At 46.8% G+C, this 70651-nt stretch overlaps 8 protein-coding genes across 8 annotated transcripts; 3 read left to right on the top strand and 5 right to left on the bottom strand.

Annotated features, from left to right (window-relative positions):
• Window positions 1-25966: 25966 nt before the first annotated feature.
• On the bottom strand, window positions 25967-27852 carry VC83_00272 (uncharacterized protein). Its single transcript, XM_024463967.1, has 2 exons — window positions 27550-27852; window positions 25967-27420 (listed from the first exon to the last, which is right to left on the bottom strand). Exons 1-2 carry the CDS (start codon window positions 27723-27725, stop codon window positions 26013-26015), a joined length of 1584 nt encoding a protein of 527 aa, XP_024328546.1. The 5' UTR covers window positions 27726-27852; the 3' UTR covers window positions 25967-26012.
• Window positions 27853-32448: 4596 nt separating this feature from the next.
• On the bottom strand, window positions 32449-35376 carry VC83_00271 (uncharacterized protein). The gene is made up of 2 exons (XM_024463966.1): window positions 35120-35376; window positions 32449-35060 (listed from the first exon to the last, which is right to left on the bottom strand). Exon 2 carries the CDS (start codon window positions 34852-34854, stop codon window positions 33100-33102), a length of 1755 nt encoding a protein of 584 aa, XP_024328549.1. The 5' UTR covers window positions 34855-35060; window positions 35120-35376; the 3' UTR covers window positions 32449-33099.
• A 16405-nt stretch (window positions 35377-51781) lies between these two features.
• Window positions 51782-52604, bottom strand: VC83_00270 (uncharacterized protein; the record flags this gene model as incomplete). Its single annotated transcript, XM_024463965.1, has 3 exons — window positions 51782-51907; window positions 52017-52208; window positions 52257-52604. The coding sequence occupies 3 exons, from the start codon at window positions 52602-52604 to the stop codon at window positions 51782-51784; spliced, it is 666 nt and encodes a 221-aa protein (XP_024328548.1).
• A 3140-nt stretch (window positions 52605-55744) lies between these two features.
• VC83_00269 (uncharacterized protein) lies at window positions 55745-57463 on the top strand (the record flags this gene model as incomplete). Its single annotated transcript, XM_024463964.1, has 4 exons — window positions 55745-55800; window positions 55850-56217; window positions 56268-56461; window positions 56518-57463. The coding sequence occupies 4 exons, from the start codon at window positions 55745-55747 to the stop codon at window positions 57265-57267; spliced, it is 1368 nt and encodes a 455-aa protein (XP_024328225.1). The 3' UTR covers window positions 57268-57463.
• A 125-nt stretch (window positions 57464-57588) lies between these two features.
• VC83_00268 (uncharacterized protein) lies at window positions 57589-60369 on the top strand. The gene is made up of 6 exons (XM_024463963.1): window positions 57589-57843; window positions 58040-58166; window positions 58234-58361; window positions 58421-58701; window positions 58764-59722; window positions 59788-60369. The coding sequence occupies exons 1-6, from the start codon at window positions 57821-57823 to the stop codon at window positions 60328-60330; spliced, it is 2061 nt and encodes a 686-aa protein (XP_024328226.1). The 5' UTR covers window positions 57589-57820; the 3' UTR covers window positions 60331-60369.
• An 809-nt stretch (window positions 60370-61178) lies between these two features.
• Window positions 61179-64082, top strand: VC83_00267 (uncharacterized protein). The gene is made up of 3 exons (XM_024463962.1): window positions 61179-62456; window positions 62552-62964; window positions 63020-64082. Exons 1-3 carry the CDS (start codon window positions 61763-61765, stop codon window positions 63905-63907), a joined length of 1995 nt encoding a protein of 664 aa, XP_024328219.1. The 5' UTR covers window positions 61179-61762; the 3' UTR covers window positions 63908-64082.
• Window positions 64083-64108: 26 nt separating this feature from the next.
• VC83_00266 (uncharacterized protein) lies at window positions 64109-64544 on the bottom strand (the record flags this gene model as incomplete). Its single annotated transcript, XM_024463961.1, has 2 exons — window positions 64109-64393; window positions 64455-64544. The coding sequence occupies 2 exons, from the start codon at window positions 64542-64544 to the stop codon at window positions 64109-64111; spliced, it is 375 nt and encodes a 124-aa protein (XP_024328220.1).
• A 74-nt stretch (window positions 64545-64618) lies between these two features.
• VC83_00265 (uncharacterized protein) lies at window positions 64619-65194 on the bottom strand (the record flags this gene model as incomplete). Its single annotated transcript, XM_024463960.1, has 1 exon — window positions 64619-65194. The coding sequence occupies one exon, from the start codon at window positions 65192-65194 to the stop codon at window positions 64619-64621; it is 576 nt and encodes a 191-aa protein (XP_024328217.1).
• Between the last annotated feature and the right edge of the window lie 5457 nt (window positions 65195-70651).

Genomic DNA, 70651 nt, shown 5'->3' with positions numbered 1-70651 from the left:
ACCTAGGAGCCAACTCGAGGTTTCAACATCTGTAAAGTCCTAGAATCGACTTTAGGATATGGTTCTAGGGTTTCTAAAGAAGGGTATTCGAATTTCAGTATCAAGGTTTACGCTTAGAGAGCAAAAGAAAGGGAGAGATTCAATCTTATGTTACGATGGTCACAGAGGCCATGGTGCTAGTCTAGGTAAAGTAAGCTAGATTGAATCTAAAGAGAGAAGAAGAAGAAAGGAAGGAAGGTGAGGATATCCCTCATTATTTCCAGTTGTTCACTTGGGATCCCTTGTAACCTTGGTAGCTACCATAGCTCCCTGTTCCTATAGTTGCTAGCAGCTGTGAACTGCGAGCATAACAAACTCTATGCAATGTACTTAAGACACAATCTTAATAAACATACCTTAAAGACCAGATTATACGACATGAGAATAGTTCACTAACTGTGCTTTTATAAAGCATTAATTATGTTACGAAAGGTGTAGCAAATGCAATACACAAATTGACATCATTACAAGCAGAAAATGCTACACTTTGTAAAGCAAATGACTTGCTTAGTTGACATCATCATGTGAAGAAATGTCGATTATGTAATGGTGGGTGCACCAGATGTGAGAATCTAGCCACCCAAGGAAGGGATGATTTTACTAAGACAACACACTTTCTTAGGAAACAGAGCCAAAGGGTTGTAGCTTAGACTATTCCACAACGCAGCAATCAGGTGTATGATGTAGTTGTCCTTATCCAAACCAACTAAATCTTATAAATCCAGTCTAATTGCCATTGTGTACCTGTGATCCTAACCACCCCATTGTTGAAATTAATTGAATATTGGCTTCTTCTTGAATCTCTGACTCCTACGCAATTTTTTCAGGATTAGGAATTTGATTAAGTAAATTAGGAGGCACCTCCTGCTTTGCTTTTAACAACTAGGTAACCTGCTGCTTTCTTAAAAGCTCGGCTTTGCAGGCCTCAACACCACGAATATGAAGCTCCTTTTTGACCTTATTCAAGGGTATTCATGCTCTGAATTTGACTTCTGCTCTTGAGTTTCCTTCCCCTTTTTAGCCTTTCAGCTATTTTTTTCCAAGCATCTTTAGCTGTTAATGGACCGCACGTTGCTTGAACAACATTATGGCTTTTGACATTTGCCTTTTGCTAGTTTGCAATCTTTGTAGATAGTAAACCATACTGTAGAACAGCCAACTCTCCTGAAGTAAGGATGTTTTCAGTACTACACGCCTAAGAATCTCATTCTGGTGCCAATGGACTTGACAAACATTATGGTATCTTTGCCTGCCAATGCTGTAATTTGAGCTCTGAATGTATAAATTTCTCTGAATGTATAAATTTTGTCAGAGTCTATGGAATTTGCAGTAGGTCTAAGAGCCTTTTCAGACAGTGTATATACCTTTATTTTTTTCAAGGATTTTTTAGGGTTTATTAGCCACATTCCATCTTCATGAAATGCTCCTATAATTGTGCCTTTCTTGAATGTTTCCTAGCGGATTTCGCCTAAGTCTTGGAAAAATGAAGCAATATTGTAATTAATATCAAGATTTCGCATTGCATATTAAATTGCCTTCTTGTGCTAGTGTTTGTAAGTCTGAAAAACACCAACATCAACTGGCTGCATAATATGTGTAAGATGTGACAGGAGGGATATGAATATTCATCACTATTGCTGGTATGACAAACTCTGGTATTGTATGACTGATATGGCTATCTATAAGAAGGACTTTTAATGGTTTATTAGGCCTAGCACTAGAATGTTTAATGAAATGCTCTAAATAAAGCATTGCTAGTTCACCATTTGTATATCCAGAATCAGAGAGGAATATAAGCTCATCGCCGCTTAACTTTTCATGATACTAGGACTCCATATGTTGTCGTCCTTGTACAATAATCACTAGTGGAATCACTTGTCAAACTGCATAGATTGACTCAATTACAGTAATAGACCTGCGATTTTCGGGCATTAGAACATACATCTTAGTAGGATCAGTTCAATTGTATTTCAATGACGATAACTAGTTGTGCACACCTCTGTAATATATATAGGAAGTATTACCTTATATTACCTCCCCTAGTGCTACTCTAACACGAAAGCCAGTTTCGTGAAAGTTATAGATGTTTTGCGGCTAGATATCATGTTGGATATACCATGCCAAATATACTGAAAACCAGTCCTCTAACGCTGAAATATCATGAGTTATAACTCAAATTTAAGCAATCGATTTTAGTTTAACGACTTGAAAAAGGTTAGAATGGCTTTTTATAAAGCCCTAAAACCAGCGTCATGAAGGCGCTGGTTTTGGTGGTATTTCTACTGCCTATAAGTGGCTAATTGCTACAAAAACCATTGCTCTTGATGCCCCGTAACCCGCATGATATGAATCTTCGACATATTTGTATATAGCCTTAAATTTGTATCTCTAAGAGTATCTTATTTTGTTCTCTGCATTTAGAAATAGGAGGCTATATTGGGGCTTTAGCAGCTTTCAACTTCGCTTGTCAAGTATAGGAATTAAGCGTCTTTGTATTAACGTTATAAATTCAAGCAGCAGTGATTGGCTTTTTAGAAGGGTTCTAGCAGAGGAATTTGAGGGCTTGGTCCATTGTACAGAGTAAAATTATCGCGGGTGCATAACGTGCATGTATAACGAAAGTGCCAAACAAGCGAAAGTGCCAAAATCATGCGGTGACCAACCCCCCCAACTAAATGTTAAATTCCTCCACAACAAAACATGCGCCATAAAAATGATGAAAGCAAATTAGTGCTAGCTATCCAAGCTATGCAAAGCGACCCAAATTTGCGCCTTCGAGTTGCAGCTAGGATCTATTCCGTAGACCACCGCAAGCTACGTCACCGTTTACAAGGCGCACCTTCACGACGCGATATCCAAGCCAACTTACGGAAATTAAGTAACCTAGAGGAATCAGTTCTTGTTCAGTATATACTTCACTTAGCTGCTAAAGGGTTCCCTCCTCAGTTGTCTATTGTTGAAGATATGGCAAGTCGACTACTTGCAACACGCGACGCGCCACGCGTCGGGTCACGTTGGGCTTCAAACTTTGTTTAGCGCCATGTAGAGCTCCGGACACGCTTCCAGCGAAAATACGACTACCAGAGGGCTAAGTGCGAAGATCCAGAAGTCATTCGTGGCTGGTTTGAGCTTGTATGGAACACAATTCTAAAGTATGGCATCAACAATGCAGATATCTACAACTTTGATGAGACTGGGTTTATGATGGGCGTCATCTCAAGCGCAACGGTAGTAACAAGCTCAGATGGGCGGGCAAAGGCAAAAAAGGTGCAGCCTGGCAATCGGGAATGGGTTACAGTAATCCAAGGCGTTAGTTCTCAAGGTTGGGCAGTGCCGCCATTTGTCATTGTGGCAGGTAAAAACCACCTTGCATCTTGGTATGAGAATAGTGGATTTCCAGCAGATTGGGTAATCGCTGTTACTGCAAATGGCTGGACTACAAACGAGAGAGGTATGGATTGGATTCAGCATTTTGAGAAGCACACAAAGGCCCGGAGTGTTGGTGGTTATCGCTTGTTAGTCCTTGATGGTCATGAGAGCCACCACTCAGACAAGTTTGAGGAGTACTGCAAAGAACACAACATTATTACGCTTTGTATGCCTGCTCACTCTTCCCATATACTACAACCACTTGATGTTGGCTGTTTTGGCCCATTAAAGAGAGCTTACGGTCGGCAAATTGAAGATATGATACGGGCTCATATTATTCACATTACTAAGGATGACTTTTTTCCTGCCTTCCACGCTGCATTTAACATTGCAATGACAGAAAGCAATATTCAGGGAGGGTTCCGAGGTACTGGGCTTCTTCCATTTAGCCCTGAGAGTGTAATATCTACACTTGACCTTAGGTTTAAGACGCCAACACCTCCAACCTCTCGCCCAAACACCGCTCAACCATGGGTTTCTCAGACACCAAATAACCCAACTGAAGCTGTATCACAGTCTACTTTCATTAAAAACTGAATTGCGCATCATCAAAATAGCTCTCCAACCTCAATCTATGCAGCTGTTGACCAGTTTACAAAGGGTGCATCGCAAATAATGCATCAATTAGCATTGTTAAAAGCAGAGAACCAAAACCTGCGACAGGCAAATGAAGTGCTAAGCAAGCGCCGGAGAGCTAAAAAAACACGACTACAGCAAGGAGGATCACTTAGTCAACAGGTAGCACAGGTGCTACAGGACGAGAGGGACGTTGTGCAGCAAGTAGAGCAAGAAATAAGGGCAAGTAGTGGACGGAAGCCAAGGGAAGAAACCCATGCACGTCGCTGTGGCAAGTGTGGTGAGACTGGACACAATGCGCGCACTTGTCAGATTGTAATAGACAGGTCTGAGGAAGAGGACTCTGAGTAGTTTTAATTAATTTATATTGTTGTGGTGGATTTATCGCAATTCTTATGGGGTAGTCGCGATATTTTGGCACTTTCGCTTGTTTGGCACTTTCGTTATACATGCACGTTAGTTGAGAGTAGGAAACATATATATTTTAGATGTAAATCTCTGACTTGGCTATGACAGGATGCAATTTCGCTCTCTGGATGCACTTCACTTTCACCAACCACCTATAGGGTAGTTGGTCGAAACACTAACGATTATGTTAACACCCCTAAGCACCTGCCTAAGTACTACACAACCTTAGGTTTCTCAAACACCAAATAACCTAACTAAAGCAACATCATAGTTAACTTTCATTAAACACCAAATTGCACATCATTAAAATAGCTCTCTAAGCTTACTCTATATAGCTATAGACTAGTTTAAAAAGGGCACATTACAAATAAGGCAACATTTAGCTTTGTTAAGGGAGAGAACTAAGACCTCTAATAGGCAAATGAAGTATTAAGCAAGCGCTAGAGTTTTGGCCCCCACTTTAGACCTAAGTCTTAATATATTAATAATTATAAGCCTCATTGCTTTAAAATTCAAAAAAGACACTTTAAATGCCTATAAAAGGCTAAATAAAAATTTTTATAGTTTACTACTAAATAGTTGTTGAGATATTTAGTTACGAAATTTATGATTTTGGGTGTAAAATGGGGTGGGCAACTTGTTTATGGTAGGCAACTTGTACGTGAAATACATTAACGTGGTTGTACACTGAGTCGTGAATGTCACCGAGTCGTGAACTTTTCCCTACTTAGCTACCTACGAACTTCAACACGCGTTTCCTCCACAACTACCAATGGAAATCCAAACCCAAGAAGCGCGAATCATTCTAGCTATTGAGGCTCTTCAAACATGTAAATTGCTTAATCGCAGGTCTGCATCAATACTATATAAAGTGCCTTATTCTACGCTTACTGATAGAATGGCCGGCCGACCTTCTCGACGCGAAACCAAAGCCAATAGTCTTAAATTGACTGAGCTAGAAGAGGAAGTGATTATTTGAAATATATTGGATATGGATGCAAGAGGATTTGCGCCTCGGCCTGCTAGTGTGGAGGATATGGCAAATTATATCCTTGAATCGCGTGGGGGAAAGCACGTTGGGACGCAGTGGGCATATCAATTTATACAACGCCGCCCCGAGTTAAAGACGCGTTTTAATCGCGTTTATGACTTTCAAAGAGCCTTGTGCGAAGATCCTGAGCTTATTGGAGCGTGGTTTCAACTTGTGCAGAACATGAGAGCAAAGTACGGCATCCAAGACTGCGATTTCTACAACTTTGACGAGACGGGCTTCATGATGGGCGTTATTAGCTCAGCTTTAGTTGTTACGCGCGCCGATCGACGTGGCAGAGGCAAGGCAGTTCAGCCTGGCAATCGGGAATGGGCTACAGCAATTGTTTGTGTGAATGCTGAAGGCGGGAGTATCCCTCCGTTTTTAGTAGTTCAAGGGAAATGTCACCTTTCAAGTTGGTATACTGAAGGCGGCCTTCCTCACAATTGGGTAATTAAACCAACAAGCAATGGATGGACCAACAACAAGACAGGTCTAGAATGGCTTCATCACTTCGATAAACATACTTGCAGTCGTGCAAAAGGACCATATCGGATGTTGGTTTTAGACGGGCATGAAAGTCACGAATCAGCTGCGTTTCAGGAATATTGCAAAGCAAACAACATCATAACTCTCTGTCTACCTCCTCACTCGTCTCACCTAACTCAGCCACTTGATGTTGGGTGCTTTAGTGTTCTTAAACGCATGTATGGGTGTCAAATTGAGACCTTTATTAAGGCTCATATAAACCATATTACAAAGGTTGAGTTTTTTATAGCTTTCCACGCAGCTTATAACCAGTCAATAACAACTCAAAACGCCAAAGCTGGATTTCGCGGAGCTGGTTTAGTGCCCTTTGATCCGCAAGTAATCATTTCAAAGCTAGACGTCAAGTTGCGGACTCCTACACCTACAGGACCCCCCTCTATAGACGCTGATCCTTGGGTTTCTCAAACGCCTCGCAACCCAATAGATGCTCTCTCACAGACTACTCTAGTTAAAAATCGCATTGCACGGCACCAAGGAAGCTCGCCAACCCCCATTTTTGCTACTGTTACTGCATTAGCTAAAGGGACAGAGATTTTGGCACATGAAATGACTTTATTGTCAGCTGAAGTCCGCACCCTTCGAGCAGCAAACGAAGCTCTTAGCAAACGCCGGAGGGCTAAAAAGTCTCGTGTCCGTCAAGGGTGTGCACTTTCTGTAGGGGATGCACATGATGATTTGTCCCAAAGGGCAGTTACGGAGCAAATAAATCGCGAGAAGCGCTCTGGAGGGGTTGGTAGGAATGAGGGGCAACCAGGTGTACGACATTGTGGCACTTGCGGGGGGGGCTGGCCATAATGCATGAACTTGTCAGGAGGTCATAGAAGTACTTAGCTCATCAGATTCTGAATAGTTTTAGTTTTAATACATGTTGTGGTTGTTTAATTATACCTTACAGTGGTGGGTATAAAAAAGTTTCACGACTCGGTGACATTCACGACTCGGTGTACAACCACGTTATACGCTTTGTAAATAATCATGATTATAATCAATTTCCAACCCTGGTACTAGTTAACAATACTTGTCTAATGTAAATAAGTATTCAACATTATAAAATATCTCAACAATTAATTAATTAAGCTATTCTAACTCTTCTGCATTTAAATCATCAGATGTATCTATAATATTGAGACAAGTTCGTACCCTGTGACTAGTTTGTCACTAGTTTGTCCATAACATCTAAAATAACATTTTTGTGCTTTGTACAACCCCTAATTTCTCGCAAATTAGCTTGTAATTGTATATTAACCTCTTGTTAAGCCTCTAAGTCTTAGACAGCTTTGATAGTAAGTACTCCTCCTTCTTGTAATTGATGTTTCCTTATATGATAACATCAACTAAGTAAGCCATTTGCTTTGCAAAGTGTAGCGTTTTCTCTTTATAATAACATCAATTTGTGTATTGCATTTGCTACACCTTTCACAACCTAATCAATGCTTTGTAAAAGCAAAGTTAGTAAACTATTCTAATGTTGTATTATCTAGTCTTTAAGGTATGTTAATTAAGATTCTGTCTTAAGTACATTATGTGGAGTTTTAGGTTCCTAAATCATAGGTAGAGTTGGCGTAGGCTTAGCATACAAAGTTGAACATTAAGCTTTAAGGTTACATAGTCTAGACCATATAAACAAGCCTTATATTATGAACTCCTACTTGAATGTTTGATTTAATCATTGTTAATGAGCTTGTGTAGGCGATTTGCTTGTGAACTACATTATACAAAACTCTATATAAAAGTCAGGAAAGAAATCTTCTTTTAAGATGTGTGTAATATGTGCATATATTAATTTCTTAATCATAGTTCTATATAAATGCTTTAATGGTCAAAAACAACTAACGTTAAGTAGCTGAAGGTTATGAGACAAATGTGCTAGCATATAAAGAATAATAATATTCTAGTCCTTATAATACATCATAAATTCAATTAAGTGATGACTTTCATGCCTACTAAGAATTAAAAGTTGATATCCACCCTTCGTACTTCTTCTATGTTAATTGAAATGCTTAATCTCATCAAGCCCTTGCTCATTTGTTGTCTAGCCATTTGACATAAAGCAATTGTAATGCTAACTTCTAAACAATAGAAGACACAGAAATTTCTTGTGTAAGGTTGACTTGACAGAGGAGGCAGGGGATTAAACACAAAGGCTTTTTAAGTAACACATTACAGTATTGTAAAGAATACTATATTAAGTTGAGCACAAAGCTCCTATCTAAGGAAATACTATCTACTTATATAGTAGCATTGTACCTATAGAAAGTTTAGATAGTTAGATAGTTCCAACTATCCTAACTATCCAACTATCCACTAGATAAGTCACGCTACTACAGCATAGCCTCACGACTATACGTCTCATGACTATACGTCACATTACTATACGTCACATTACTATAGCCTAGCCCTGCTAGCCCCATAACCATGATGTCACGTTACTATAGCTGTAACAAGTGCATATCTATACAATCTAATGCCTTAAATCACTATAATCCATTCAGCATTACCTTGCTATGTTATACAAGGTCTACTCTTTTGTTTAGCATTTGTTATAACAATCTTAGATGATATTTAGCCTATGAAAAGTCCTGTCTTGTTAAAGTTGTATATGTCCTCCTTATAAATCCCATATTTGTTAATCATGTTTCGTACGACTCAAAACCACGCATTACACGTGTTAGGATCTTTGCATTAACTTGCTAATAGTTGATCTTTTGATTAAAATGCATAACGTGGTTGTACACTGAGTCGATCATGACAGCGAGCCGATCACTTTTTTTACATACAAAAAACGTCTGTGCATAACTGTGCACTTTCTTTCTTTATAAATAACGTACATGTATAGCGAAAGCGCCAAACAAGCGAAAGCGCCAAAATGATGCGGTGACCAAACCCCCCAACTAAATGTTAAATTCCTCAACAACAAAACATGCCCCATAAAAACGATGAAAGCCAATTAGTGCTAGCTATCCAGGCTATGCAAAGCGACCCAAAGTTACGCCTTCGAGTTGCTGCTAGGATCTATTCTGTGGACCACCGCAAGCTAGGTCGTCGTCTAGAAGGTGTACCTTCACGACGCGATATCCAAGCCAACTCACGGAAATTAACTAACCTAGAGGAGTCCGTCCTTGTTCAGTATATACTCGACCTAGCTGCCAAAGGGTTTCCTCCTCGGCTGTCTGTTGTTGAAGATATGGCAAGTCGACTACTTGCAACACGCGACGCGTCACGCGTTGGGTCGCGTTGGGCTTCAAACTTTGTTAAGCGGCGTGTAGAGCTCCAGACACGCTTTCAGCGCAAATACGACTACCAGAGGGCTAAGTGCGAAGATCCAGAAGTTATTAATGGCTGGTTTGAGCTTGTGCGTAACACAATTGCAAAATATGGTATCGATGAAGCAGATATCTACAACTTTGATGAGACTGGGTTTATGATGGGCGTTATCTCAACTGCTATGGTTGTAACAAGCTCAGACGGGCGGGCAAAAGCAAAGAAGGTACAGCCTGGTAATCGGGAATGGGTTACAGTAATCCAAGGCGTTAGTTCTCAAGGTTGGGCAGTACCACCATTTATCATTGTTGCAGGCAAAAACCACCTTACATCTTGGTATGAGAATAGTGGATTTTCAAGCGATTGGGTGATTTCTGTTACTGAAAATGGCTGGACTACAAACGAGAGAGGTATGGATTGGATTCAGCATTTTGAGAAGCACACAAAGCCCCGGAGTGTTGGTGGTTATCGCTTGTTAGTCCTTGATGGTCATGAGAGCCACCACTCAGACAAGTTTGAGGAGTACTGCAAAGAACACAACATTATTACGCTTTGTATGCCTGCTCACTCTTCCCATATACTCCAACCACTTGATGTTGGCTGTTTTGGCCCATTAAAGAGAGCTTACGGTCGGCAAATTGAAGATATGATGCAGGCTCATATTTCTCATATTACAAAGGATGACTTCTTTCCTGCCTTCCACGCTGCATTTAACACTACAATGACGGAAAGTAACATTCGAGGCGGGTTCCGAGGGGCAGGGCTTCTTCCATTTGACCCTGAGAGAGTGATATCTACACTTGATCTTAAGTTAAGGACACCAACGCCTCCAAGCTCCCGCCCAGGTACTGCTCAACCTTGGGTTTCTCAGACACCAAACAACCCAATTGAAGCTATGTCACAGTCTACATTTATTAAAACTCGGATTTCACGCCATCAAAATAGCTCTCCAACCTCAATCTATGCAGCTGTTGACCAGTTTACAAAGGGTGCATCGCAAATAATGCATCAATTAGCACTGCTAAAGGGAGAGAACCGAAACCTACGACAGGCAAATGAAGTACTAAGCAAGCGCCGGAGAGCTAGGAAAACACGACTACAGCAAGGAGGATCACTTAGTCAACAAGGGGCGCAAGAGCTACAGGATGAGAGGGATGTTGTGCAGCAGGTAGAGCAGGAAATAAGGGAAAGCCGTGGTCGGAAGCCAAGGGAAGAAACCCGTGCCCGTCGCTGTGGCAAGTGTGGTGAGACTGGGCACAATGCGCGCACGTGTCAGATTGTAATAGACACCTCCGAGGAAGAGGACTCCGAGTAGTTTCAATTGATTTCTAATGTTGTGGTAGATTTATCGCAATGTTTGTCGTGAGGGTAGATAATTTTGGCGCTTTCGCTTGTTTGGCGCTTTCGCTATACATGTACGTTATAAAATCATAAAATTAAAAATATAATGTATTTCACATGCGAGTCGCCATCCCGGGCGAGTCGCCACCACCAAAACACGAAAACGCGTCAACTTAACTATAGTCAACAATGCCACGACCAACACAAGCCCAATCCTCCAATCAAGAGGGCAGGATACTATTAGCTATTCAAGCAATTAAACAAGGCAATTGTCAAACTGTTCAAGCAGCTGCAGTATCGTACGATGTGCCCCGTACAACCTTACGTGACCGGATTCGTGGTATAACTTCTCGACGTGACTCTACTCCTAACTCACGTAAGTTGACTCCGTACGAAGAGTCAGCTCTTGTTCAATATATTCTCGACCTAGATTCGCGTGGATTTCCACCCCGACCGCAAGCTGTGCAAGAAATGGCCGACCTTCTACTCTCTGAACGAGGCGAGAGCCCTGTTGGGAAGAACTGGACTACTACCTTTATTAAGAGTCGTACGGAAATTAAATCAAAGTTCAGTCGGAAGTACGATTATAAACGAGCAAAATGTAAAGATCCTAAGATAATTCAAGAGTGGTTTTCTCTTGTACGGAACGTGGTTGCAAAATACGGCATCTTAGAGCAGGATATCTACAACTTTGATGAAGCAGGGTTTGCCATGGGAGTTATTGCTACTGCAAAGGTAGTTACAAGCTCGGAATCAAAGAGTCGTCCAAAGACTATACAGCCAGGGAATAGAGAGTGGGTGTCAATTATCCAAGGTGTCAATTCGTACAGATGGGCACTCCCGCCGTTCATCATTTTCAAGGCACAGAATCACCTCTCTGCTTGGTACGAGGACTCAGGATTGCCAGACGATTGGGTGATTACGCTAAGTGAGAATGGGTGGACTTCAAATTCAATTGGGTACGAGTGGATTCAACACTTCGATCTACATACAAACAGTCGTTCGATCGGAACCTATCGCCTTCTTATTCTTGACGGACACGAGAGCCACCTCTCAGTTCAATTTCAACACTACTGTACAGAATGGAAGATAATCACCCTCTGTATGCCACCACACTCCTCACACATCCTTCAACCACTTGACGTTAGCTGCTTTGCTCCACTAAAGCTTTCGTATGGACGTCAGATTGAAACCTTCGTACGGAACAGGCTAAACCATATCACAAAGCTTGAGTTTCTCTCTGCATTCAAAGAAGCATTTAAAGCTACATTTACAGAGCAGAACATCAAGAGCGGATTCCGAGCTACAGGGCTAGTTCCGTACGAGCCACAGAGTGTCCTCTCTCACTTGAATCTACACTTGAGGACTCCAACTCCTCCTATAGTTGAGAGTAACAATTGGACTTCAAAGACTCTTCAAACTATGAGGGAGCTTGATTTTCAAACAGAGCATATTAAGAACTGTGTTGTACAACATCAGAATAGCTCTCCTACCTCAATTAATGATGCTATTAGCTGCCTTGTTAAGGGGGCGCAAGTTATGATGCATTCTGCTGTTCTACTCAAGGCAGAAGTTAAGGCTCTACAAGCAGCAAATGAACAGAAAAAGAGGAGGGAAAGGAAGCGCAAGAGGCATATAATGCAAGGCGGTAGTCTCTCTGTATGAGAGGGAGATGATATCCTTCAGAGTGCTGAGGTTGAAGCTCAAGTCCGTACGGAGGTAGCAAGTGAGAGTAGTCGGCAGGTGGGCTCTAAGAGCCGACAGAAGCGTTGTGGCTTATGTGGTATTATGGGCCATAATTCCCGTACGTGCGAGAGGCGCCAGGAATCAATTACAATTGAATAAGGGTTATTATGTAGGGTGGCGGTGTAGTAGTCGTAGTAATAGTCAATTTTTAGTGTTTTAGTGGCGACTCGCCCGGGATGGCGACTTGCATGTGAAATACGTTAGATTTATTGTTAACGTAACGTATGGGGTAGTCGGACATATGGGGTAGTCAGACAAAAATGCCCGACTACCAACTCAGAACCTTCATACCTTCCACCATGAACATTCCACAACCATACAGTTGTGCTCAGATTGAAGACAACATCCAAAAGGCTGTCATTGCGCTCCAATTGAAGGAATTCAAATCAATTAGACTTGCTGCAGACCACTTCGAAGTTCCTAAGTCAACTCTTGCTGATAGGATGTCTATGAAGAAAACGCGTGCTGTAGCTCACGAAATTGAACAAGCTCTCTCAAATGCAGAAGAAAATACACTAGCACGATGGATTACACGTCTCACTGCCACGGGTTTTCCTGCAACTCCTATGTTGATCAAGGAAATGGCTGAAGAAATTCGCGTACGACACATCCAAATCGCGTCTTCTCAAACCACTCTTCGGACCAATCCTACCCCCATAGGCCATGAATGGATCTATAGATTCTTAAAACGACATCCAAACTTTAAAGGGGTCTACTCAAGACAACTAGAGTCTGCACGACATAAAGAAACCACTCCTATAAAGATTTCAGCTTGGTTTGACGCGTTTAAAGCACGAATTGAAGAGCGAAAGTACAAGCCATGCAACATCTATAATATGGATGAGACAGGTTTTGCAGTTGGAGAGACTCAATCCACGCGAATAATTGTTGATTCTACCTTGAAATCCAATTGGAAGGTCACAGCTGGGAAGCAGGAGTGCATAACTGTACTTGAATGCATTGATGCAGACGGTGGTGCTTTACCACCTATGATTATATTCAAGGCTAAGAATACCAATTCAAGTTGGATTCCAAAGGACACCCCTACAAACTGGCACTTCTCAACAAGTAATAGTGGCTGGACTTCAAACAGTCATGGATTTGAGTGGTTGCGGAAGGTATTTGAGCCTGAGTCACGCAAAAAGTCTGGAAATCACCCGCGAATGTTGATTATGGATGGCCATTCTAGTCACATTACTGGTGATATGATTGCACTGTGCATTGAGAATGACATCGACCTTCTTATTCTACCGCCTCATTGCTCTCATCTACTCCAACCACTTGATGTTGGGGTGTATGGACCTCTTAAGCGATTTCATGCTCAGGAAGTAGATCGGTATACTCGAGCAGGAATAAAGCGAATCCAGCGCTCCCACTGGGTTGAAATCTTCCGGTGTATTCGAGAGAAGGGTCTCTATACCTCTTAAGAGGTCCATACACCCCAACATCAAGTGGTTGGAGTAGATGAGAGCAATGAGGCGGTAGAATAAGAAGGTCGATGTCATTCTCAATGCACAGTGCAATCATATCACCAGTAATGTGACTAGAATGGCCATCCATAATCAACATTCGCGGGTGATTTCCAGACTTTTTGCGTGACTCAGGCTCAAATACCTTCCAAAACCACTCAAATCCATGACTGTTTGAAGTCCAGCCACTATTACTTGTTGAGAAGTGCCAGTTCGTAAGTCCAGCCACTATTACTTCAAACAGTCATGGATTTGAGTGGTTGCGGAAGGTATTTGAGCCTGAGTCACGCAAAAAGTCTGGAAATCACAAACATTAGAAGTGGGTGGAGGGCAGCAGGTTTAATACCCTTTCTCCCAGAAAGAGTTCTGGCTAACCTTCCACTTCCACCAACTGAACCACCTCGCACTCCTCAAAACTCAACCAATATCACTACTCTGGATCTCTCAATACTCCGAAGTTCTCCTCCAGATGGAACTGAACTAAGGCATGCAAATTTAGTATTTAATTCAAGTATGGCAACTTGTGACTCTCCTGCTTCACCAACTCGACGCTATGCCAAGAGAATGACTAGGCTGGTTGAAAGTCAGAATGCTGAACTCCGCATCCTTCGGGAGGTAAAAGAGTACAAAGAGATACTTGAGACACGAAAGAAAAGAACTACGGGCAAGAGAATTAAGTTGCAAGGCGAATTTGTATTCAGTACCGAGGAAGTGTTGAAAATTGTCCGGGAGGCAGAGTTGAAGTCAACCGAGAAAAGACCACGTGGAAGGCCACACAAACGGCCAATTGAAGAAGTAGACGAGGAAGTTGAAGGAAGAGGTAGAGAACGATTCAAGCGACCCAGAATTGGAATTGGAGGAGTGTGTGGCACGTAGGACTCGGTCAACTAGAGTAGAATAAACTTTTTGTCCGACTACCCCATATGTCCGACTACCCCACACGTTGCGTTATATAAATAAATAGGATTTTAATTTTTGAGGGCTTATTAAGCTTATTGGCTAATTCGCTTAAAATTACCCCTGTATTTAAGTTTTTTAACTTGTTTTTTTAATAACTAAGTAATCGTGGGGGGATGTCATACTGACATTCGTTGCACTCAGTTTGCTATCAAACTCAAGAGCAAACTTAGAAATCTCCTCCTCAAACCTACAAGTCACCATACATATCTTGGCTTATCACACCAACAACAGAAGCAATACTACTCAACGATTGCTGCAAACTCTTCTACTACATCTGTTTATGCTACATACATCACGGCATATCATTTGGACACTCATTGAACAAGTTATTAAGAAAATCTCCTCCTTAAGGGGGTGGGCCAATACTACCACATGGCATATCTCTACCAACTAGAGGCCTAGGAACATGAACGATAGCTCTAGAAGCTTCTACAACCCTCTATGATTCATTATACGTCATCGCTCCTTAGTTACCCACAAGATTGGTTAAGTTATGACATAATTTGTCTATAGGTACTCTGACCTTGGACCTCCTTTTCACTTCCTATAGGCTAGGAACCCAAGAGATGGTTCTATGGGATTCTCTTACGTTCACTACATGATTAGCAAGCTAGTTGTGGGTCGCACTTGATTTCTAATACATTTACCAAGCCTGGTTAGTCATGGAAAGTCATGGAAAATGAGAGAACTACACTCCTTTGGCATAAATAGGATTGCCCTTTCCTTAAGAAAGGGCAAGCAGGCAATACAGTAAATCGACTAGCACATACTTCTACGTCTTTTCCAAGCTTCCAAGCATTGATCTTGTTATTCTCTGTTTTTGAATCAGTGAGGTGCTAACCTCTGACTTACCCCTGAGTTCTCAGACTCAACATTTGTTGCAACTTGTCTAAACCACTTCACCACATCATACACCTGATTGCTGCGTTGTGGAATAGTCTAAGCTACAACCCTTTGGCTCTGTTTCCTAAGACAGTGTGTTGTCTTAGTAAATTCATCCCTTCCTTGGGTGGCTAGATTCTCATATCTGGTGCACCCACCATTACACCTTGCCTGCTTCAAGCTTCAACTATTTCTATAGCAGCACTTCGATACTACAATGGAGGATGACCAAGCTCCTACAACTACTGCTGAACAGCAGATGCAACAACTGTTTGCCTTTATACAAACTATAGCAAACAAACTTGAGAATTTGGAAAACACCTTTCAAGCCAACACTTCAGCAACACAATCTTCAACTCAGACACATCATACAGAGCTTCCCACAGCTCCTCTGGCTATTTCGAGTACCCCAGGTGCACTTCCTAAAGTGCAAACACCAGATTTATACCATGGAGACAGGAGGAAGTTGAAGGGATTTCTTATGCAACTGGACATCTACTTCACCCTCAGGCCTCATCAGTTCACCTCAGACATTCAGAAGATCTATTTCGCTGCCAGCTACCTCCGTGGATCTGCATTCAACTTCTTTGAGCCATATCTTAGAAGACTTAGTGGCAACAACCAAAATACCACTACACCTTTGATTACCTCTTATGACCAGTTTCAAGAGGAACTTACCAGGACCTTTGGAGACATCAACGAAACTGCTACAGCAGAAAGAGAGCTACAGAAGCTATGTCAAAAGACCTCTGCTGCTCAGTATACAACAGAATTTAGGAGAATCACTTCTCACTTGACTTGGAATGAAGAAGCCTTAGTCTTCACTTACTACCAAGGGCTCAAGAGCTCTATTAAGGATGAACTCAGCAAAGAAGAACGCCCTACAACACTTCAAACGCTTATAGAGAAAGCTGTCAGACTTGATGATAGGCTTTTTGAAAGAAGAAAGGAGAAGAACCAAGACTGGCATCCAACAAGAAATTTCAACAATTACACCTCTACACCAACTGCTAAGGACTCAGCACCTGAACCTATGGACTTAGACGCCTCTATAAAGAGATCTACAGCAAATCCAGCACCTCAGCCTACAGGATACCCTCAAAAACTGAAAAGGGGTAAACTTACCCCTCAAGAAAGAAAACACAGAATGGACAACAACCTTTGTTTATACTGTGGCAAAGGGGGACACAGAATTCAGGAGTGCTATTCAGCACGGGGGAGTGCTGATTCAAAACATATAGCAGCCTCAGACACAGTCACAACTGCTATTCCTGAAAAACTTGAAAAATCCCTAGCAGGCACAACTTCAACTGAGACTATAACTTCTCCCCTAGACAACAAAGATGTGTCGATGGTGCTTTCTCAGAGTCTCACACACCTGTTAATCCCTATTCAACTCCATTTCAAACAACAGGTGTTGTCTACAAGGGCTATGATAGACTCAGGGGCAACAGGCAACTTTATATCTCAAGACCTCATCTTGACACACCAGTTACCTACAATTCCCAAACGCACTCCAGAGTTGCTCCGAGTCATTGATGGAACTCCTATCAGTTCAGGTTCCATTACCTGCAACACCCCAGTACTCAAACTTGAGATTCCCCTAGGAAAATCAACATTTTCAGACACCATCTCTTTAGATGTTATACCAATGAAGTACCCAGTTATCCTAGGTCTTCCATGGCTTCAAAGGCATGATCCAACTATCAATTGGAAGCATTTATCGCTTGGGTTTAGCTCAAATCCTGAGCTCAATACTGAAAAAACCCTTCAAGCCTCAGTTACCCCTATTCAGGTCCAAGACTCAAACTTGTCCCAGATCAAGGATTTTGACCAAACTATGGACGATATATCATCTCTGATATGGGTTAAACCTTTCCAACCTGTCCTGGAGATAGCAGCTACTTCAGATTTGGAGAAATCATCTCAGGAGGTCATTTTGCCTTTAGCATACCAAGACTACCAACATCTTTTTGACAAGGCAAAGGCATCAATTCTGCCAAAGCACCAGCCTTATGACCATGAGATACCACTCGCAGAAGGCTCAATGCCTCCCTACGGCCCTATCTACTCTCTATCTGAATTAGAGCTGAAAACTCTCAGAGAATACCTAGATGAGAACCTTAGTTCTGGCTTTATCAGACCTTCTTCCTCACCAGCAGGAGCTCCCATTCTCTTTGTCAAGAAGAAAGATGGCTCCTTGCGTCTCTGTGTTGATTATAGGGGCCTTAATGCAGTCACTGTTAAAAACAGATATGCTTTACCCCTTATCCCTGAGCTCATAGATAGGCTCTCTTCAGCAAGGATCTTTACCAAGTTAGATCTCAGGGGAGCTTATAACCTGATACGCATCAAGGAAGGTGATGAGTGGAAGACAGCATTCAGAACACGCTATGGTCATTTTGAATACCAGGTAATGCCTTTTGGGCTTGCCAATGCACCTGCTTCTTTCCAAGCTCTCATGAATGATATTCTAAGACCTTACTTGGATATCTTTGTTGTTGTCTACTTAGACGACATTCTTATATACTCTTTAGACACTCAAGAGCATGTTCTACATGTTAGACAAGTCTTAGAGAAGCTATCTCAAGCACAACTCTTTTGCAAACTTGAGAAATGTCTTTTCCATATGTCTCAAGTTGATTTCTTGGGACATAGAATTTCAACAGAAGGCATTCAGATGGATCCTGAAAAGACAAAAGCAGTACAAACGTGGCCTATTCCTTCCAGCATTAAAGAGGTTCAGTCTTTCCTTGGGTTTGCCAACTATTACAGGAGGTTTATACCAAGATATACATCCTTGGCTTTACCCCTTACTCAATTACTTCACAAGGACACTTTGTATCACTGGGATAAGACACAGCAAGATGCTTTCGATGCTCTTAAAGGAGAATTTAAAGAAGGGAAAATGTTACTACACTTTAACCCCTTGAAACCTGCCACTCTTGAGACAGATGCCTCAGATTTTGCCATTTCTGGAATCTTATACCAAGCTCCAAAAGACAAACAAGAAGAGCTACAGCCTGTGGCATTTTACTCAAGAAAGCTATCAGCAGCTGAACAAAACTATCCCATTACAGACAAGGAACTGCTTGCCATAGTATGTTCTCTAAAGCATTGGAGATGCTACCTTGAAGGGGCAAACTATCCTATCACTATTTACAGTGACCATTCAAATCTCTTGACCTTTACAACCACTAAACAGCTCAATCGACGACAAGCAAGGTGGTCTGAACAACTAGGAGGTTTTGACTTTGTTATAAAACATGTCTCAGGGGCCAAGAATCAAAGAGCAGATCTCCTCTCAAGAAGACATGACTACCAAGATTCTGCTAAAACTAGCAATACAAAGGCTCTGCTAGACTCAGCAAAGCTTATAGCAGCATCTTTAAGCAACCCTAGTACTACAGAGGACTTAGGGGTAAACTTATCCCCTCAAGACCAAGTTGCCCCCATTACCTCTTCTCAGGAACCAGAGACCTTTAAAGACTATACACCCTCAGCAACACTTCTTAAAGCATTCAAAGATGCTTACAACCATGATCCCTTTGCGAAAAGAACTTTGGAATACCTCCAGAAGAAAGGTTCCTCTCTTGAGAAAGTTGGACTACAGAATTTCTCAAAAAATCAGCATGGACTTCTCTTATTCAAGAACTATATCTATGTCCCAAGGGATAAACGATTACAGCTACACCTCCTACAGCAGTTCCATGATGCTCCAGCTGCAGGGCACTTTGGCTTTGCAAAAACTTATGAACTTCTAACAAGAAAGTTCTACTGGCCTAGTCTAAGGACTACTCTTCAAGACTATATATCTTCTTGCACTACTTGCAACTTGAACAAGCCTACACGGCAAAAGCCCTATGGCCTCTTGCAGCCTCTGCCTATACCAGAACGCCCATGGGACTCCATATCCATTGACTTTATAGTCAAGTTGCCTCCTTCTATCCCAAAAGGGGGTGCTACCCCTTATGACTCTATCCTTGTGGTGGTAGAAAGGCTCACAAAAATGGCACACTTTGAGCCTTGCAATGAGACTATCACAGCTTCTGAACTTGCGTGGCTATTCCTCAAGGTGGTCTTTAAATATCATGGAATTCCTGGACACTGGATCTCAGATAGGGGAGCAGTTTTCACTTCAAACTTTTTTAAGGAGTTCTCTAAACTCTTAAACATGGAACAACGCTTCTCTACAGCTTATCACCCTCAAACAGATGGCCAGACAGAGAGAGTCAACTCTGTACTTGAACAATATCTAAGAATTTATACAAACTATGCTCAAGACAACTGGGCAGATCTTCTCCATCTTGCAGAATTTGCTTACAACAACACAGTCTCTAACACCACAAAAGAGACACCTTTCTATGCAAACTATGGTTATCACCCTAGGTTTGAAGTGGCAGAACTGAATTGTCCTGAAAATTTCAAAAACCCTTCTGCTACTGAAAGAATCATCTACCTTAAGGGCCTCCAGGACTATCTCAAGGTTCAAATACAGCGTGCACAAGACGAGCAGGCTCAGGCCTTTAACAGGGGGGTGGTTGCACCACAATTCAAAGTTGGTGATCAAGTCTTTTTGTCTAGAAGACATATCACAACTACTAGACCTTCAGACAAACTTGATACTAAAAGACTTGGACCTTTTAAGATCACAAGGACTATTGGCAAGAATGCTTTCGAGCTTGCATTACCACCTACTTGGACTATCCATAATGTCTTCCATGCATCTCTCTTGTCTAAGGCACAAGAAAGTTCCTTAAGACCACTTCAGTCTCCTCCACCTCCTGTTCTGATCTTGGATCAACCAGAATATGAAGTAGAGTCTATCCTTGACAAAAAGACACTTAGAGGTCAGGACTACTTCCTCGTTAAGTGGAAAGGCTATCCTACAAGTGACAACACTTGGGAGCCTAAGAGAAATCTAAAAAATGCATCTAAGCTCATTCTAGAATTTCTTTCTAAGAAAGCCAACTGGCTAAAGGGCAAGCAGACAGCCAACAAACGTCCTTAAAAGGGGGATCATGTCATACTGACATTCGTTGCACTCAGTTTGCTATCAAACTCAAGAGCAAACTTAGAAATCTCCTCCTCAAACCTACAAGTCACCATACATATCTTGGCTTATCACACCAACAACAGAAGCAATACTACTCAACGATTGCTGCAAACTCTTCTACTACATCTGTTTATGCTACATACATCACGGCATATCATTTGGACACTCATTGAACAAGTTATTAAGAAAATCTCCTCCTTAAGGGGGTGGGCCAATACTACCACATGGCATATCTCTACCAACTAGAGGCCTAGGAACATGAACGATAGCTCTAGAAGCTTCTACAACCCTCTATGATTCATTATACGTCATCGCTCCTTAGTTACCCACAAGATTGGTTAAGTTATGACATAATTTGTCTATAGGTACTCTGACCTTGGACCTCCTTTTCACTTCCTATAGGCTAGGAACCCAAGAGATGGTTCTATGGGATTCTCTTACGTTCACTACATGATTAGCAAGCTAGTTGTGGGTCGCACTTGATTTCTAATACATTTACCAAGCCTGGTTAGTCATGGAAAGTCATGGAAAATGAGAGAACTACACTCCTTTGGCATAAATAGGATTGCCCTTTCCTTAAGAAAGGGCAAGCAGGCAATACAGTAAATCGACTAGCACATACTTCTACGTCTTTTCCAAGCTTCCAAGCATTGATCTTGTTATTCTCTGTTTTTGAATCAGTGAGGTGCTAACCTCTGACTTACCCCTGAGTTCTCAGACTCAACATTTGTTGCAACTTGTCTAAACCACTTCACCACATCATACACCTGATTGCTGCGTTGTGGAATAGTCTAAGCTACAACCCTTTGGCTCTGTTTCCTAAGACAGTGTGTTGTCTTAGTAAATTCATCCCTTCCTTGGGTGGCTAGATTCTCATATCTGGTGCACCCACCATTACAGGGGAAGCGAGTGCGTCCACTCGTTTACGAGAGGAAGCAAGTGCGTCCTCTATCAAATGCCTGTGAATGGCTGGCAGCAAACCCCTCTGAACCTATAGGTGCTGCCAGTCAGATTTTTAAGGTCCCAAAGTCGACTATACAGTCAAGAATCACCTGAGCAGTCCCACAGAAGCTGCCCCATGGAGGTCACAATAGGGTGCTTTCTATAGACCAAACGGAGGCCCTAAAGACCTGGATTCTAGAGCAGTATTACCTAGGATTAGGGGCTAATAGGCATATGGTTTATGGGGCAGTATGCCACCTACGGAGCCCACTGCCTCCACCGTCACAGAGCTGGCTCACTAAATATATACGGAATGAGCTTATGGATTTCCACTTTATCACTACAAAGCCTATTGCGCAACAGCGTACGCAAGCTCAAGAGGAACCTGCTATTGTTAAGTGGTTTGAAAAGTACACGGAATTTGTACTACAGCATGGTATAAATCCAGAGTCAATCTGGAATATGGATGAAACTTGATTTAGGGTTGGAATTCCAGGGGGTGAGAGAGTTATGGTCCCCCGAGCTGTAAAGCAGCTCTATACTCCGAGCCCTGAGAATCGTATATCTATTACGATCATAGAGGCAGTATCTGCAGCTGGACAGAAGATTGCACCTGTACTTGTTGTACCGGGTAAAATCCATATGGCAGCATGGTACCCTGAAAACCTCAGTGGAAATGAGCTGATATTGCTCTCGGAGACTGGCTATTCTAATAGCCAGCTTGCTCTACGGTGGTTACAGCACTTCATAGAGCTTACTGCTCCACACAACCCAGGAAATCCCAAGGTTCTACTACTCGATTCTCATGTGAGCCACATGAGCCCTGAGTTCGTCATTATGGCAGCCGAATATCACATCATCTTATGGGCGTTTCCCAGCCACCTTACACACATTTTACAGCCATTAGACGTGGGAATATTCCAGCCTTATAAGCACTGGCATAGGCAGGCTGTGCTCTGTGCTATACGGGAAGTTGACATCACCTATAACCTACCCCGATTTATGAGAGATCTCCCACAAATGCGGGAGCAGACTTTTAAGGAATCTACCATACAATCAGCATTCCGGAAAGCTGGAATCTGGCCTATAAGCTGTAATACAGCCCTTGAGAAGCTGCGTACGTACTCGCAGCCTACGCAGCCTACAGAGCCTACAACGCCTACCCTACCACAGCCTATTACCCCTATTCCCTCCACTTTCCAGGGCGTAGAACAGGGCCTACAGCAGTGGAAGGAGCGGGTTCCGGAGGCCTTTAGTAGCCCCTCAAGGCAGAGCTACAGCAACTGGCTTACTGGGGCAGCCCGGGTTCTGGCTGCCGGCCAGCTCCAGGAACTCGACCTACGGGCTGTTCGGCAGCAGGTCAAGGACTCGAAGAAGAAGCGGGGGGGCCGGGACCGACTCCAGTGTGGAGGTGAGCTCCGGGCTTCTGAAGCCCACGAGCTTCAGGCCCAGAAAGCTGAGCTTCAGACCCAGAAGCTCGCTGCCACAGAAGCTCGGAAACTGAGCCAGGCCCAAACCCGAGCCCAGAAGCAGCTCCGCCGGGCAGGAATCGAAGCCCGGAAACGGGAGCGCCTCCGGAAGAAGAGCATAGCCCAGCTCACTAAATCGGGCCTCCCAATTCCTCCGGAGTTGGAAGACCCTATTACTGACCCAGAAGCCGAATCTGGGAGCCAGTATGAGAGCGCAACTGAGGGTGGGAGTGGTCGTGGGAGTGAGAGTGAGCGTGAGAATGAAGAAGTGATAATTTCGTAGAATTGAATTTTTAAGTACTTTTACATATAAATTACTATGGTTGGGTACTTACGGTCGCAATTTGAGAGGACGCACTTGCTTCCTCTCATAAGCGAGTGGACGTACTCGCTTCCCCCCACGGTTAATTGTATGTAAAAAAAGTGATCGGCTCGCTGTCATGTACAACCACGTTATAGAGTTGTAGTTGTTGTCATATAAAGTTTAAAGTCTAGTTCTTTCTAATACGTCTACCCTTACGTTTAGCAAGGAAAATATGTTATATAACAACTTCTTCTAATATTGTCAATTTTCAAGACTTAACTAAGGTTGTATTGTGTAGGTATTGGTAGCGTGTCGATCTCTTAATGTCGTAGGAGGAAGATCGTAGATTCGCGCAACGCGAGTTGCATTTAATTTTGGGTTTGATTGATGAAGCACTTGAAGGCAAGAATAATTCTTCGTTCTCCGTACGAAGTTGTCATGTTTAAAAAAAAAGTTATTTAAGTTTAAAGTGAAAAGTACGATCCTAAGTACTCGGTGTTCCACCCACTCGCTTCGCTCGTAGGTGGCGACAGCAAGTTGTGCGTGCGACAGCAAGATGTGCGACACATAAAACGAAGAAAAAGACGCCTTATATATCAACTATATAACTATATAATTAAAACATAAAATCAATAGAACTATTATCACTATCGCTACTGCCACTATTGCTACTATCACTTTGATCCTTACTATACCGTAAAATGATCACTTTTGATTTCAACCCTTCCTTCTTCCGCTCTGCTACCCGCTTCCTCTCAACCTTACGCTCTTCAATTTCGATTTTACGTGCTTGCGCTTGTAGCTGCTTTACTACTTGGTCCGATTCCCTTGCTGCTCTTGCGTCTGCTTTTGCTTGCAACTTTGCTTTCTTCTCTTCCCGCATTTTCCGTGCATCTGATGCATATAACTGCCCTCCTTTCTGTAGTGATTTCCGTGCCCTTGCCTTTGCTGCCTTCTGCTCTACTGCACGTAGAGTCATAATATCTAGCTCGGTCTTATAGAGCTCTGCCCGGTGTAGAACAACTGTAGTTCCACGTGCAAATGATTGAAACCCTTCTCTTGAAGGCGATGAGAAAGCTTCCTCTGCTCTCTTCTGCCAATGTTCAACCGCTTGCACACTTTGCATAGTTGTTTTCGGTGTTGAGATAATATTATATGAAGCAAATGGCTCATAATCAGGTGTTTGATTCCGAGTCTCTTGTATCTTGTCAATTACAAGTGGAGGATTATATGGATATAGTCCTGTATTTCTCCAACCAGATTGAATTGTACGGACAGTTAGAGATTGCCGTCGGATTTGCGGGAGGTCTGAAAGGAACGTACGTAGCTTATACTCATAGTCGTAGCTACGTACTGCTTGATCAAGTGCCTTTTGATGAAAGTGTTTGCACTGCTTAAAAACCGCTACATCAAGAGGTTGTAATAGATGTGTTGTATGAGCAGGAAGGCAGCAAATAACAATGTTATGCTCTTCTGCTAATGTAAGAAAGCGCTCTGTTTTATGAGAGTCATGGCCGTCAAGTAATAAGAGGCGAGTATCATCTGGTGCCATATGCTCTGCAGATAGTTGGATAAAATGCATAAGGTATTGGATTGCAATGTCGTCGTTTGAATACCCGCTCTCATTTACAATAATGAGAGCATTTGGCTCAAGGTCATCATTGTACCATGAATCCATATGAAGTTTGCCAGGGATAATGATAGCTTCTGCAAGTGCAGCACCACTTGCATTTACTGCCTCAATTACAGTAACAGAGAGCCGATTCTCAGGATTATCAACAGTCCACTGCTTTACACCGATTGGTACAATAACAGCCGTAGACTTATAACACCCAATCATATAGCCTGTCTCATCAACATTCCATAAATTATATGGCTTAATGTTATGTTTTGTAATAAGGGCGTTATATGTGAGAAAGAATTCCTCAAACACCTCTTTCTTTTGTGCTTGCTTCCGATGTGTATTTAACGTCTTCGTGTGAATTGTATGAAATTCGGGGTGTGCTTTTAGAAAGCGTTGTAGCCACCGTTGTGATGGTATCGTACGATTAGGTCGTAAGTCTGCAACTGCCCGTAGTATCATAGATCGGTTGGCAGGGACCCCGCGCTCAAGTTGGTCGTATATGAATTGACAGACCGCGGTCTCTTGCGATTGAGATAAGACTCGATTGCTACCTCCGTGGGGTAATTGAGGAGACGTAGTACTCGTAATACGACATCGGAGTGTCTCACGGTTGACATTGAATTTATTTGCAACCCAAGCAATTGTATATGTACTTGGTTGTTTTAAGAAGAACTGTTGGGCCTCATTAAGGCGAGCAATCATAGTAGGATCGTTATTTTGAGGCATTGTAGATACTACGTTATGAAGAATACTATTATTTTTTCTATATATCAAAATAGCGGTGTACGCACATCTTGCTGTCGCACGCACAACTTGCTGTCGCCACCTACGAGCGAAGCGAGTGGGTGGAACACCGAGTAATCATTGGCGGTGAGCTTTTGTAGGCGACTCGCCTGTGAACTACGTTATATGTATATCTAACCCACTCTATAAACCATCAAATAACCACTCCTCCAACTCTCCCCTCTCCCGTGCCACCTTCTTTAACCCTTCAACCCCCACCTCCCCAGCCTCCGTCACATACACATCCACAAACCGACTCGGCACCCACTCAAAATACGGATTCCGCACCTTAACACCCTCCAGCTCCCCAACCTCCTTCGCCCTCGCCGGCCACGCCGCTGTCACCTCTGATGCCTCATTCTCCTCTCCCCCATCCGTCTCCGCTAACCCCTCCCCACCCCCATCATCCCCCATAATCTTCTCCTCACAACACACAACCACAACCTTACATCCATTCCCCACCGTCGGCGCCAACCCAGCCGCAGCAAGCGACCCAGTCTTATTACTCACATCCCCCTCCCCCGTCACCCTATCCGCCCCAAGCACCACAAAATCCGCCTCCCCCACCGCCCGCCCCACCCCCGCATCCGTCAAGATCTGCACCTCCACCTTCACCACCAAATCCAGCACCGCCCTCGCGATCTCAACACCCTCAAACCTCGGTCTCGACTCCAACACCAAAGCCCTGACCTTCATTTTCGTCGCAGCCGCCGCGCGCGCCAGATCTGCCACGCAGGCCGCCACACTCGCCGACGCTGACAGAATAACCAGCGTCACCGGCCTCTCCTCCGTAAACGCAGCCTGGTACCCCGGACTATGCTGCACGCACGCCGTAAAGTTCGACGCGAGCTTCACCACTGCATCCTCCCTCGCTTCCATCACGTCCTCAATCGCCTTCGTAGCCACCTCCCTAAACACCTCTATCGACAGCGCCTCGAGCGCCATTTCGAAGTCGTCGCTCTTTCCCACTCCGCCGATAGATAGCGCGATCCGCTCGAGCGCTTCGAAGATTGAGGCTTCGATCGCGGGCGCCATGGCGGGACGCGCGGACTTGGCGAGTGTCCAGGCGAGCAGTCGGGTTGCGCGCCATTGCACAGCTGTGGTTGGGGCGGTGGAGAGAGGAGGGAGGAGGGCGCGGCGGAGGGTAAGGAGCGCGAGGGTGGCGAGGGCAGTGGCGCCGGAGGTGTGGTCCATGCGGAGGGTGCGGAGGGCGTCTTCGACTTCGGCGCCGGGGAGGACGCGGAGGGTCGTATCTGCGAGAGCGGGGACGGTGTCGTACTCGGAGAGCTGGGAGGGCGTCACGAAGGTGTACTCGGTGTGTTCGAAGTCTATGGTTATGGGGGTGGAGGGGGAGGCGAGGAGGAAGGCGAAGGGGTGGATGGTCCAGTCTGTGTTGATGGTTTCGTCGCGGAGGGTGAAGGGGCGGCCGCGGCGGAGGAGGCTGATGGAGGGGGGGGTGAGTTGGGTTTCTTCGGCGATTTCGCGGTAGGCGGCCGCGAGGGGGCTGGCGTCTGTGGGCTCGATCGTGCCAGAGCAGACAGCCCATTTGCCGCTGGTGTGCGTTAGAGATGGCTGTGCATTGGATATTTTTGGGGCGGCGGGGGTGGCAGGGTAGACGTGTAGTTTTATCTGTATAATAGAAAATAGCGCTCAATGAACTGCAACTAAAGAGGCATCCTACCGATAAGAAGAAACTTCCTGACTCCTCTTAAACAGCACGAACCGATGCTGTCCCCCCTCCTCCTCTGGCGGCGCGCACAAGAAGCTCGAGACAATATCCCGCTGCCTCATTTTCGGGGTGGTCTTCTTCACCTCAGCCATAGCGCACGAGGAATGCAGCGTTCTTCTAGCGTTCATGTACGGGTTGGGATTGCGATTGAGGCTGTATGTGAAGGCGCGGCGGAGGGTGAGAGATATCTTCGCGGACAAGGCATTAGAGCTTTAGCACGTGAATGTAATATTATGGCGACGGAGTGACTTGGTGGTGATATCATTGATGTCAATGGTAACGATGACCTCACTATTGTGATTCTGGCCCTGGGATTCAGGCAGAATCAGGCACCATCCTGAAACCCGTAAATGTATTGTTCGCGCTCGGAAATCACACTAACGTAAGTCGTGGCGTAGCAGGACGGATGGCGTAGCAGGACGGTTTTCCTTCGAGGTTCTTTTGCATACAAATTTGTATGTAGGGGTACCGACTTGGGTGAATTTCTCGGAATTTAAATAGCATAATAACTCGCACAGTTACGAAGATGGCGCTTAGTTCTCTTAGATATAAGATCTCTATATAGTTAGATATATTTTTTATAAGTATCACTGTATTTTAATGATATTGAGAGAAGTTATATGCTTCCAAATACGTTGACATTTTCTCATATAAATCTCTACGTAAATTTATATGGACGAATATCAAAATATTTATTTCTCCATATTTTTACAACAACGCGCTTTATTTTAACAAGTATCATTAAATGTATAATTCAACTATGTAATTAATTTATATATCTCAGAGCTAAGTCAATAATTCGAAATTGCGCTGACTATTGAAGTTTTTAAAATGTTGGAAAATTTAAGTTCGTAGGTACCCTCACACACAAATTTATATTATATGTAAGTGTACCTCGGAAAGAAAACCGTCCTGCTTCGCCATCCGTCCTGCTACGCCACGACTTACGTTATACAGTAGAGTCCCGCTAAGCCGATGCTCGGTAAGGCGATGTTCGCGATAATGCGATTTTTTTTCTTGCCCCGATTCAAAACACATACAACGACCGGTATCATCAATATTGCTCCATTACCACCTAAATATCGCCTTATCCAATGGTCTATTAGACAATTTGGCTGAAATGCCTCAAAATAAGCCCATTACTATTGAGCAGCGTCGCGCACTCAGAGAGTGGCATTCTCAACAATACCCTCGACCATCACAAAAGGCCTGTCAACGGTGGTTTAAGGACAAATACAACCATTCTCTCAGTCAATCAACAGTCTCAGAGTCACTTAGCAAGCATTTTGACAGTGTCGACAACTCCTCAGCTATCTCAACAGCTGCTCGACTCCGCACTGGAACATGGCCTGACCTTGAGGAGATCCTTTTCGCTTGGCAAAAGCAGATGCTTTGAAGGAAAGGGCAAGGCAGGTTTGGCAGCAACTTCCGCAGTATTCAACGCAGCCTATACCTGATTTCTCAGTTGGTTGGCTCTCTCATTCAAGAAGCGACACAACATCCGACAGTATACAAATCACGGCGAGGCAGGATCTTGTCATACTGACATTTGTTGCACTCAGTTTGCTATCAAACTCAAGAGCAAACTTAGAAATCTCCTCCTCAAACCTACAAGTCACCATACATATCTTGGCTTATCAAAGCAATACTACTCAACGATTGCTGCAAACTCTTCTACTACATCTGTTTATGCTACACACATCATGGCATATCATTTGGACACTCTTATTAAAGAAAATCTCCTCCTTAAAGGGGTGGGCCAATACTACCACATGGCATATCTCTACCAACTAGAGGCCTAGGAACATGAACAATAGCTCTAGAAGCTTTTACAACCCTCTATGATTCATTACACATCATCGCTCCTTAGTTACCCACAAGATTGGTTAAGTTATGACATAATTTGTCTATAGGTACTCTGACCTTGGACCTCCTTTTCACTTCCTATAGGCTAGGAACCCAAGAGATGGTTCTATGGGATTCTCTTATGTTCACTACATGATTAGCAAGCTAGTTGTGGGTCGCACTTGATTTCTAATACAGTTACCAAGCCTGGTTAGTCATGGAAAGTCTTGGAAAATGAGAGAACTACACTCCTTTAGCATAAATAGGATTGCCCTTTCCTTAAGAATGGGCAAGCAGACAATACAGAAAATCGACTATCACATACTTCTATGTCTTTTCCAAGCTTCCAAGCATTGATCTTGGTATTCTTTGTTTCTGAAAAGTCAGTGAGATGCTAACCTCTGACTTACCCCTGAGTTCTCAGACTCAACATTTGTTACAACTTGTCTGAACCACTTACTACAGACATGACAGAGGAGATTTGGATTTAGGGTTATTTTAAAGTGAGAATAGCATCAATTTTATTTCATAATTTAATAACTTAATTAGTTATAACTTTGTTGTTTAGATAGTGGTTATATTAGATTCTACATACTAATGATATCTGGCTGGCTAGATGCAATTTCACTTTCTAGATGCACTTTGCTTTCGCCAACCACCTGTAAGGTGGTTGTTGCGAACACTAATGATTAGTTCATAGGCGAGTCGCCTACACAAGCTCACTGTTGATTATTCCTTAGCATCATACAAATCATAAAATATCTCAACAATTAATTAATAAAATATTCTAACTCTTTGGCATTTGAATCATCACATGTATCTACAATATTTAGATAAGTTTGCCCATTGTGACTAGTTTATTTATAACATCTACAATAATGTTTTTGCAGCTTAGTTGCTTTTACAACCTCTATTTCTTGCAAATCAGCTTGTAATTGTATATTAGCCTCTTTTTAAGCCTCTAAGTCTTAGACATTGTAGCAATAACTCCCATTGCAAACCTGCTTCATCAAAGTTGTAGATATCCTGCTCTAAGATTCTGTATTTGGCAACTATGTTTTATACAAGGGAGAACCACCCTTTAATTATCTTTGGATCTTTACATTTTGCTCGTTTATAATCGTACTTCTAATGGAACTTTGCTTTGATTTCCGTATGACGCTTTATAAAGTTGGTAGTCTAGTTCTTCCTAATAAGGCTCTTACCTTGTCAACCACCAACAGGACAATTGGGTTCGATATTACTCATCACACAGTTCGCATATAACAGCGCGATGACTGAAGCAACAAAAGTCTCACCATTCTTTCGGAGAGTATAAGGTCGGCCATTTCTTGTACAGCTTGCGGCTAGGGCGGAAATCCACATAAATCTATGTCTAGGATATACAGTAGAGTCCCGTTAGTACGATGGAATCTAGCCATCAATTTAATATCGCCTTAATGAATATATCGCACGACTGAATGCTTATATAATCCAACTATCTAGATTGCTTTGAACTCTGCCATTAACATCCAATGCCTCCAAATCTGCATCATATCGCTCAATAGCTCTTAATTGTGCTGTTGAGATATCACCTTGACTTTCTGTAAACTCAATTAGAATTTGAACAGCCTGTCGAGCAGCCTGTATTGAAGGTACAGGCTGCTCTAAGGCTTCTTCTTCTTCTTCATTTTGAGCATCATCACATTGACTTAAATGACTTGATATAATATCTTGTAATACCTCCTCCTCTGTTAGTGTCTCACCATCATTATTCTGGGCTTGTGTTTCCTCATCTGGATTTAAGAAATTGTGTAATGCCATCGCATCTTGTATATTTCCAGCTCTTGTAACATTATCATATAATTCAGATAGATTTGGAGGATTAATTGGTGTTGAAAGAGCAAGTGGTGTAGTTCAAAGTGTGCTTTTTCGAAAGCAATTATATATTGTTGTGCTTTGTAAGTAGACATTCCAGCTTCGCAAAGTCCATCGAATAGCAAGATGAAGGTTCATTGATTGAACTGGAGCAATGTTGGAATCAAAACATTGTAACATAAATGAGAGCCATTGTCGACGATAATGAGCTTTGAATGACTGTATGATTCCTTGATCAAGAGGTTGAAATTGACTTGTTGAATTAGGAGGAAGCCAGCAGATTCGAATATTTGGAGGCGGAGGATTGAGTTCAAGACCACAATAATGGCCAGAGAAGTTATCCATAGAGAGAAGGACAGTTCGAGATGTTCCAATATGTCGATAGAAGGCTTGTAACCACTCCTTCATTAAAGTTGTGTTCTCCACTGCCACTCTCCACCCATTGTTGAGACATTGATACTCTGAAGTGCACGAGGTTGCTTTGCTTTGCCAATTATCCAAACAGGAAAGCGATCAGTACCAGTTGCATTAATACAGAAAACAAGAGTTATTCGATCTTTATTCTTCTTGATTCCTGGCTGTGATTGGGTTGCAAGACCTTTAGATGGAACCATTCGCCAAAACAATGCTGTTTCATCCATATTGTATATATCCTCCTCTTGATATTCTCCAGCGAGAGTTTGTAAAGCCTTCATATCCTCTTCTGTAGACTTGCTAACAGATCCTGCCTCGCCGTGATTTGTATGCTGTCGGATGTTGTGTCGCTTCTTGAATCGAGACAGCCAACCAACTGAGAAATCAGGTATAGGCAGCGTTGAATACTGTGGAAGTTGCTGCCAAATCTGCCTTGCCCTTTCCTTCAAAGCCTCTCCACTTGTGTTTCCACCTCGGCCTTCAATCTGCTTTTGCCAAGCGAAAAGGATCTCCTCAAGGTCAGGCCATGTTCCAGTGCGGAGTCGAGCAGCTGTTGAGATAGCTGAGGAGTTGTCGACACTGTCAAAATGCTTGCTGAGTGACTCTGAGACTGTTGATTGACTGAGGGAATGGTTGTATTTGTCCTTAAACCACCGCTGACAGGCCTTTTGTGAGGGTCGAGGGTATTGTCGAGAATGCCACTCTCTGAGTGCACGACGCTGCTCAATAGTGATGGGCTTATTTCGAGGCATAGCCAAATGGTCCACTAGAATATCGGATAAGGCGATATTTAGGTGGTAACAGAGCAATATCATGGATATTGGTTGTTGTACGTGTTTTGAATCTGGACGAGAAAAAATATCGCACTATCGCGAACATTGCCTTACTGAGCATCGGCTTAGCGGGACTCTACTGTATTGAACGAGAGCCGACTCTTTTCGTACGGAGTTAATTTTTGTGAGTTAGGGGTAGAGTCACGTCGAGGAGCCTTTCCATTCAACCGCTATAGAGAGCTGTATACAGGACATCATACGACATTGTGCCTGCTCGAATACTTTGAATATGCCCTTCCTTAATTGATTGGATAGCTAGAAGTATTCTACCCTCCTGATTAGAGGGTTTAGCTTGTGTTGGTTGCAGCATGTTGACTTTTATCAAGTTGACGCGTTTTGGTGTTTTGGTGATCGCTTCGCTGTGAAATACGTTACAGCTAAATAACCCAGCAGTTTTGACATAAGTTAATATTATATTGTCGCTTTACCTACAACGCCTAGCTTGATATATAACATGCCCAAGAATGATGGCTTGGGGTTTCAATTCATTTCCTATCGGGCGTTCCCTTCCCTGTTTCATTCAAGAAGTAATCGCAATCCAGCCACCGAGGACTTAGATGTAAAAACTCTTGATGTTCTTGACAAGAAAGTCGGACGTCTTGCTGCGGAAGTCATCCTTGATGAGCTTACTGTAGGTCGCGTAAGTGTTCAGGAGCTGGTTGCCGTCCTTCCACTGCGGCCACTTGCGGTACTTGGGGTTGGTGCCATTATTCGGGTCCATGGTAGCCACGAAGGAGAGGTAGTAGGCGCGGAAGGATGCGGCGGCGTAGTTGGGGTAGATGCCGAAGAAGACTTGGATCAGATCGCTGCCATGGAAGGTACCCATGACCGGGGTGCCGTAGTCGTAGCTGGACAGATAGGACCAAGATGGCACATCAGGCGCCATAGTGCTAGTGCCAAGGAGCATGACACGACGGGAGAGTGTGAATGTAAGGTCACCGAGGATGGCGGCCAGGCGCTTAAATTCGGGGTACCAGTTGTTCAAGATGCCGGTGCGGAAGGGGGAACCGTTTAGCAAGCCGATGGGGTATGTTTGGATGAGCTCCGATACCTGAGCATCGGTGGAGTGGTGGAAGAAGAGCGTCGTAAGGTACTTAACTATGTCCGCTGGGGTCTTAATGTAGCTCTGGAACAGGGCGAACAGAGTGCCTTCGTCTTCTTGATCGCCAACGATGAAGGGGACCTTCGCGTATTTGCCGCTCATAACAAGGACATCAGGAGACTGGGTCAGGAAGACGCCGTCGGGGCGAGGCAGGTATGATAGCGCCACGGAAGTGTGTGACAGTAAGCCCGGCACAGAGTTCGCTGCATTGAGGTATGTTTCGTATGGAACATCGCGGAGGCAGGCGAGGGTATCCGCCGCGCCCTTACAGCCAGCAGCTTCAACAACAGTGTCGTAGACGACTTGACCCTTGGGGCAGTCGACGGGATCGGCGGGGATGACTGAACCAGAGTTCATAATGCCAGCGCGGAAAAGGGGCTTTCCCTTGTAGGTGTGGTCACCATCGTTGATGACCATCTGGTCGAAAACCGAGATGGCGCCAGCAGACTCACCCCAGATGGTTACCTTGTCAGGGTCACCACCAAAAGAGGCAATGTTGTCAGCAACCCATTGGAGTCCCAAACGTTGGTCCTTAAGGCCGAGATTGGAGGATCCGTCTTTAAGAATCTCAGCACCTGGCAGGAATCCGAATCCTCCGATACGGTAGTTGACAGTGATGAAAATCATGGGCTTGCCCTGCTCAATAGAGGACTTGACCCATGGAGATCCATCGTACATGGTGTTCCAGCCAAGCTCGAAGCCGCCGCCAAACATCCAAAAGAGCACTGGGAGTTTCGCATCGGCGGCGACGCCAGCTGGACGATGCACGTTCAGATAGAGGCAGTCTTCGCTCTGTTGTGTAATCTTCTGGACAAAGGGCGAGTTGAAAATTTGGCCGATGACCGAGGTGGGGATGGAATCATCAAGGGCGTCCGAGAAGAAAAACTGCGGGCAGGCGGCCTGGTTCTTGGTTGCTCGGTAAGTTCCCAGGGGCTCGGTGAGAGGTTGCGGGGACTTCAAGCGCAAGTCGCCGACAGGAGGTTTGGCGAACGGGATTCCAGGGAATTTCTCAACGTCTGCACCTCCGAGGCCAACAATTGTTGCCTGCGGAAATGGGATGACGACTGTTGGGGTTGCATATCTTGCCTGGAGCTCAGGTGCAGGTTCAACAAGAGTACCCAGCATTGGAGGAGCGGGACCCTGAGGAATATCCTCGACGGGCAAGGCCAATGCCAAAGGCAAGGCGAGGAGGGAGAGGAACTTCATCTTGGCGGCGACGACGAATTTGGTTGCAGCGAATTCTCGTTGTTCATGATCCCACCCGGATTGATTGGACTATATATGCTTCCCCATAATCAGACGCTCGGGATTCGCCCGCTCTGCCGCCGGAGATATTGTTAGCTGCCCCCACCCAGGTTCTCCATATCATGGTGATCCCGAAACTTGAGAGCTTCCTCTTTCCAATGTTCATGCTGCGACATTAGCTTACGAGTGAGCACGAAAAACGCGGGACGGCCTGCCGAACACGTACACACCAGTGGCCGCATGATCTCGAAGAATGGCACTTCATCGATGGATACGGATTAGTCTCTCAGTCTAGTCAGGGCCGGTCTCGACGGAAAATTCGATCAGCATTGTTAAAATTCCGCCTAGAATGAAAATCAAATGCAGTTGTCTGACATGTGAAGGTTGGGCAACATTGGCAATACGGAGTTTTTGCAGGGTGGTATGGGACGACATGTGCTCAATCGTTGATCGTGGTCAGGGTATTATCGGTATTTGTTGAGGTATTGCTGTAGTATTACTGGTGTAGCTGGCAGTGTGGAGTATGAAGCCCACGTATTTGGTGGGGGAGTCGAATGATTTTCCTATTGCAGAAGTACGTGCGAGTCCAAAATCACACCCACGAAGTATTCCCCGCAAATCGCAAGGGTCCCCCTGTCCCCCCCATGGGGAAGGAAGCGAGCCAGCGAACCACAATGCCGGAAGTCACGGCCATTGCTACTGTACTCGGTATGGATCGGTTTGTTTATTCCAACCAATCCCAACATAACCTACTAAACTCTACTAGAGACCATCACTATACTCCCACTATATATATCGTTTTGTACGCTATACAAAAAGCCTTGGGATTGCCCAAGATGCGACGCCAGCAACACATGCCAATCAGCCAAACCTCGGTTGTCCAGCTCAGGAACGGGGCGGTAGATCATACACCACGAAATCTTACAGGTACGACAAATAACCTAGGAAGGCTGGTGGTACTGGATAATGCCTGTCAAAAGTTGATCCACTCAGGGTGTCCTCACGATCCAAGCGTGGAGGTGGAGAAAGCCCTCAGACATCCCAAGGAGAAGTACACATGTTCATCTGACAAGGAGAAAGTCAATATTACGAAGCATTATCGAGAAGTAATAGAGCGATTCAGCAGGTGTTAGACACCTCATTCGACAGTCCTGTATGTAGTTAGTGTAGAAAATTTGACCACGAACCCTGTATAAACCCTGTATATACCCTGTACAAACCCGCTCGCCGTGAACCCCACTATTTCCTAAATAGGAAGTAAGACTGTCAGCGTCAGACAGTATGGAGGTATAGTCTGGAAGTTTTGTAGGTGGGGCCCCCCACTCGCAACACTTGGCAATTCGGTCGAAGTACCATACGCGTTCATCGCGTCAAATTGAATTATATTTTAAAAAGTACAGTAGATAGCTAGGAAGGGCCTGCCTTGCTCAATAGCGTACGACGCCTGTCGGATTGAGCAACGCATTCGAGTGGCAATGGCTTGATACTCCCAATTAAGGGAGCGTAGTAGTTGGCATTTAAGCCGCTCATCACGAGTAAGGTGCGGCATTGTTAATAGAAAATATATATAAATTCGTATAACGTGCGTGCATAACGAATGATACAACATAACGAATGATACAGTCCAATGTGCTCACTTAACAAATACTATGATAATTCCACTACAACGCTATAAATCAATTAAAGCTATGTAGAATACTCATCCTCAGATACCTCTATTACCATCTGACAGGTGCGTGCATTGTGTTTTGTGCCACCACAGTTGCCACAGCGCCTTGCGCGTGTTTCTTGTCACGAACCGAATCACGTGCGGGCAATACTCACGTGCCCTTCAGTGCCAAGACGGAGGCATGTCGGTCCGGACAGGACACGTAGAACTATATAGTAGGAACGCGGACCTTCGGAGGAAGGTCAGCGTTCAGTCTTCGTATCAATAGACCAGGATTCTACGTATATTCCTTCCCATGACTTCCCACTGCCCTACTCGCCAAGAAGTCCTTTACATTCTGAACGCTCCACCATTCCTACGATTAGGAAGAGTAGCCCAGTGAGGGAAGTCAAAAGAGAAGCCGAACCCATGCCGCCACGCACCCGCACTCAGACCGCAGACACCGAAGGGAGTGGCAGTCGCGAAGCAGCGTCTCTGCCACCAGCTGAAAGTCAGCAAGGGATCGAGGACCAGCTAGCAACTGCCCAGGCCATCGAGGAAGAACTCCTTGCGAAGCTCCAGCTCAAGGAGGCGGCTGAGCGAATTGAGCGGCTAAGGAAGCGGTTGGAAGACGGGGACGTTGCGGAAGTTCTACCGCCAGGCCTCCCCGTCGACGACCAAAGTGTCGCATCATCCAGCTCCGTCTCTTACAGGGGACTGCCGAAGAGCATAAGACCCCGGCAGATCGCGCCATACAAGGGAAGAACGGTCAGAGAGCACTCGGAATTCGTCACAAGCTGCGAGTTAAGCTTTCGGTTAGAGCCAAGTCTGAATAAATCAGACGAGCTCCGCTGTGACTTGGCGGCAACGTGGATTGAGGGCGAACCTCGAGACGCATGGCTTCGACATGAGAAGGAACCTGACTTCCAGAAGCTTGGAAGGGGTTCAAAAAGTTCCTTCTTGACCTCGTTGAGGATCCAGTTAATCGGGGCCTCTCGACAGCGATCAAATACAAGGAGGCGCGCCAGCGACCCGGACAGTCTGCGCAAACCTTTGCGACCTACCTCGAGATGTTAGAGGGGGAGTTGAAGGCATACAGTGAAGAACATCGAGTTCAGCACTTCCTCGCAAAGCTCCGGCCCGATCTACGCTTGAGGATAATCACTTATCCTGAGATTCCGCGGACGCGAAGCGCCCTTATAGCGCTCGCCTCCCGGTTTGAACAAGCCAACCTACCAAAGGGCCAGGAAAAGGGGGGTCAGAAGGACCACAAGGAAGAAAAGAGGGGGGAGAATCCTCACAAGAGGGGTTCGCACCCCCACCAGGGAAGTCGAAGCGGAGAAAGAGCGGGAGTGAAGCGCTCGCGTCTCTCAGATGAGGAAGAGAAGCGGCGAAGGGACAACAACCTCTGTTTCCATTGTGGAAAGGAGGGACACCGCACCGCTCAGTGTTTCTTAAGGAACGGCGAGGGTGCGCAGCGCATCCGAGCGGTACAGCAGGGGAGCCAGCTAAAAGGCATCCTGCAACCAAAAAACTAGGACCCTCGATCCAAATCCCGATGGATGGAGCGGTTACCCAGGGGAAGAACAGCCTGTCGATTCTCGTCGACGTACGAGGAGTGGAAGCGTGGCGACCCCTTCGCGCGCTCGTTGACAGCGGCACAACCGCCAACCTCATATCCCACTTAGTGGCAAAAGAGCTCGGGGGAGTGTGGGAACCAAGCTACACCACAGCAAGGGGTGTAGGAAGCCAGGAAATACCTCTCTTCAGGAAGTCCCAGCTCACCCTCCGCATCAAGGACGATGGGGGCAAGACGCAAGAAAGAGAACACCTCTTTGCATGTTAGGGTATCCATGGCTTCTCCGCGAAAACCCAGTGATTAATTGGACGCGAGGGACATGGCGATTCCCTACTGACAACATCCAATATCTCTCAAACGAGGAAGCGGAAGAGCTGCGGGGGAAAGGCGGACCAGTGTATGTAGCAATGCTACACCGGATGGACGACCCCCAGGAACCCCGACCTACACCAACAGTTCCAAGGGAATACCAATCTTTTGAGGACGTCTTTGACGATGAAGGGGCAGCGTCGCTCCCAGAATACTCAAAGAGGGCAGAGCATGCCATAGATATTGAGGAGGGGAAGCAACCCCCGTGGGGACCAATCTACAGCCTCTCAGAGAAGGAGTTGGCGACACTTAGGGGTTACATTGAGGATTCGCTTCAGAGGGGCTGGATCCGTCACTTGACGAGCCCAGCTGGAGCGCCCATCCTTTTCGTCCCAAAGCCAGATGGCTCGAAGCGCCTATGTGTCGATTATCGAGGGCTTAACGCCATGACAGTGAAGAATCGACACCCAATCCCTCTTATTTCGGAAATACTCGACCGCCTAAGCGGGGCCGCAGTGTTCACGAAGCTTGACGCAAAGGATGCGTACCAGCGTATGAGAATCCGGAAGGGGGACGAGTGGAAAACTGCCTTCCGAACAAGGTACGGCCTGTTCGAATATTTAGTGATGCCGTTTGGGCTGTGCAACGCCCCCACATCATTCCAGGCGTATATCAATGAAGCGCTCGCAGGCCTTGTAGACGTGATGTGCATTGTCTACCTTGACGACGTCTTGATCTATTCGAAGTGCAAGGAAGAGCATCCGCAACATGTCCGCACTGTCCTCGAACGCCTACGGAAGTTTAAGATCTACTGCAATCTAAAGAAGTGCAAATTCTCAACAAAAGAGGTTGAGTTTCTAGGCTTCATTGTGTCTACGAAGGGGGTCTCAATGGACCTATCGCGGGTCGAGACAATCACAGACTGGCTAGTGCCAACAACCTTCCGAGACCTACAGGTCTTCTTAGGCTTTGCGAACTTCTACCGGAGGTTCATCGCGGACTATTCGCGTATTGCGCAACCGCTCACAGAACTCCTTAAGGGGAGTGAGAAAGGAAAGAAGGTAGGCCCGTTCCTCTGGAACGTTGAGGCAGCGGGGGCTTTTCAGACGTTGAAAGATGCTTTCACGTCCGCCCCTCTCCTCCGCCACTTCGACCCAGCTCAGCCGATAAGGTTGGAGACCGACGGCTCAGGAATGGCGATTGCAGGAATTCTTACGCAGCCATATACTGACGTAGCGGGGGTCACACGGTGGCACCCCATTGCCTTCTATTCGAGGAAATTGAAGGATGCAGAGATCAGGTATGACACCCATGATATTGAGCTTCTCGCGATCGTCGCGGCCTTTAAGCATTGGCATCACTACTGTCAAGATAGTAATTTTCCTGTTATAGTACGGACGGATCATAATAATCTGATTTACTTCATGAAGAAAGTATCAATCAATAATCGGCAGGCCCACTGGATCGAGTTCCTAGCAGGTCTCGATTTTTAGATTGAACATAGGCCTGGCCGCACCAACCCCGCGGACGGTCCGAGTCGCAGACCGGACTACGTCGAAACGCAACATCAAGCATTTGATGGGTTGTTACCCATGCTCCAGCAAAAGCTGGCCCGTGGTTATAGTAAAGCTGTAGAGAACAGCGAGGGCGATGCGTCGCAAAAGAGTACTCGAATCCGCGCCGTCTTCGCAAAAGCGGGCGAGCAAACGGTAACCCAAGATATCCTCCACGAAGTGGACAAGTTAAAGCTGCACCCCCGCGAGGGGCACGCAGAGGATACACAAGCTTTCCTGCCTCGCTGTCGCGTGATGCGAGAGGCAGCTACAGAAGCACCGTACGAGGAGCCATCCCTTGATCTTCGCAAGCTCATCGTTCAAGTCCAAAGTGGTGACCCATTCTTGAAGGATCGAGCGTTGCGAATGACAAAGAGGCGTCCACGGACGGAAGGCGTAGAGAGAGAGTGGGCTCTTCATCAGGAAAGCGGAGTCCTTTCGAGGGAAGGCATCATCCCCTTTCCTCGAGACCCAGCCCTCATTGAAGAGCTCCTCCGAATCCATCATGATGACCCGTTAGCAGGTCACTTTGGCGTGGCGAAGACCACAGAACTACTTACTCAGAAGTATAAGTGGCCAAAAATGAGGGAGGATGTAAAGGAATACGTTAAGACCTGTCAAATCTGCCAGAAAATGGTAGTGAAGCGTCACCGCCCGTACGGCGAGTTGCAGCCGCTTCCACAACCAAACGGCCCAGGAGAAGAGATCTCCATGGACTTTATAACAGGCCTCCCACCAAGCCTTCACCCATTGCCGAAGAAGGCGTACGATTCCATACTTGTAGTTGTGGATCGATACACAAAGTACGCCTTATATATCGCAACGAATAAGACGGTGAATGCCAATGATTTGGCAACACTTATCCTCCGCTACGTTATCACAGAGTTCGGGATTCCAAAGGGAATTGTCTCCGATAGGGGATCTGTATTCACAAGTAGCTACTGGTCTTGCCTCTGTTATTTCTTAAAGATTCGCCAGCGTTTGAGCACCGCTTTCCACCCGCAGATGGATGGACAAACTGAGCGCCAGAATCAAACAATCGAACACTACCTTCGGTCGTATTGCACAAGCTCCCAGGATGAGTGGGTAGTACTCCTACCCATCGCCCAGTTCTCATATAATAACTCCTTCCATTCGACAATTCAAACAACACCTTTCCGGGCATTAAAAGGCTTTGATCCTCGTATGCCAGATGTGAGTGTCGCGGACGCCCCTCAAAAGGGGGATGCACTCGAGCCGTTTGAAAGAATACAGAAGCTCCAGGAGGAAAGGGAAGTGCTGGTGCACCATTGGCTCCGAGCGACGCAGTCGCAGACGAAGCACTATAATCTCAAAAGGAAGCCAAAGGAATATAGCATGGGGGACCAAGTCCTCCTTTCCACAAAGAACATCAAGCTGCGGAGGCCAAACAGAAAGCTCGCGGAACAGTTCGTAGGGCCCTTCAAGATCGTAGAGATCATTGGAAAGCAGGCCTATAGGATTGAGTTGCCATGGGACATGGGGATTCACCCAACCTTCCACGTGTCATTGCTAGAACCACACCACAAGAGGCAGTAAGCTCACGCACAGGTCACGGATAGTAAACACAAGAGTAGAAAAGCCACATAGGGCATCAATTCGCTATTCTAGAACCGGAGCTCAACTATCTAATGTGGCGCAAGCGTTATCAGGCGGCGACGTCACCATCTTCAACGTCGGAGAAGTCGTCGTTGGAGATGTGGGAGCGAGCGGGGGAGGGCTCTGGCTGACAGGCCAGCTTGGCCTCCAGCTCTAGGTCGTTGTCATCTTCGCCAGGGAAAGCCTCTGACTCCACCTCGCTATCGGAGCTCTCGTACTCCTCGCAGGTGGCAACAGCGGGATTGTGCTGGTGCTAAGAGAGGTTAGTTGGAGAACAGGAAGGGAAACGGGAGCGACACGTACCTTTGCCTGATACATGTCGGCCTTGAAGCGCGCGACACGCTGAAGTGCCTTGATGTTGTCGGCAACAGCAAGGAGGGCGAGGCCGACGTTGATCTTCTCGGGCTTACTGTCCGCACCGAAGGCGCGGCGGCGACCAAGGAGATTCTTGCCACGCTCGACGAACTGGGTGTACTTGGCCTGGCGGGCCTTGAGGATTTGGGAGCGGGCCTTGATGACAGGGATAACCATCTCATCCACATTCCAGGAAGCCATGAATTGCGCGTGCGCAACCATCATGCGATTGAATCTCTTGATCGCAAACTTGGGAATCTAAAACAGATTAGGCCGAGGACAATCAAGCGATGCGGGGGATATGCGGAGGACTCACGGGCAAGCAGTGACAGTGTTGATCCGAGCAATACTGGCATCGGGCCATGCTGTTCGCGCGGGTGCATTTCAGCTCCGTCTTGAACTTGAAGACGTTCTTGGAGCAGCGTAGACACATTGGGATGACGGGCTTCGTGCAGGGGGCACGCGAGGGGCTGAACTCCCCACCAAGAATGGAAGGGTTCGCAGGGCGGTTGAAGCGCTGTGGCGTGCCCATAGCGGGGAAGGCAATCAGGCGACGAGCAGCTCCTGCTTGGCTTGGGGCACCATCCTCACTTGCGACGGTGGCCGAGTGTGTCTGGCGCGGGGTCGCCTCAGGCGCGGGACGACGGGGAACGAGCTCATCATTGTCCTCGACAGATGGAAGGACAGCTTTACCCTTCTCCTTGGCCTTGGCAGTGGGCTTGCGGGGGCGAGTCTTCTTGGGGGCGGTGGTCTTTCCACCTGGCTGGGGCCAGCGGGAGTGAGCCCGGCTGGGTCCTTGTTGTCACCTTTGCGGGGAGGCATGGTGGCGGTAGCGAAGTGCAAGAGAGTGTGGAGTGTGAAGCTGTTTGAATTAGAAAAGGTTCAAGAAGACTCAAGGAGTCCACGTACCAAAAACAGAGGAGCTGCGAGGGTGCAGCATTGTGGTGTGGAAGAGGTTGTGTTGTATCAAAACAAAAGGAGAAGCGAAGCCAGAAGTGGGAAATTCACCACAGCAAGCCAAAACAACAACAACAACGCGTAGGCGGGTGGGCTCCGCTTACCAAGCGTGCCTCGCTCCATAAGCGGCCACCACCACACTTTACAATACGGGCCGAGCAAATCTCGGGATCGGGGGCTCAAAGGGGCTTGAGCCTCAAAGGGGGGGATATTGTCACGAACCGAATCACGTGCGGGCAATACTCACGTGCCCTTCAGTGCCAAGACGGAGGCATGTCGGTCCGGACAGGACATGTAGAACTATATAGTAGGAACGCGGACCTTCGGAGGAAGGTCAGCATTCAGTCTTTGTATCAATAGACCAGGATTCTACGTATATTCCTTCCATGACTTCCCACTGCCCTACTCACCAAGAAGTCCTTTACATTTCTTTCCTTGGCTTCCGACCACTCCCTGCCTGTGTTTCTTGCTTTACTTGTTGCGCAAGGTCCCTCTCATCTTGTAACTCTTGTGCTTCGTGTTGTGTAAGTGATCCTCCTTGCTGTAGGCGAGTTTTTTTAGCCCTTCTGCGTTTGCTAAGTTGTTCCATCCCTTGCTGAAGCATTTCGTTCTCTGCTTTTAACAATGCTAATTGATACATCATTTGTGATGCTCCCTTTGCAAATTGGTTAACAGCATTGTAAATAGAGGTTGATGAGCTATTTTGATGATGTGCAATTCAATTTTTAATGAAAGCTGTCTGTGATAAGGCTTCATTTTGGTTATTTGGTGTCTGGGAAACCCAAGGTTGAGCGGTGCTAGGGTGGGAGTTTTGTGGTCTCGGGGTTCTAAATCTGAGATCAAGCATAGAAACCACACTATCAGGATCAAATGGGAAAAGCCCAGTGCCTCGGAAGCCTCCTCGGATGTTGTTTTCAGTCATTGCAATAAAGAAAGCAGCGTGAAATGCGGGAAAGAAGTCATCCTTCGTAATATGCGTGATGTGAGCCTGCATCATGTTTTCGAATTGCTGCCCATAAGCCCTTTTCAGTGGGCCAAAACACCCAACATCAAGTGGTTGGAGGATATGAGAAGAATGAGCTGGCATACATAGAGTGATAATATTGTTTTCCTTGCAGTATTCCTCAAATTCGTCTGAGTGATGGCTTTCATGACCATCAACGATCAACAAACGATAACCACCTACAGTTCGAGGTTTTGTAACCAAGACATGAGGTGGTTTTTGCCTGCAACAATAATAAATGGTGGAATCGCCCAGCCTTGGGAATTAACACCCTGTATTACTGTAGCCCATTCACGATTGCCAGGCTGTACTTTCTTTGCCTTCGTACGTCCATCAGAGCTTGTTACCACTGTTGCAGTTGAAATAATGCCCATCATAAACCCTGTCTCATCGAAGTTGTAAATATCCGCATCGTGGATGCCGTACTTCACAATTGTGTTTCGCACAAGCTCAAACCAGCTACGAATAATTACTGGGTCTTCGCATTTAGCCCTCTGATAGTCGTATTTGCGCTGGAACCTTGTTTTGAGTTCTATGAGACGTTTAACAAAGTTGGAAGCCCAGCGCGTCTTGACAGGTAACGCGTCGCGTGTCGTGAGAAGTCGATTTGCAATATCTCCCACAACAGACAATCGGGGAGGAAATCCTTTAGCAGCTAGGTCGAGAATATACTGGACAAGGATTGATTCCTCTAAGTCGGTCATTTTCTGCAAATTGGCAGAAATATCGCGTCGTGAATGCATACCATGCTTACGATGACTAAGCTTCTGATGATCGACAGAATAGAGCTTTCCAGCAGCTCGAGCAATTAGCTTAGGGTCATTTTGCATCGCCTGAAGAGCTAATATAACTTGGCGTTCATCGTTTTTCTGCGGCATCTTTTGTTGTGAAGGGATTTACTGTTTACTAGAGGAGTTGTGTGGATTCAAGGTAGTGTATCATTCGTTATGTTGTATCATTCGTTATGCACGCACGTTAGTATAAATATATAAAAGGAAAACTTACAACACGTTAAAAGGATACAAACAATTGAACGCGTACCCATGCTCACGCAATCTTAATAGTACGCCCCACCTACAAAACTTACGAACTATACCTCCGTAGATGGCTTTAGCAGCCAGGCTGAACAGTTGTTGGCCAAGGCCTGAAGAAGAAGGTGCCAAGCCACTATAGAGGCGTAGTATATAGCCTAGGCTCAGCTGATTGTAGCACTCATAGACCCTAGTTAATAGAAGTAGCTATGCCTAATAGTAATATCAAAATTCGCATTACCCCCTAAGTGACAATTTTGGACCTGCTTGAATTGTTCCCATTTTACAATGCTGGACTTGGCCATTTTGGCGAGAAATGGGAGAGCTGCAGAAACCGGAGTTTAGCTATGACCTAATAAGGGAAATTACTAGTAAATTGTATGTAATTCTCCCCTTCTGGCCATACCCCCTACGGCGTTCCCTTTGTAATCCCCTATGTGACTAGAGCCCTTTGTTCCCTCTGTAGAATACTGGCCTTTGATAAATTTTTCTACTTCAGTAAGTGCTTTGGAACTAGGCCGGTGGGGGGAGAGGTGGTGGCGGCTGGAAAAGATACATTATGGTACTTCTATTGACATACAAATATATATGCAAGTGGAAGTACCTAAATGTACCCTTTTGCGATCGCCACCACCTTCACGCCCATTTCTTGCCAAAATGATTTTTTCCTGCTTACAGGTTTTGTTAGCTAGAAATATTACTTACCCCTGATGCAATTGCCATATAAAATTGGTTATAGACACATTTCTACCAAGTACCTTCTAAAGTGTTGCAAATTCTCAAATGACAGCACCAACACCAGTACCAACACCAGCGTTCTAATGCCAGTTCATAGACAGCAAATACTAATAGCTGCTATTGCTACCAGTCTACTCCTTTTACGGGTACGCCGTCGCCGCCGCCAGCTTCAGTTCGAAAGATCTCAGCGTTGATACCGGCCGCCACTCGAATATGAGCAGAAGACCTGGAGTCTTGCATCGTGGGGTCAGGATTCACCAGTTAAAGTAAAGCATTATCTTCGGTAAATATACCTTCTTATTCAATTAAATAGTATACTATACTATACTAATTACTATATAGATTTTCAATTGAGGAAATCCAACTGCTTCTACCACTCCTTCGCCTTGATGATATCGTATATCGTAGTCGGGTTATTGCCCACCCAGAGACTGCTTTATGTGTTGTACTTGCCCGTCTAGCTTACCCAGGTCGGTGGAGTACGAGTATCTGGATCTTCGGTCGATCTAGTACTTGGTTGAGTATTGTATTTAACGATACCTGCCAGTATTTAGTTGCCCGGTTTGGTTCAACTCTTGCCTGGGCGCCACATCTATCATATAAGATGAACGAATTCGCAGCAGCTATAGAGGATATTGGTCAATGCCCTCAGATCTGGGGCTTTGTATATGGCACTTTTCGAGGATTCTGCCGTCCTTCTGGCCCTGACGAAGCTCAACGTGCTGTATCCAATTGTCATAAGTGTCAGCACGCTCAACAGTGGCAAGCTATAGTAATGCCAGATGGTCTTGCGTCGTCGATCTGTGGACCCTTTCTTGGAACTACAAACGATTGGACAATGTGACAAGAGTCTGGTTGTGAGGCAGACTTGAGCAGATTATGGATGGGAAAGAGGGTTCTGAGTGGCTATTCTTATATGGTGATCCAGCGTAAAATTGTACAACTGGTATTATGTGCCCCTATTCAAGAAGACGCCGCCACTTATCACTAGAGAAGCAAGCATTTAATCGCGCACTCTCTACAGTACAAATTACTGTCGAGAACTGCTTTGGTCGAGTCGAACAGCTATTCTCTTATACAGCTTATAGTAAGGGTTTAAAAGCTGGCAGTCAACCAGTAGCAGCGTACTTTGCAGTCGCTATTCTCCTAACAAATTGCCATACTTGTATATGTGGTAACGGAATATCACAGCGATTCAAGGTTACTTCACCATCAATTGAAGAGTATTTACATATATTAGAGTAGCTAGCTATATAGAAGTTAACCCCCTTGCCCCATACCTATCCGTACTTGCTGTATAAAAGAAGAGAATAGTAACTGCTGTTCTTTTCGAAGATCCTCAAGCTGCATACCTATTGCAGCTTGAAGCCGCTCTTCTTGCGCCTTAAGACGGGCTTCTAACTGCTCCTGCAATACTGCTGGATCTAAATACGCAGTTGAGGAAGCAGCAGTTGAGGAAGCAGCAGTTGAAGCAGCTGCTTCTACAAGCACTTCTACCATAGTCAAAAGACGATCTTCTCATTCTTCTAGAGCAAGTAGGTGGCGATTCTTAGGACACTGAGAAGAAGACGATAAGTGTGGTGAAGGAGAAGCTCGGTATGGAGATGGAATTGGCGATAGAGCAGGATGTAATGGTGGGTGCACCAGATGTGAGAATCTAGCCACCCAAGGAAGGGATGAATTTACTAAGACAACACACTGTCTTAGAAAACAGAGCCAAAGGGTCGTAGCTTAGACTATTCCACAATGCAGCAATCAGGTGTGTGATGTAGTGAAGTGGTTCAGACAAGTTGCAACAAATGTTGAGTCTGGGAACTCAGGGGTAAGTCAGAGGTTAACACCTCACTGACTTTTCAGAAACAAGGAGTAACAAGATGAATGCTTGGAAGCTTGGAAAAGACGTGGAAGTATGTGATAGTCGATTTACTGTATTGTCTGCTTGCCCTTTCTTAAGGAAAGGGCAATCCTATTTATGCTAAAGGAGTGTAGTTCTCTCATTTTCCAAGACTTTCCATGATTACCAGGCTTGGTAACTGTAGTCGACGTAAGAGAATCCCATAGAACCATCTCTTAGGTTCGTAGCCTATAGGAAGTAAAAGGAGGTCCAAGGTCAGAGTACCCCTATAGACAAATTATGTCATAACTTAACCAATCTTGTGGGTAACTAAAGAGCGATGACATGTAATGAATCATAGAGGTTCGTAGGAGCTTTTAGAGCTATCGTTCATGCTCCTAGGCCTCTAGTTGGTAGAGATATGTCATGTGGTAGTATGAGTGATGTCATGTAATGAATCATAGAGGGTTGTAGAGATATGCTATGTGGTCATATCGGCCCAGTAACTAAGTAGCAATGACGTGTAATGAATCATAGAGGGTTGTAGCAATCGTTGAGTAGTATTGCTCTTGTTGTTGGTGTGACAAGCCAAAATATGTATAGTGACTTGTAGGTTTGAGGAGGAGATTTCTAAGTTTGCTCTTGAGTTTGATAGCAAACTGAGTGCAACGAATGTCAGTATGACACAGGGGGTGGTGGCAGGATTTAAAAACTGGCGGCTTGGCACCTTCTTATTCAGGCCATGGTCAAGGTCACGGCCTGGCTGCTAAAGCCATCTAGTTATCTGTTCAAGGCTAACAGCCAGCCAGATTCCTATTGTAGTTAGAATATAAGTTAGTAATTACCTTGGATAGACATCATGTAATTGTAAGGCGAATACAGTAGTATAGCAGTATTTACATACATCGCTCTATATAAGTGATAATGGCCTCGAAGCTGCTCGAATTCCTGGCTTATGAGCCCCAATCCTTACCCCAAAGACATCGCCAATACTCTACCTTCGAAGAAGATGGCAGAGCAAGCCCTGCTCTGCCTATCCAGCCTACGATTGAGGGGCAAATGGAAGCCGAAACACCAGAAGTATCACAGCTCTCAACCCAGCAGCGTATAGAAAGCTGCGATCCTCAAGGCTCTCCGACTAAGATGGCCCCTTTGACGAAGGCTGAAGTGCTGGTCCTATTCCGGCTTGCAAATCGAAATGCCAAAGTGTATCGACCAGGTAGCAAGACTGGGTTTTGGTCCCATCTTCGAGAGGACTTTGCGAAGGAAACTGGCAAGCAGCATAAGAGCCTTCACCGAGTATTACGCCGGGAAACTGAAAGGAGGAGGGCATACCTTGACAGTCTTGGGACCAGTCAGACAGACAGCGAGAGCGAATTGACTGTCCAGATTGATAACTGGATTGACGTTGTTGGTGAGGAGGAGCGACTTAATAAGGAGCGAAGTGAGGCAGCAAATACTGTTCTCACTTCGTCACAGCGGGCGCAGGATATCCGGGACTCACTCTCTGTAGCCCTTGCGGCAAAGAGGAAATACCAGAGGAATCCTCCAAAAAGTCGTGATAAGTCTATTGGCCAAAGACCGCAGGAGATCTCAGGCTTTGACGTAGATGACGACGAAGAGCTACAAAGTGATAACTGTGAGGACATCAGCTCTATCAACTCGTCTCCTTTTGAAACCTCAATGCCAGTTTATCAAAGCACTTCTTCCGCTCGTGGCCAGTCAGTCAGTCAAGGAAGAAGCAGCAAGAAGCGCCTGCGAATATCTTCCCCTTCCTATAATAAAATGATCCTAGACGAGCGTTTGAATATACAGGGTTAAGACCGGACGTCAACTAGTATTGAGTCATTAGTTGAGCTTTTAAAAGCCCGATATACTCAAGGTAATATAGACCGGCAGGATAGACAGCAGGAAAGTGAGAACGGAGGACTTAATACGAGTAGTATTAAGTTGCAATTTCAGCAAGTTGATTACCAGATCCGGGAGCTTCAGGAAGGCCAGGAAGAAATCAAAAAAGGCCAGTCAACGATGATATCGTTACTTGAGCAAGCGCTTCATGGGCCTATCCGGCGAAGCATCCCAGTTGAGAGCTCACAGCACAATGGGATCAACGAAGCTGAGGGTTGGATAGAGTCAAGTAATTAGTATATATCGTAGCTAGCTATTATAACAAAGATACTCCTCTACTGTTGGTGGTGGTACTAGAAACCTTGTCCCGATCAAATTGCCACAAATACAGGTATAACAGTTTGACAGCAGTATTGCAGCTTTAAAGTGAGCAGCTACAGGCTGCGATTGTGACTGTAACCCCTTGTCAAATGCTGTATATGTCCATAATTGTTGTGTTAACCCAAAGGCGTTCTCTACTGCAATTCTTACAGACGATAGCACCTTATTAAACTGCTTCTGCTTTTGCGGAAGATATCGATGACCACGAGGGCAAGTATATGGGGCTAGAATACCCTCTATACAACAGTAGGCAGGGTCCCCATAAAGATATAAATACTTTCTTCCTCCTATAGTATGCCAGATCCGCTGTACGCAGCCAGAATCCTGCCATATTCGCCAGTCGTTTGTGGGTCCGTTATATGGTCCAATTAAGGACAATACAAGCCCGTCTGGGGTTACAATTGCTTGGAAGTGCATTCCGTGCTTCTTTTGATATCCAGAATACCACTGCCGCTGGACTTTGGAGTCTCCTGCTGGTCGACAAAAGCCTTGGAAGGTTCCGTCGATGAACCCCCATATTTGACCACACCCACCACTGTCTTCAATCGCTTCTTCGAATTGTAACAGCTTCTTGTATGTAAGGTATGGGTGCCACTTGAGTACAGCCTCAAACTCATGTACTAAGTGGCTCATTACGTCGTTGAAAACTGTAGAGAGCCATGCTGGCGATCGCCCAAAAAGATCAGTGCAGGTTGACCAACGTCCTGGATACGCAAGGCAAGCTAGGACTACACAAAGAGCAGTCTCTAAGTCTGGCTTTACCCGGTCTCCCCATTCGATTTTATAAAGCCAAAGGAGTGGCACAAGCCAGGTGATTTCCTCGATTGAAAACCTTAATAGTATAAGAACCTATACCCCAAACCTCAACCCCTATTCAATTACTTACCGGAACTTGTGAACTACCCGCCCTGGACTTTGACTACCCCACGATCATAGATTCCAGTTGAACTTCTCATATTCGTATGTAATCCGGGCTTGTGGGCGTTGAGTTATATGTAAAGACCATATAAGCCACCGATAATATCGGCGCCGGTGACGACGTCGAACAAGTAAGGCTGCTGCGCAAACAGTAAGAGCAATCAACTCTAGCTCTTCAGTATCCAATATTAGGTTATATTACTATAACCTCCTTTATTTTTACACAATATAGTAGCTACGTCGCAAAGATATTTTATAACGAAAGTGGTGGTCGAATAGGGGTAATTTGCAGTGGTGGCAGTCGCAAAAGGGTACATATAGGTACTTCCACTTGCATATATATTGGTATGGTAATAGACGTACCGCGATGTATCTTTTTCCGGCGGCCATCATCACTCCCCCCACCCGCCCAGTTCCAAAGCACTTACTGAAGTAGAAAAATTTATCAAAGGCCAGTATTTTACAGAGGGAACAAAGGGCTCTAGTCACATAGGGGATTACAAAGGGAACGCCGTAGGGGGTATGGCCGGAAGGGGAGAATTATCTAACGACCGATCATAATCCAACTTTTCTACACTGATCAATACAGTCAATATCACCAAACTTTTGATATTGCCTAATTAGGAGGTATGGTAAGTACTAAACAGGGATTCTATTGCTGTAATACTAATATAATCTAGTAGTACTCTAGTACTGCTTGGCATCACTGGATTAGGCAGTGTCAAGCCGACGACTGTCGAACACTGCTGAATCGCTCTAATGTGATACCTAGGACTCGTGCAACCCAAAAGTCTAAAGACGGACTATGTATAACAGCCGCGATTACAGCAACTATAATTAAAATACAGGCATCCAATCACTCCAAACTGCAATAAATCAACAAGTCACTCACAAATAGCAGTAAAGAGATAAGTTCTATAGGCTTAAACAGCTCGTACCAATCCGCCCCAGCCAAGTCAGCTCCTCTACAAAGGAGCTGACTGTGATATTGGGACTGAACATCTAAGACCGCCTCAACGTTACCTACCTCCGTACAGAACTAGTCTAACAGTGCGCACAGAGAGGGGTTCTTGACATTGTAACCGACCCATTGTGCAACCGATGTAGCAACTACTGCCTTACTTCCAACACGAATCCGCGTCCTGATGAGGCGGCATGGGAGGGATATCATTCCTCGCGTGCCGCTTCTTCGTCGAGTCAATTCCGAAGCGCTCGTCTCGATCCTTGACTTTATCCCATGGTACCTTGCACAACCATTAGCACATGTAATAATCATACCTCTTAAGATGACGCCGCAACGGGATTGCCGCAGGTTCGCATGTGCTTAATTAATATTGACGAGTTGCGACTCACCTGCTCATCCCTCGTAAAGCTCATCATTAGCTCTGGCTTTCCAAGGGGCAGCTCGTCCCCTCGATCTACCTGCCAGAAATGGAAAGTCTTGCCATATAAGCCAACCACCTCGCGCATCTCAGCTGTTTCTGCGATCTCCCAGACCCCCTCGGGAACCAAAGGATTGGGCATGATGACAATCCCTGAACGAACCTAGATCTGTAAGCCAACATATCCCCTTCCTTTTTTTCGGTCTCGAACCTCATAGTCATGGCTGTGCCATAGCTTCTTCTCTTCTTTTGGCAACGCATCGTACAATTGCCTTGTGATCAGATATTCAACTCCAATCAACTTTGCGGGGTTCTTCGGCGAGTCATAGATTAGGCACTGTCTGACGTTGGCACTGAGATGAGCGCAGTAGTGATTTGCTTCGACAGTACGGGAGGTATCGGAGGCGTAGACGTGAAAGGCGTTCAGGTGTGCGCAGATTGAGTTAACAGGGGCGAAGTTTTGGATTGTGGCAGCACCAGCATTGAGGACCTGGTCCTTCGTGGTGAGAGCTCCACCCAGGGTAGCATCGTACGTGGCAGAAGATTCGGCTTTGCTCATTGTAAAATATGAAGACTGTGATATATGGTTTGTTTGTTTAAGCCAGGCATGGAAGGAGGTATTTTTTCAATATCATCTTGAAGCAGTCTTGACGTCATGGATATCATCACCCCGCCATCGACATGATTATAGGCATCATGTTCCTGACTATATCTTATCTATTCGATCTGCTAAATCGACATGATAATTTTCATCCTGGGTTACGCCCACATTATATTTTTTGACGTATGGTGTCCGGGTGATCCTTGTTGCCAATCGCCCCTCGGATAATTTAGCCATCATCCACGCATCTCCACCTCATATGTAACCCCTCTACTCGTACTCGGTGTTCCACCCACTCGCTTTGCTCGTAGGTGGCGACAGCGATCTGTGCACGCGACAGCGATATGTGCAACACACAAAATGAAAGAAATAAGCCTCATATAGCAACTATATAACTATATAATTAAATAATAAAATCAATAGAGCTACTATCACTATCTCCACTACTACTGTCGCTACTAATCTCAATGTTACTATCACTATGATCCTTACCATACCGTAAAAATTATCACTTTGGATTTTAACCCAACCTTCTTCCACTCTGCTACCCTCTTCCTCTCAACCCTTCGCTCTTCGATTTCAATTTTCCGTTGTTGCACCTGTAGCTGCTTTACTACTTGCTTTGATTCCTTTGCTACTCTTGCCTCTGCCTTTGCTTGTAATTTTGCTTCCTTCTCCTCACGTAACAGTCGGGCGTCTGATGCATATAACTGCCCCCCCTTCTGTAGCGATTTCCGTGCCCTTGCCTTTGCTGTTTTCTGCTCTGCTGACCGTAAGGTAACAATGTCAAGCTCGGTCTTATAGAGCTCAGCCCGATGTAAAACAACTGTAGTTCCACATGCAAATGATTGAAACCCTTCTCTTGACGGTGATGAGAAAGCTGCCTCTACTCTCTTCTGCCAATGTTTAACTGCCTGTATAGTTTGCACACTAGTTTTTGGAGTTGAGATACGGTCGTACGAAGCAAATGGCTCATAGTCTGGTGTTTGATTCCGGGTCTCTTGTATTTTATCAATTACTAGTGGAGGATTATATGGATATAGTCCTGCATTTCTCCAGCCTGATTGAATTGTCCGGACAGTTAAGGATTGCCGTCGGATTTGTGGAAGGTCGGTAAGGAACGTACGTAGCTTATACTCATAGTCATAGCTACGTACTGCTTGATCAAGTGCCTTTTGATGGAAGTGTTCTTAAAAACTGCTACATCAAGAGGTTGTAGTAGATGCGTAGTATGAGCAGGAAGGCAGCAAATAACAACGTTATGCTCTTCTGCTAATGTGAGAAAGCGCTCCATTTTATGAGAGTCATGGCCGTCGAGTAATAGGAGGCGGGTGTCGTCTGGTGCCTGTCATACTGACATTTGTTGCACTCAGTTTGCTATCAAACTCAAGAGCAAACTTGGAAATCTCCTCCTCAAACCTACAAGTCACTATACATATTTTGGCTTATCACACCAACAACAAGAGCAATACTACTCAACGATTGCTACAACCATCTATGATTCATTACACATCATTGCTCCTTAGTTACTGGGCCGATATTACCACATAGCATATCTCTACAACTCTCTATGATTTATTACATGACATCACTCATACTACCACATGACATATCTCTACCAACTAGAGGCCTAGGAGCATGAACGATAGCTCTAAAAGCTCCTACGAACCTCTATGATTCATTACATGTCATCGCTCTTTAGTTACCCACAAGATTGGTTAAGTTATGACATAATTTGTCTATAGGGGTACTCTGACCTTGGACCTCCTTTTACTTCCTATAGGCTACGAACCTAAGAGATGGTTCTATGGGATTCTCTTACGTCGACTACAGTTACCAAGCCTGGTAAGTCATGGAAAGTCTTGGAAAATGAGAGAACTACATTCCTTTAGCATAAATAGGATTGCCCTTTCCTTAAGAAAGGGCAAGCAGACAATATAGTAAATCGACTATCACATACTTCCACGTCTTTTCCAAGCTTCCAAGCATTCATCTTGTTACTCCTTGTTTCTGAAAAGTCAGTGAGGTGTTAACCTCTGACTTACCCTTGAGTTCCCAGACTCAAGATTTGTTGCAACTTGTCTGAACCACTTCACTACATCACACACCTGATTGCTGCGTTGTGGAATAGTCTAAGCTACGACCCTTTGGCTCTGTTTTCTAAGACAGTGTGTTGTCTTAGTAAATTCATCCCTTCCTTGGGTGGCTAGATTCTCACATCTGGTGCACCCACCATTACAGTGACATATGCTCTGCAGATATTGAATAAAATGCATGAGGTATTGAATTGCAATGTCGTCGTTTGAATACCCACTCTCATTAACGATAACAAGAGCATTTGGCTCAAGGTTATCATTATACCATGAGTCCATATGAAGTTTCCCCGGAATGATAATGGCTTCTGCAATTGCTGTACCACTTGCATTTACTCCCTCAATCACAGTAACAGAGAGCCGATTCTCAGGATTATCAACAGTCCATTGCTTTACGCCAATCGGCACAATAACAGCTGTAGATTTATAACATCCAATCATGTAGCCAGTCTCATCAACATTCCATAAGTTATATGGCTTAATGTTGTGTTTTGTAATAAGTGCGTTATATGTAAGGAAAAATTCCTCAAATACCTCTTTCTTTTGTGCCTGCTTTTTATGCGTATTTAAAGTCTTCGTATGAATCGAGTGGAATTCAGGGTGTGCCTTAAGGAAGCGTTGTAACCACCGTTGCGATGGGATCGTACAATCGGGTTGCAAGTCTGCAACAGCCCGTAAAACCATTGATCAGTTTGCAGGGACCCCACGCTTAAGTTGGTCATATATAAATTGACAAACTGCAGTATCTTGTTCTTGAGATAAAACTCAGTTTTGACCCCCGCGGGGAAGGAGAGGGGTAGTAATGTGTCGTCGGAGTGTCTCACGGTTGACATTAAACTTGCGGGCAACCCAAGTAATTGTATAAGTATCTGGTTGTTACAAGTAGAACTGCCGGGCCTCAATAAGACGGTCAGCTCGACTTGGATCGCTATTCAAAGGCATCGTAGAGGGTTGTTGTTACGACAAATATTATTATTTCATCTATGTATCAAAGTGGCGGTGTACATGCACATATCGCTGTCGCGTGCACAGATCGCTGTCGCCACCTACGAGCGAAGCGAGTGGGTGGAATACCGAGTACCCATTCCCCTTTCCCACCCGTGTCCATAGGCTCAGCCTCCCACCACAAGGTAGCCTTCCATATTTCATCTTCATCTTCATCTTCATCTTCATCTTCATCTTCATCTTCACATACACGCCCACGCCCCGCAATAGACCGATGCTTTCCTCAACCCTAGCCGCCCTCTCCCTCCTCCTCACCACCGCTCACTCCGCTCAACTGCCACCTGCGCCCATCCCCCGTCGCGTCGACCAGTCCATCAATCCCCGTGCTGAATACATCGGCGGCTGGGCCTGGTCCACCTCCAACACCTGTACCGGCGCCTGGTCGCGGTCATGCGACACCAGCAATAACAGCTGCTGTCCCACCGGCGAGACCTGTTTCACGACCGGCTATGGCGCATACTGCTGTCCAACTGGTCTGTCTCCCCCCGTCACCCGTTTGCAACTCTACCTAACCAACTTCCAGCCGTCGACTGCCTTAACAAACTCCAAACCCTACCCGCCTGCGCGGACCAGTCAATGGAAATGTATCCCTGGCCCTGGCCTCCGCGCTACTTCTGCTGCTCCGCTGGCCTCATCGCCGTAGTCCCCTTTTCCGGCTCCGGCGGGCTCTGCCTCCCAGCAGACCAGAACGTTCCCGCCTCCCAGATCCTCACAGCTGTACGTCCCCCTCCACCCTACACCAAACGCAAAAGTCCACCACTAACGCCTCACAGTCAGCACAAGTAGGCGTAGGCATCTCACGAACGTCTGTCCCCGTCGTCAGCGCAACAAACCCCGCGAGAACCTCACGCACAGTATCAAACTATACACCCTCCACCCCCACCCCCACCTTCAGATCCAGCAGTACAAGCTGCACCTCAAACCCCTGCCCCGCAGGAACCGACACAAAATCCTCTTCCAACTCCAGTCAGACCCTCAGCAACTCGGCCATCGGCGGCATCGTTGGAGCCGTCGCGTTCCTTGCCCTCATCATCGGTTACTGTTGCCTCAAACGAAGCCGAAACAAGAGTAAGATGAACGTCCCGCCATACCCGACTATTGCCCCGCTCCCGGCGAAGCCCATGTACGTCAGCACCGGACAGCCTTACTACACCCCGCAACCCGCTCGCGGCACCGAGACATCCAACACACCGGCTCCGCACGAGTCGGCAAACACCCAGAGTCTCGTCTCGGCTAGCGCGGTGCCTGTCAGTCCCCTCAGTTCGAGAGTAGCGTCGCCGCCACCAGCGTATGGGGCGTCCCCTGCGGCGCAGTATGGGGAGTTGCATGGTCAGGCGTCCCCTACGGCGCAGCATGGGGAGTTGGACGGCCAGGTGGTGGGGCCAGGGGAGCAGTGTGGGGAGTTGCACGGTCAGGCGGTGGGGCCAATAGAGCTGGATGGGGGCAGTGCGGTTGGGGCGAGGGGACAAGGGTGGGCGAGGACAGACGGGAGGGAGAGCGTCACTGGGAGACAGGAGATGTGAGGTGATGATTGAATTCGGGCATTTACTGTGGTGGAATGGGGCTCTAGAAGGCGTTATTGGACTTGGGGGGGTGTTTGGCGGGATATATCCAATGGTTTTGGGCGTCATATTTGTTAATATTCCGTTGAAGTAGGGGAACAAGTGTATACATCCACTACATATTTAAATTGTATATAAAATTTACATACACGCGTACATTCTCGTTGTCCACAAAATAAATAAATATTCTCGCCTTGGAATTTCGTTTTGGGAACTTCCATTGTCTCTTTGACTCGAAATCACCTCCACCCCGCTACATGATTGGCCAACCTCCCCCACGGCAACTCCCGTACCAGCTACCTACTGTGGTGACCACGCAAAGAAAGCTACCTTACTGTTACATCCACATCCATACCGTCCCTGAGGCTCAACCAACTCAAAGAGCAACAACGTCAATTGACAACCACGCACATCGCTGATTATATATCCCAAAGGCGCGACAGGAGCGATTGAAATATTACGAGCTAGGGGGGATTGTTTGTGTTTGTTTGGGTGGGCGAAGGATTGAGCGAAGATGGTTGCGCCGGCGGTGCCAGAGTAGGTTCACTCCGACTCCCTTTGTGTGCATTTCGATGATGAGGGGCGTGCGGTTTGAAACAGCGGCCATCAGTACTGCATGGACATATGCAGCTATGCAGGGCAAGCATGGATTTTATCCAGATGGATTGATGCCGAAAGCTCACGCCGCGCGGCCATGGCTGGGTTGAGCAATGCTAACGTTCCCCCCCCCTAGGTTGACGGAGGAGGTGATGCACGAGAGTGTTGAAGCGCGCACTGAAGGGCTCTCATCCCTCCGCGAACTTGGACCCCCAGATCTAGTACACCTGGTCAAGCAGGCGCCACGGAACCCGGCGAGACAGGTATGCACCTTCCTCACCCCCCTGGACTGTGGGGGGAATTTGACTCGTGGGCTGACGAAGGGGGTAGTCGGGGATCTATCACCATGTTATGGGGGTGGATGCATCATCGTCAGCAAGTCTGGCGGCGTATATTAATACGCTCACATATACGGTGTTCGATAAGACCGTAGCGAAGATTGTGGAGGGGACTTACTGGTTCGTTCTCCCCATCCTCACAACTACGACAAAAGGGTGAAGACGCTAACACATACCAGCTGCTACAATGCCTTCTCCCGCGTTGATATGCGCGTCCAGGTCACGATTCCCGGCTCCGTCGAAAGCTACTGCATCGACGAGCGTGGCGACAAGCGCGTTGCTTCCGACGAACTCTGGCTAGAGACATACCTGTGCAGCGTCCTGCGCTCATACTCATACGCCGACGATGGAAGCGGTGAGACTATTCGCAAGATCATGGGTGTGAGGCGCTTCAACCCTGTCACAAATACGGAGACGGAGCATAGATTTTTGGCCGCGGCGGAGCAGCTGTTTTTCAGAGGTATGTGGGGACGGTTGTGTGGTGATAGCGATAGCGATGTGATGATGCTGACTGGATTATAGGATGGCAGCTTGGATCGGATTCGATGGTTCAAGTTCCCAATAACGTCGCGAACCACCTCACCGCCGGACTCCTCCGATACTTCCACACGACCGGCCGCTTCGCGTCTGGTATTAACCTCTTCGAGAAACTGCGCGTCAAGAATGTCGAGGTCTCCTCCCTCCTCGCGAAGGTTATGATCATGGGCAACGAAGAGGTACAAGCTGTCCGCGTCCTCCACGAAGCAGTCAAGCAGTCGCCCATGGACTACGTCCTTCTCGACACCCAAGCCGACTTCCTCATGAACAAAGCCCTCAACCCGACAACCCCCGAGCTGAAGAAGGAGCGCCTTGCCTGGGCCCTTGGTTGCGCTGACCGCAGCACTATCGCCGCCCCGAGCGAATTCGGCACCTGGGCACGCCTTGCACAAGTATACGTCGCAATGGAGGACTGGGAGAACGCGCTCACGACGCTCAACTCATGCCCGATGTTCACGTACCAGGACAAGGACGCCCCGTTGATGCCAGAGCCCAAGGACGTGCACCTACCCACCCTGCCCGAGACGCGCCTCGATGAGATTGACAGCGAGCCCGACTCCAAGTTTTCCGAGCAGGTCCACCCTAGCCTGCTCGGCCTCCGCGCCGCGCAGTACAAAGGCACCTTCAAGAAGGCATATAGCATCTTGACAGAGATGACGGCTAAGATTGGCTGGGACCAGCTGCTCAAGATCCGTAGCCAGGTGTTTGTCATGGAGGAAGAATACCGCACCGATCGCCAGCCCGGGGAGGAGAAGCGCAACCCGAGCACGGATGTGCTAAGGGGGACGCCGGATCCACAGGCGAATGGCATAGAGGAGGCAGAGTCTGAGGCGAACGGGTCTTTAGCTGGAGATGCCGACGAAACTGCCTCAGACGCTGGTGCTGCCCTCGAGAAGCCCGAGCAGACCGTGCACAAAGAAGAAGTTAAAGCCGGCAACGAAGATGTACACACCCCCCCTACCCTCCCCCCACATCCCCACTACTCCTAACCCAGACTAACATACCCCAGCCCGACACCACCGAAGAACAACTCGCGCGCTTCAACAACAAACGTCTCTGCGAGCGCTGGCTCGACAGCCTCTTCATGGTCCTCTACGAAGACCTCCGTATCTACACCATCTGGCGCACCGAGATGGCCCAGTACCGCGCCCAGTCCCTGCAATACCAGAAGTCCGCCGAGGAATGGGAGATCCTCGGTGCCCTCGCTACTCGTCTGCACCACGCCCCCGAGGCTGCCGAAGCCTACCGCGCCTGCCTCGATATCCGATTCAGCCCCAAGGCGCTGCGCGGGGTATTGGGTGGGTACGAGAAGCAGCACCGCACGAGGGATGCTGTACAGGCGGTTATTAGACTTATTACCTGGCAGTATCGCTGGTACTCGGAGTTCTCGCCTGAGCTGCTGTGGACGGTTAGATCGCTGATTGAGGAAGATGGCGCGATGAAGGTGAGGAGTATTATTCAGGCGAGCAGTTTGCCGCAGAATGTGCTCGAGTTGACGCATCATTATGCGGCGCTGTGTGCGGCGTTTAGAAGCAGTGGGACCGAGGGTTAGCGGGGGAGTGTGGAGGAGATGACATATGAGGGAGGGGGGCCGATATATGGGAAGGTTGGGGTTGGGGCGGTTCGTGGGGGTAGTAGATAGATATGGGGGTAATGTGTAGGGGTGTATGTATAGCTGCGAGCTTGTATGCTTGTGGTGATCGGCAATCCCTGTATGTTATATTGGGGTATTCACGTTTATCATGAGTATAAATCTAGCTCTCGCACTTCAACCATATATTAGAGCAACATCGTCCTCTCTCGATATTCAAGGCGAAGAATACCAATTCAAGTTGGGTTCTAAAGGACACACCTCTTTCAACGTGCAATCTTTTTATGCTCTTGAACCAGGTCTCGCTAACCTTCTCATGCATATAGACCTTATCAATCTCCCAAACGCCCACTTACCCTACGTCTGAACCTCTGAACCTCTGAACAGCTGACAACTATTGCCAGCGCGTAGCTTTTGTGCCTACTTCTATGCATCACCGGCAACAGGCAACCCCTCCATGGGTCTCTTGGCGAAAGAATTTCATCGTGGAGCCAATGAAGTTGATAACTGACGCTGTAAATAGATAGACGTCGCGTTATGTCGGCAATATCAACGCCAAGCCGTCCAACGCATGTGGCGCTAATAGTTAAATCGGTTTAGCATAGAGGCTGCGCGCTAGCCAAGCGATCGACCGTTGTGACCCGCTTAGAGTTTACCGCACGACGACTCCGACTCCGACGTTAGTCTATATTAGGACAGGGTGCAACGTTACTTCTGGGCATGCCTAGGCACAGTCGACGTGATGGCGGCTATGAGAATGTACGTAGGGTTCGGTAGTTGGCCTGTGACATATTAAACATGGTATGCATCCTGATATTGGATAGCATACCCCAACATGCATCCCATGCCATACTAAAGCATGAACACTCGCATGTACTCACTACTTAGGCACCGCTGGTAATGTCTCAGACACCTCACGGGACACATGCTAACGCTGTATCCAGGAGACACCAGAATGCCGCTTTCGGTCCTTAATATACCGGCTCAAAGCCGATGATTGGCCCCGGCCTGCCCTCTCACTCGGCGTCATGCCGCCGATCTGACACCAGACATGTGAATCAGCTTTCTGATATCACATTTCTGTCCTCGTTCCTGACCCTGTCCGCATCATTCCGCTCCCCTATTGCAGGTTCCGGGGCTGATTAACCCGAACCAGAGGGACTTGGGGACACTTGGGGACCGGGTGAGCCTCACTTCTCTCTTTGTTGTACTTCTTGACCTTGGCCTCGTCATGGAGGGGCACGGACGATGGTGAGGGGTTGTCAGGAGACAATGAGAGTAATGACGTTGTTACGGTGGTATAAGATAGGTCAGGACCTCGTCCTGTTGAACGCGCGGGACCCTTTTTATTCATGTCGAGCCTTTTCTCGAAATACGTCTGTCTCCAAACAATATGAGGTTTTCAAACCTGCCTCGGGGAGCACTACCCGCTATTCTTTTCTCAGGATGCGTCTCTGCGGTCAAGTTCCAAGAGTACATCCTCGCTCCAAGTGACCGCAATGTGCAATGCAGAGACCTTCTTAACACCACTAACAAGGTTGAGAATCCCGGTGCCCTCTGTACCGCCTCTAAAAACAACGATGGCACCACCTTTACCGGCGACTCGGCCATCACCATCGATTTCGGCAAAAACGTCGCTGGCACTGTACAGTTTAATGTCAAGTCCGTCTCAGGCGACGCCGAGTTCATCGGGTTCACCTTCACCGAGAGCAACATGTGGATCAGCACCACCCTCAGCGACTCCGCCAACGCCGTTACCTTCGACAGCCCGCTCTGGTTCCCTGTTGGTGCCGCCGGCGCCTATGCAGCCGATAAGACGCATCAGCGCGGGGGCTTCCGCTATATGAGTCTTTGGCACAACTCCACGGGGGAGATGGTCATTGACTCGCTATCAGTGAACTTCACGGCGTCTCCCGAGATGGCGAACGCACAGGACTATGCAGGGTACTTTAATAGTGATAGCGAGAAGTTGAATCGTGTGTGGTATGCGGGCGCGTACACGAACCAGCTATGCACCTCGGATCCGGCGTATGGGAATTCGCAGAATGTGCCAGGGGTGGATTGGTACTTGAATGGCAGGTTGTCAGGTTAGTTGCCCTCTTTTATGAGAGGTTCTTCGTATTCCAGCAGTGCGTGGGGATATTGGTATTTGGGAATTAGACGAATGGCTAATGCCTAATAGAGGGAACCTCGGTTCTCATGGATGGAGCAAAACGGGATCGCCTTGTCTGGCCTGGTGACATTGCAATTTCTGGTCCATCGATGTTCGTGTCAACCAACAGCCTTGATGGGGTTAAAAATGGCCTATCGGCTTTATTTTCAATGCAGGAAGCGAGTGGGCGATTACCATACAATGGAATCGGCTATTTCCTCAAGGGCCACTTCGATTACAGCTTTACGTACCATCTCTACACACTTCTTGACCTGTACGATTACTACACGTACTCGGGCGACCTGGCGTACCTAGAAAAGTACTGGCCTCAGTATAAGCTAGGTCTTGCCAATACGGTCAGATTGATTGATAGCACCGGAATGGCCAACGTTGACAGCCCCAACGATTGGCTCCGGTCCGGAATGGGCGGCCACAACGGAGAGGTTTGTTTTCCAGCTCTCTGTCAAATTCCCCCAAGAACTAACACCTACCCAACAGGCAAACTCAATCTTTTACCACACCCTCGAGAAATCCATCACGCTCGCTAATGTTCTCAACGACACCGCTCTAATCCCCACTTGGACCGCAGCCATGTCCAGCATCCGCACCGCCCTAAACGCTAACCTCTGGGACCCATCCCAAAACCTCTTCTTCGACAATGCTGAGGACAAATCAGCCACCGCAGTCCACCCGCAGGACGGAAATTCGTGGGCCATCATCGCCGGCCTTGTAACCCCTGACCGGGCATCCGCCATTTCCAAAGCCCTCGCGGACCGCTGGGTTCGTCCTTTTGGCGCCCCTGCCCCAGAAGCAGGGAAGGCCATCTCACCATTTGCATCTGGATTTGAGGTTCAAGCCCATTACCTTGCTGGAGCAGCGCACCGCGCCATCGACCTTATGGAATTCATGTGGGCAGATTTCATGCTCGACGACCCGCGCATGACAAATTCCTCCCTCATCGAAGGGTACTCCGCCGATGGCTCTCTTCACTACCCTCCCTACGACAACGACGCCCGCGTCAGCCATGCACATGGATGGGCGACTAGTCCTACATCCGCGCTGTCGTTTTTTGGCGCGGGAATTCAACTTACCAGCGCGATGGGCCGGACGTGGGAGATTCATCCGAGGTTGGGCGGGCTAAAGAGGATCAGTGCGGGGTATGAGACGGGACTTGGGGAGTTTGAGGCCCAGTGGGAGGCCTCGGGGGAGGTGGTAGTGGGGAGTTTCACGACGCCGCAAGGGACGAGTGGAAGATTGGTGTTACCGAAAGGAGAGGGATATACGGTTACGGGAGTGAGTGGCGTGGTGGCACCGACTGAGAAAGGGGGTAATACCTTTGTGTATGCGGATTTGCCGGGTGGAACTTATGAGATTGCTTTGGCCTGAGTTCTGTGGTGGTGAAGCTTTGGCTGATGATGTGAAAATGAAGCAGTTGTTTACCGTCTTGTGGGCTGTAGCGTGATAGCTGGGGAAATTATAAGGAAGTGGGCCATTCTTTTGAAATATGTTCTTACTATTTATTATATGGAGTTTCTACTATTTATACAGCACAAGTTTTGCGCATACTCCTAACGTCTATTCTTCCAATCACGTCACCCACTCATACTCGGGAAGCCCAAACTTATCCGAACTAGCGAAGGCACTCGCAAAGTACTTCTGCGTAAACTTCAATATTCTACTCCACGCAACGAAAGCAAAAATTCGGTTCCGCACCCACAGCCCCCATGCTGTCTGCGGTGCAAGAATTGTACGGATCAGTGGCGGCGCCTTTTGCAGCTTCGCGATCACAGGACGCATTTGCTCCTCGTATCCCATAATTCCTGCTTCAAGGTTGCCGGCATGATTGTTTATCTCGCCTGCTAGCATATGCCCCTGTGATGGCGAGAGTCGTTCCGGCGCCTGTGAAACCCGCCGCATAGCCTGCGTCGCCAACCAGGATGAAACGGCCGTTACGAAGACTTGGGTTCTTGACTTGAACGATCTCGTTGGCGTAGAAGTCCGTGGAATAAAACACGCACCTCATGGTTTCCTCGGTCTTTCAGCTGGCACCCTCATAATGACTGGCGACAAACTGTTTGAGCCCATAGTCGCCTTTTTTCATCGCATCGCAGAAGGATACCAAGGGTAGACATAATCCCCAGAGCCGCAGCCAAGACCCATAGCGCGAGTCCGCGAGGTAGCCCCGTCGCAGGCGATGACAAGGTCATATTCCGTTGTAGCCAAGCCATTCGCAAATTCAACTGTGATTGGACCGTTGACCTTTCCATCTATCTGCTGTCGCATCGACGCCACTTGCGCACCAAAGACGTATTTGATACTCTTATTGTCCTTCGTCAGGTCAAACAGGATTTGCGACAGGTCACCCCGTAAGATCTGATATTCTGACACGAAGACTGTTGCTCGGGGTTTCCAGTTGGTTTTATACTCGCATATATACTGCCGTCTGCAAGGACAAAAGTTTATTACTTCCATCTGTGATGTCTTGGTCTCCATCCCAGGCATCTTGCACATGATAGTTACGCTGGAGGTGCGGATGTCGACGTTCTGGCCGTTGGTGCGCAGGGAAGGGAAGCGTTCGATGACGGTTATGTCTGCGCCGGCTTTGGAAAGCCAGTAGGCGGCCGTGGGGCCAGCGATTGAGGCGCCGATGATGAGGACTTTGAGGTTGGGCATTGCATTTGGCAATTGGCTTTCGAATTATAAGATGAAATATTTATCTGATTTGTTGAAATTATCATAAAATATTCGTACACGTTGGGGCGAAGAATATATATTGTTATATTCGGTGGGAAACAATTATCTAGTTACAACAAATTATAAGACAAGGCGGCAAATCTAGCCATACCTTACATCTAATAGGAATTATAAGTATAAAGTATTACCACCTTTGACTTGAGCTGTGTATGGTATGAGTCTTGGTAAAAGGCTCGAGGATTTTGAACCTCGGGGTCCGAGCTCCGAGTCCAAGAATCCCACCAATCGGAGTTGACTTCGTCACTTTTGTCCGACGACTTCTCTTCGTTCAATTATGATACTAAACAAACATTGTAATATTTGCAGTCATAGTCGTAGTCATCCGCTCACCATGAACGCCCCAGCAGCATCATCGAGCATACTAATGACTAAAGGCAATTTTGCCTGCGTCCGATGCTCCGAGCGGAAGGTCGGGTGCGATAGACAGAATCCATGTGGTGCCTGCGTTAGACACAATGTGCCATGTATTATCCGTCCACCCAAGCCGCCTTGAAGGAAACAAGGATTGTCGAAAGAAAAGCGGGTCCTCGAACGGTTAAAGCGTTAGGAAGCGTTGCTTCAAGAGAAAGGCATCGATCCCCACCAAGTCGCTGGTGGTTCGGAGCCCGAGACCCCCTCCGAAAGCAACAGCCTACCGCAGTGTGAGACGGTGTAAGGCGGCCCTCACGTGAGGGCACGTGAGGTGCCACGCTCTTACAGTGGACCTGGCGGGCTCGGTAAATTAGGGCCTACGGGTTCCTGTATATAAGGGGCTGGAGGCTCGGAGTGAGGCCTCCAGTCAATAGTCGCTGTATCAGCGTAGACCTATTGTGCTTCACACCAATATAACCCTTACTTCCTGCCTCCTGACCTGGTTCCCTGAACTCCCATGACACCCTGGGCCCTACGCCTTTACAATTCTATTGACTCAGCCTACCAGATTAGGATGGCAAGCCAGGAAAAGAGGATTACCTGGGCGACCTCCAGAGGAGCGACACCCTCGACGGAACCAACAGAACCTGCCCCGAGGCCTATAGCACAGGAAGCTGACAGCCCAAGAGAGGAGATGGCCTCGAAGCTGGCTAGCCTCCGGAGACGAATAGATGAGGAAAAGGCCTACTTCAACACCATGGAAGAGGCCCTCCAAGTATTCCGACAGTCGCACGGCGAAGACTATAGCGCCTACCCTGAAGAAGTGAGGCTCTTCGCGGAAAGGCAGGCCCGGATACGAGAGGAAAGCCGGAAGAGGCAACACCAGGACAGTGAGGAAGAGTGGGAGAATCCTCCGGACGAGGAAGCCCAGGAAACAGCCTCTACTCTGTTGACAGAGACGACGCCAGCCCACAGACCCTTCGGAAGGGTCAAGGACCCCAAGGTCTACAAGGGCGAGTCGGCTAGGGAGCTCAACGAATTCATGGTCTCAATCCGCGCCTCCTTCCAGTACCAGCCTAGGATGTTTCCGACTGAACAATCCAAGGTGGCCTTCGCAGCCCAATACCTCGAGGGCGACCCTATGAAGGAATGGGACAACCGCTGCGCCTCCCAGGATGAGGGCTTTGCAGACCCCTTGGATATCGCTGGGTTCGAGGAGTTCCTCCACGACCTCCACATTGACCCAGCTAACCGACAGCGTATTGCGGCCCTTAAGTATAACGGTGCCCACCAGCGCAAGGGACAGGGTATCCATAAGTTCGTCACGTACCTTGAGAAATTGGAACGGGAAATGGAACCATATACCGAGTCCCAAAGGACCACCCACCTCCTGACGAAGATCCACCCAGATATGAGGCAGCGGCTCCTTGAGGGAGGGTATGCCGAGCGTTCCTCGACCCACAGGGAGGCTGTCGTCAATATCCTAGCGATGCTGGAAATGACCAACCGTTGGGTCACAGAGAAGGCTCCTACCTCAGACAAGCCTAAGGAGGGAAGAAGCTCCCCTCGGGGCAACTTCCCGAACCGAAGGGGCAGTTTCAGCAGCAACCGGGGATCTCGGTCCACCACCCCAGGAGAGAGAACCCTTCCCTGGAACAGACGCCAGAATCTAGACCAGCCTACAACAAGAGGGTAGACACCTACCCAGAGCAGGGACCCAAGGCCAGCTCCAAGCGGGAGCTGCTACAACTGTGGCAAGGCAGGCCATTTCGCGAAGGAATGCCGTAGCCAGGGCCAATATACAGGCCTTGGGGTGAGGAAACTGGATATCCAGAAGAAGGAGTGACTCCCAGCCGGAGCTCCACGACTTACGCCTAGAAAAAGGATAGAAATCGACGTGGAGCTACAGGTAGGGCCGACCTGGCACAAGGCCAAGGCCCTCCTCGATTCAGGGTCGGACGCATCGACGATCCTGTAACGCTGACTTCTAAACGATAGAAGACACAGAGGTTCTCTTGCGTAAAGGTTTACTTATCAGAGGAGGCAGGGGATCAGACACAAAGGCTTCAAGTAACACGTTACTAGTATATAACAAAGACTGTATTGAGTTGAGCACGAAGCTCCTATCTAAGGAAATACTATCTACTTATATAGTGGCGTCGTGCCTAGTGGACTCTTGGGAACTCACTCGAGTCCTCAGAGTCCTGGACTCTTAGGACTCTTCTCATCATCCTGCGAGTCCATCACGTGCCTAGTGGACTCCTGGGAACTCACTCGAGTCCTCGGAGTCCTGGACTCTTAGGACTCTTCTCATCATCCTGCGAGTCCGTCACGTGATACTTTCGGAACTACTATTCCCCGCTGCCCCTCCAGGTACCAGGGCCGGTCTCATGCGACCTCCCTCCTTCCTGTCCTGTAGTTGGCCAGCCTTCTTGTTCCGTCGTAACACTCGCTCCCTTCCCCTGGGCATTCGTCTCGAATCCTATAAGTACGTCCATGTCCCCGGGACTCTGCTGCTCCTCAGCGAGTCCTTCAACATGCAACATGCCTACTGACACTGCCCGCAAACTCCAGGAACGCAACGATCTTGTCCGTCGAATAAAGAACCACGGATACGAACTACCCGAAATGGATTCTTGCTCGAACTGCGTGAGGCGAAACATTACTTGCGTGTCGTCTCCAAATGATTCACGGCGGTGCGCCGAGTGCGTTCGTCGCAACTTGAAAGAAAAGTGTGACTGTATGGGTCCTGAGCATCCCGACTGGGTGAAGCTCGAACGGGAGGAGGATCGCCTGGATCGCGAAGAGGAAGAAACCCTTTCGAAGTTACTTCGTCTGCGGAAGCAGAAACGCCTCATCCGAACCCGTGGTAAAGATATGCTCCGGCGAGGTTTGAAAACCCTCGACGAGCTTGATGCGGCAGAGGAGGCCGAACGTGTGGCTGCTGAGAAGCGTGACGCTGTTGAGGCCGAGGAACAGGCAGTTAGCGCTGCCTCCTCGTCTGTGACCGGGACCCCCGCTTCCTCCGATCCACTGGCCTACTCCCCTGCATCTTGGGATCAATGGCTGGCGGATGGCGGCGTCGATATTCCTCCAGCAGTTCCTTGCTGATGTTCCAGTAGTGAGACATGAAATACCGGGTGTAGTCTAGACTTCCTGGGTAGCTGCAGTCTGTAATTAACTGAGCTGACTTTGTTCAATATTTTGAATGGTCCCAATTTCTTGAAGTCCAACTTTGTGCTTGGTCGTTTCGTTTTGATATGTTTCCGGAGTAGGTATACTTTATCCCCCTCCTTGAAGGCAGGTTCCATACTGCGCTTCTTGTTTGCGTATGCGGCGGATCGTTCATTTAAGAATTGGATGTCCGTCGCAAGTTGTTCGTGGAACGATTTCAGTTGTTCCACCACGATCAGGGCTTGTTCAGCTCGTGATTCATCCGGTCTTGGTTGCCTATATGCTTCTGGCTGGTAGCCATAATTGGCAAAGAACGGTGAGACTTTCGTTGCTTCTGTCATCGCGCTGTTATATGCAAACTGTGCGATGGGTAAGATCTGAACCCAACAACCCCAACAACCCTAACAACCCTAACAACCCTAACAACCCTAACAACCCTAACAACCCTAACAACCCTAACAACCCTAACAACCCTAACAACCCTAACAACCCTAACAACCCTAACAACCCTAACAACCCTAACAACCCTAACAACCCTAACAACCCTAACAACCCTAACAACCCTAACAACCCTAACAACCCTAACAACCCTAACAACCCTAACAACCCTAACAACCCTAACAACCCTAACAACCCTAACAACCCTAACAACCCTAACAACCCTAACAACCCTAACAACCATAATAAGCTGTGACAAGCTGTGAGCTGTAATCATAACACTAACCCCCCTAGTAAGATTGATCTCCTGGTCAAGAGTAAAATCATCATGGCTTCTGCAGGTATTTTCAGTGGAAAGCTTGTGTGAGTTCAGGTGCATTGTTGAAGTTTGTAGCAGGATACCAAGTGTTGTCTAGTGGGTGGTTCTTCCATGCGGCCATATAGAACAGCTTCTTCCGTAGGAGTTTAGAATCTAGGATTTCTTCAACTTCCCATTCAAGTTCATCTTCTATAATGATTGGCAGGGGTGGTTCATGGTGCTGGCCTTGTAAAGCATCATCTGAGTCAAGTCGTAAGAGGTTGGTATCAAACACAGGGTGTATCTTCATGCTTGGTGGTAGCTGGAGTCGGTATGCAATATTCCCAATTTGCTCAAGGATTTGAAATGGACCAACTTGCTTATGGTCAAGTTTCTTTGAGGGTCATTGGGTTTTGATATTCCGAGTAGAAAGCCAGACTCGGTCTACTATCTTATATCTTGGTGCTGGCTTCCTGTTTTTATTTGCAAAGTGCTCCATTCGGGTTTGTGAGAGGGCGATCTGGTCTTGTAGGAATTCCCAAATATCTTTCATGTTTTGAGCTATGTCCTTATGTTCTTGTAGGGCAGTTTGGAACGTGCTATCCTCTATATCAAAGCTCATTCTTGGCTCGAAACCCTTGTTTGCAAAAAATGGGCTAACTTTTGTTGAGTCTGATGGAAGGGCATTTGCTGCGAATTCAGCCATGCAAAGATATTCAACCCAGTTGTCTTGGAGATAGTTGACATGAGCCCGTAAATATCGCTCGAGTTCTGCATTAAACCTCTCAGTTTGCCCGTCCGTTTCTGGGTGGAAGGCTGTAGACAATTTGATTGTAACTTTCCAAACTTTGCAGAGGATTTTTCACACTACAGCTACAAACTGGGGCCCTCTGTCTGAGATGATGGAATTTGGTAAACCATGGTGTTTCCATACATGCTGGAGTAGTAATCTCGCTGTAGCTTCTGCTATAGTTCCTTCTTTACCTGCAAAGCATGGGATAAAATGGTGCTCTTTTGTAAGTCGGCATGCTACTACAAGGATAGAATTGTTTCCTTCACATAATGGTAATCCTGTAATAAAATCGAGTGATATGTCCTTCCATGGTTGGCTCCCA

This window comes from Pseudogymnoascus destructans (genome assembly GCF_001641265.1).
Source record: "Pseudogymnoascus destructans isolate 20631-21 unplaced genomic scaffold scaffold_1, whole genome shotgun sequence".
Lineage (NCBI taxonomy): Eukaryota > Fungi > Ascomycota > Leotiomycetes > Thelebolales > Thelebolaceae > Pseudogymnoascus > Pseudogymnoascus destructans.
The sequence above is the reverse complement of the archived record's forward strand: the minus strand, read 5'-3'. Positions and strand labels throughout refer to the sequence as shown.

Excerpts from the sequence above, each read along its gene's own strand:
- VC83_00272 (XM_024463967.1), bottom strand. The coding sequence starts at position 27,725 with ATGAACGCTAGAAGAACGCTGCATTCCTCGTGCGCTATGGCTGAGGTG. Across the intron at positions 27,421-27,549 it reads CAGGAAGTTTCTTCTTATCG|CGGCAAATGGGCTGTCTGCT; the intron begins GTAGGATGCCTC and ends AACGCACACCAG.
- VC83_00271 (XM_024463966.1), bottom strand. The coding sequence starts at position 34,854 with ATGAAGTTCCTCTCCCTCCTCGCCTTGCCTTTGGCATTGGCCTTGCCC.
- VC83_00268 (XM_024463963.1), top strand. The coding sequence starts at position 57,821 with ATGGTTGCGCCGGCGGTGCCAGA. Across the intron at positions 58,167-58,233 it reads CACGGAACCCGGCGAGACAG|TCGGGGATCTATCACCATGT; the intron begins GTATGCACCTTC and ends CGAAGGGGGTAG. Across the intron at positions 58,702-58,763 it reads GGAGCAGCTGTTTTTCAGAG|GATGGCAGCTTGGATCGGAT; the intron begins GTATGTGGGGAC and ends ACTGGATTATAG.
- VC83_00267 (XM_024463962.1), top strand. The coding sequence starts at position 61,763 with ATGAGGTTTTCAAACCTGCCTCGGGGAGCACTACCCGCTATTCTTTTC. Across the intron at positions 62,457-62,551 it reads CTTGAATGGCAGGTTGTCAG|AGGGAACCTCGGTTCTCATG; the intron begins GTTAGTTGCCCT and ends AATGCCTAATAG. Across the intron at positions 62,965-63,019 it reads TGGGCGGCCACAACGGAGAG|GCAAACTCAATCTTTTACCA; the intron begins GTTTGTTTTCCA and ends CCTACCCAACAG.